We start from the raw sequence: 72,089 nt of genomic DNA, 5'->3' as shown, positions 1-72,089 counted from the left end.
TCAAAACACTCCCGAGTCCCTCGAGAACCAACTACTCTACAAAGTCATAATCGATATTCTGGAACTATTGGAATCAACGAAATTACCAAAAAGATCCATTTATCCCCGATGTTCACTTTGGTCAACCAAACACTTAAGAACTTCCAAAATTTCCATTTTCTTACTCAAATCACATCCGAATGCCTCGGGAATCGCGCCAACCCTCCCCGTAAGCGAAATATACTCTAATGAAGCTAGGGAAAGAGTCAACAGGGGTAAAATTGTCAAAATAGCCTAAATGACCAACGGGTCGTTACAATTTCTATATTTTGTTTAGAAGGATTTCTACATGTTTTTCTCATTTTTCTTCTGACTTGTTACGATAACGCTTGGGCCTATTCTAAAGATATGAGGGAAAGAGAGGACTATTGAGATATTTACTCTATCACCTAAACTTTTATGGAAAAGAATTGTTTCAAAAGGCTTACAAATTTTTGAATTCAATGTAGACTTAATTAAATATAGGATATAATGGAAGAAAAAAAATATAGATGATATATGTTTTAGACTTGGTAGAGAATTTTTTTATTAGATGTTCTTATATAATAAGGGTCTTACTAGCCAACCACGTGAAGATGAATGCAGTACGTTGTTCCCTGCCCTACTTTTTGTTTACCCAAAATACCCCCATCAAGTATCTAACATAGTTTATGGACAACTTTGTCATTTTACTCTAAAAAGGAAATCCAACCAACCTTTCGTCCCTTTCTCCCCCATCACTCAAGCAATCACCATAAAGATATTCACCGGAACCATGTCAATTAGAATTAATGAATAACCGGTGATGCAGTAATTTTCCTTTTTTGTTCTCCATTAGATAGAGCGACTGAGATATAAGTTCTTTCAGTCGTAGGAATTTAGAAGAATGATATCTTTACATTTCAAGGTTCAACAAATGAAATCATCTGCCGACAGTAGTATTTGTTTAATATTCAGCTACAACATATTCTTTAATTTTTTCCATTGGTAAGCTGCTCATTTGGCACGATTCAAATTACTAAGCAGTGATAGCATCTGACTGAAATCCGTTAGACGAAATCAAAATCCACGGAAGTTTATTTTAGATACGAAAACATTGTACTAGGTTTTGAAAGCAGAAATTAAATAAAAGACAAAATCATATAGCTAAATTTACAAAAATACCATAAATAAACTCCAAGAAATGGCGATACGAGTCATGAGCTACTACAACAGAATCACTACAATAATCTCCAAAAAGATACACTCAGGTGAAAGATAGAGAACAATAAATAAAATAAAGAGAGAGATCCTGGTGTTGCCAATAAGCCAAGCAGCTCACCCTGAAGTCTCCAACCCTCTCCGAAGGCTAACCACGTCCTCCACTAAAAGGATCAACACATGTATAAACGTGCAACAAGTGTCGCATGAGTACCGTAAACCACATACCCAGTAAGTGGCATCAGGACAGTCAACAAATATATATAATCTAAACAAAAACAGCGCACTGCATAGACAGGTATGAACAGATAGGACATATAAGAATACACAGTTAAATTAATAACACAATAAGTTATATAATAGATACAAAATATAAACGGAAAAGGGTCAAATATACCCCTGTACTATGAGAAAAGGTTTAAATATACCCTTCGTTATACTTTGGGTCCAAATATACCGCTGTCATTATACAATTAGATCAAATATACCCCTCCTTCATTAAAGTTGTCCAAAGTGGACATCCAATCCAACGTGGCACTGACATTTGATGAGTTGGATGCCACGTGGCATGCCACCTAAGCGCCCCTAACCCATTTTATCTTTCCTCTTTATTTGTTCTTACACCACTAAAATTTTCTTCCCCTCCACCACTCTTACCACTATTCCCCCCTCTAAAGTTGGAGATGGAGATAGGAATGAACCAACATTTTTTTTGGGCACGAATCAATTTTAGAGGGGGAAAAAAGATAATTTGCTCGATTTCGTAAGATGCGATTGTAAGCTTCGAAAACTATAAAGGCACTCAAAACGCGAATAAAGAAGAAGATGAATTGCAGTTTGTTGTTAGCAATGAAAACAATCATATATGATAAATCCTCTAAATACATTCACTGGAACTTTTCGTACGATTGTATAGGGCGAAATGAATAAATAAGAGTATGATACTCCACAAATTTAGCGAAACACAGCGAAAATTATTATTAGAATGAAAAGGAACATAAAAAACAACAAATCGATTAGGAAGCAGTAACATAGAAAAATAACAAAAAGAAAGAATAAGCAAAGGGGAAACTGACATGAAGGCACGAACAAGGGATTTGCCCTTGCCATCTTCAACTATAGTGGTGTTAATGACTGTGGAGGGAAAAAATTTTAGTGGCGGAAGAACAAGTAAAGGGAAGAGTAAAATAGGTTAGCGGCGCTTAGGTGGCATGCCGCGTGACATCCAACTCATCAAATGTCAGTGCCACATTGGATTGGATGTGCACCTTGGACAACTTTAACGGAGGAAGGTATATTTGATCTAATAGTATAATAGCAGGGGTATATTTAGACCCAAAATATGACGAAGAAAGATATTTAAACCTTTTCTCATAGTACAGGTATATATTTGGCCCTTTTCCAAAATATAAAAATATACGACAAACACGAATTATAAACCCGAGAAGGTATGTTAAAGATTCTACCAAGAGACAGGCATCTCCTTAGAAAATCCTTATCCGTAGACCCACTTTTTCATTCCAGGGGAATAAAGACAGGGAAAACCACATAAAATAGCCCTAAAATGCAAAATATTTACCCGCCTCATGCCCCCTCTAAATTAATTTCGCTTCTTACTCAACCGGCTAAAAATATTTATTTGAGTACCCCCTCACCCAAAACCCTTCCTCCATGATACCATCACAGTATATTTATATATCATGATGGTATCATGGAGGACTAAGAGGACTGAAGCAGTATGACATGATACTATCTCATTATGTTTATACACCACGACGGTGTTACGGAGGACTTAGGAGTGTTTCATTAAAGGACTAAAGCAGTCCTCCATGATACTATTACAATATATATAATAAGATGATAGTATAATAGAGTTTTTTTTTTTTTTTTGAGAAATGTGTCTTTTGAATAAATGAATATGATATACCATCTCAGTATATTTATATACCATGTTGATATCATAATTTGGGGGCATTTCAGGTAAATAATTTGAGGGCATGAAAGTAAGGGGGGTAAGGACACATAATTATGTTGTGGGGGGTAAGGGCACTTAATTATGTTGTTTTTTAGGGACAACTACGTTCTTTCCCCATAAAGATAAGCATGTGTAAAGACTAAAAAGAAAGAAAAAAAAACCACATTCTTGCTTTTGTTCTTCATTTTCTTTTTCTTTTGTGTTTGTTGTTTACGTCACCAACAAAACAAAGTCAGACATCTGGGATTTTATGTGAATTTTTTTTGGTAAGAAAGCTGCATGTGCGCTCAGAAAAAATCGGATATATGCAAGATCTGACCCGGGGCCGAGGGTAGGACCAAACGAGCACGAGTATGATCGGTCTTTTCTTGAGGGGAATTGCACTAGATGTGGTTGATTCGAGAAGAGAAGTAAATATGTTGATCGATGTCTGTCGACCAAACTCGAGCCGTTGTCGTTAGTCCGGTTTCTTCATGATTCGAGCTGAACGTGGCCGTTGATCCGGTTCACTGGTTGCGGAACCGCAGCGTCAAGACCGTTGTCATTTTGTGCGACAGGCGCACGGGTGTCGGACCGTACGGTCTTTATCCTTTTAAGGTTTCTTTATTCTAAAAAGGCTTGTATTGTATGTAAGGCCGCGGGCAAAACTATAAATAGAGAGAGACACTTCCCTACTTTTAGGGGTTGGCTTTTGAGAGGATCTAGAACATTGTAATAGAAAATATATATTGAAGCTCTCTCTCTCTCTCTCTCTCTCTCTCTTTTAGTCCCGTTTGAAGTACGGTTTGGTTTGTTTCGTCCACTGCTTGTCATTATATTATACATATAGTATATATATCATCGATATCAACATATTTATTCAAGGCATTAACACATATACTCACATATATATATTATAGCAAACAAGTCCATACATATTCCACATCAACCCAAAATAGATTAAAGTTTATCCACATATCCTATACCTCACTTATAAATTCAATTGTTACCTAAATTCGGGGTAAACAGTTTGGCGCCCACCGTGGGGCTAGGATAATAGTGGTTTTTTAATCTTGGCTTCTACCTTATACCCGTTTGATTACAGAATCTTCTAATTTCTATCAATAAACGGACAAATGGCGAGCAGCGGACAGTCTAGTCATGTCAACAACAACGAAATTGTGGCTGAAAATGAGAATAGTGGGTTACGAAACCTACCCAGATCCAATCGACCCAAACTCGTTGGATTCGAGAAGGCCTCGATCGGCGAACACCGTGAACCAGGAGAATGCCACTCTACCGGCCACTGATCCCTTGAACACTCATAACTCAGTTACTTTATCCCGGGCACAAGGCTGAAAAGCGCCGGATACTCTGGATGAGATTAACTTACGTTTAATTTTTGAAATGTTGCGGGGAAAGGGGAACCGCCATCGCCGAACGGGAATCGCAATAGCTCGGTTTGCAAAGTAAAAATGATAAAGCAACCCAAAAGGTCAAAAAGGCGTCACCGTCCGAACCGAGAAGGGATGAAACACGGATAGTCGAGAGTAATGAATCGGGAGCCGGTTCATCCATCGAAGTTCTGAGAATGCTCGAAACCCTGGCAAAGCGGGTAGATTCAACTGAAAAGAGGGTGAAAACATATAACTCTCGGGTGGATCATATCCCGGGGGCTCCTCCTATTCTAAAAGGGCCGAATTCAAAAAGATACATCCAAAGGCCTTTCCATCCAAGTGCGGCTCCGAAGTTGATCCCAAAAAGGTTCAAGATGATAGATATCTAGAAATACGATAGTACAACGGACCCGCAGGAGCATCTGACTTCGTACACGTGTGCCATAAAAGGCAATGATGTCGAAGAGGATGAAATTGAGTCCGTTTTGCCGAAAAAAATTTGAGGAAACTCTATCGAAAGCGGCGGGCGACTACAGTATGACCATACGCGAGCATTCAATCACTTCCTTCAAAATGCTCGCAGATGTATTCATCAAGGCCCATGCCGGGGCTAAGAAGGTGCAGGCCCGGAAGACGGACATCTTTCGCATAGCCCAAAGGGATGATGAATTATTACGAGAGTTCGTGAACCGTTTCCAAAGGGAACGGATGGAGCTCCTCCCGTTCGGAGGAATAGGCCGCGAAGCTTTTACCAAGGGCTTAATCCTTGAAGCTCGACGACCTCGTTCAAGCTGAAAGAAAACTTGTTGGAATATGAGGCTGTGACCTGGGCAGATGTTCATAACAGGTACGAATCAAAGATTCGGGTAGAGGATGACCAACTCGAGCTCCTTCCAGGACCCGTAAATATGAGCAGGAGCTTTGAAAGGTCGAGAAAAGCTCACGAGCCGGAGATGCGATCATCGAGGGAACGAAAACAACAATACTCTCATTCACAAAAATCGGGTTTCAGGTCGGAGAAATCAAGGGTTGGCCCCAGTCAATTCTCTGGTCGGGGTGATAAACGGGCTGAGCGCCCATCGAACAGTCGAGGTCTATCATTTAGAAGCGATGCCGGGAGTTCGGCTAGCAACAAAGACTTACCAAGGATATCGGAGTACAACTTCAACATCAATACCTCGGATCTCGTCTCGGCTATTGGCCGTATCGCAGAAGCAAGATGGCCGAGACCACTGAGATTAGATCCAGGTCAACGGGACCCGAGCGTGATGTGTGAAATATCATGGAACCCATGGGGACAAAACCGAGGACTATCGCCAACTAAGGAGGAGAGTGGCTCGCTTATTGAAGAATGGCCACCTTCGAGAATTCTGAGTGAATGAGCTAAAAGCCATTACAAGGAAAGGGAATCTCACAAGAGCTGAACCGGTGGAACCTCGGATATAATCAATATGATAATCGAGGGAACAGATGCTCCTCGAGGGCCGGTGATGAAACGAACAAAGGTTTCCGTTGTGCGTGAGAAGCGCAGCCGGGATTACGTACCCGAGGGTTCCATCTCCTTCAGCAATGAGGATGCAGAAGGCATCATTCAACCACACAATGATGCATTGGTAATTTCTATTCTTATTTTTAAATCACAAGTTAAACGTATTTTGATTGACCCAGGTAGCTCGGCCAACATCATCCGGTGGAGAGTGGTTGAACAGCTAAGGCTACTCGACCAGATTGTACCGGTAGCTCGAGTACTCAGTGGGTTCAATATGGCAAGTGAAACCACGAAGGGGGAGATTTCTTTGCCGGTCAACATTGACGGCACCATTCAGCAGACGGTGTTCTATGTCATCGAAGGAGATATGAAGTATAATGCTTTGCTTGGGAGACCATGGATTCATAGCATGAGGGCGGTGCCATCGACACTACATCAGTCTTGAAATTCCCGACCCGGAGGGATAAAAACCATCCGAGGTGAACAACCCGCTGCAAGAGAGATGTTCGCGGTCGAGGAAACGCCACTCTTTCCCAAAAAATCGGATCTAAAAGATGATGAATCAGTCGGAGGCAAGGACACCAAATAGCAACTAAAGGGTACGGGTTCGACAGCGGAGCAGAAGGGGTCGGACCCGGGGGATGAAGAGGATGATTTCGGCGTACCCAGATCGTTCGTATTACCGGATGACTCGGATGCAACCAAATCTACCGTGGAGGAGCTAGAGCAAGTCATCTTGTTCGAATATCTACCGGATAGAAAGGTATACCTAGGCACGGGGTTAACCTCGGAGCTCAGGAACAAGTTAATTAAATTTCTTCAAGCTAATGCCGATTGTTTCGCATGGTCCCATATAGATATGACAGGTGTGCCACCGGAAGTGACGACTCACAAACTCAGCCTTGATGGGAGATTTCCCCCGGTGAAGCAGAAAAGGAGGCCCATGGCAGAGCCGAAACACGCCTTCGTAAAAGATGAGGTAACAAAGCTTTTAAAAATAGGCTCTATCCGGGAGGTAAAATATCCGGATTGGCTAGCTAACGTAGTGGTGGTGCCGAAGAAAGGTAATAAATTTAGAATGTGTGTTGATTATAAGGATTTAAACAAAGCATGCCCGAAGGATTCATTTTCGATGCCTCACATCGATAGAATGATCGATGCGACGGCCGAGCATGAGATGTTAAGTTTTCTCGATGCTTACTTCGGGTACAACCAAATTCGGATGCACCCGGAGGATCAAGAGAAAACATCCTTTATTACCCGGTACGGGACTTACTGTTACAATGTCATGCCTTTCGGGTTAAAAAATGCCGGTGCAACTTACCAACGCCTAGTTAATGGAATGTTCGAAGAACAAATAGGGAAAACAATGGAAGTTTATATTGATGACATGGTAGTCAAGTCCCTGGAAACAGAGGACCATTTAAAACATTTGCAGGAAACCTTTGATGTACTCCGTAAATACAACATGAAGCTTAACCTGGAGAAATGTGCCTTCGGTGTCCGATCTGGCAAGTTCTTGGGTTTCATGGTGTCGAACCGGGGATTGAAATTAACCGGACAAGATCAAAGCCATCGAGGATATTGAGGTGGTGAATAACGTCAAAGGAGTGCGAGGCTCACCGGAAGGATAGCCAAAAATATTTGAAGCGAGCCGTTTCATTTCGAGGTCTTCGGATAAAAGTCACCATTTCTTCTCCTTATTAAGGAAGAAGAATGACTTCGTTTGGACACCGGAATGCCAAAAAGCCTTGCAGGAATTGAAAAGATACTTGTCCAGCCCGCCTCTGCTGCACACACCGAAGGCAGATGAGCAGTTGTTTCTCTACCTTGCCGTATCCGAGGTAGCGGTAAGTGGTGTTTTGGTAGAAGAAGCAGGTACGCAATTTTCTATATATTATGTGAGTAGGACTTTAGGGGATGCAGAGACTCGTTATCCCCACCTCGAAAAGTTGGCTTTGGCATTGGTAAGTGCTTCAAGAAAGCTCAAACCTTACTTTCAATGCCATCCGATATGCGTAGTGACTACTTATCCTCTAAAGAATGTCATGCATAAACCGGAATTGTCGGGTAGACTGACCAAATGGGCCGTAGAGATTAGCGGATATGATATCGAATATAAACCTAGGACGGCCATTAAGTCTCAAATCTTGGCCGATTTTGTGGAAGATTTTACCCCCGCTATGATCCCTGAGGTTGAGAAAAGACGCTTATTAACCTCGGGAAAGGCTTCGGGTATTTGGTCTTTACACACGGACGGGGCCTCGAACCTAAAAGGTTCCGGGCTAGGCATCGTCCTTAAAACCCCCGCCGGGGATGCCATTAGATAGTCGATTAGAACTATTAAATTGACTAACAATGAAGCCGAGTATGAGGCTATGATTGCAGGTTTGGAATTAGCTCGGAGTATGGGGCTGAAATAATCGAAGCAAAATGCGACTCTCTCTTGGTCGTTAACCAAGTGAATGGCGTCTTCGAGGTTAAGGATGAACGAATGCAAAGGTATTTGGAGAAAACTCAAGTGATACTACACCGGTTTAAAGAGTGGACCGTGCAGCATGTACCCAGGGAGCAGAATAACGAAGCCGACGCATTGGCCAATTTGGGCTCTTCAGTCGAAGGGGAGGAAATCAACCCCGGCACCATAGTGCAGTTGATGAATTCGGCGGTAGAAAACGGGCATTTTGAAATAAACACGATGGGTCTAACTTGGGATTGGCGCAACAAATACATCGACTACTTGCAAGATGGAAAGCTCCCGAGTGACCCAAAAGAATCACGGTCACTAAGGACAAAAGCAGCACGGTTCTGTTTAATAGACGGTCAATTGTATCGACGGTCTTTCTTCGGACCCCTGGCCAAGTGTTTGGGTCCCGGAGAAATCGATTATGTGATGAGAGAAGTCCACGAGGGTACCTGCGGTAATCACTCCGGTGTGGAAGCCTTGGTTCGAAAAATTATCAGAGCCGGTTATTACTAGAACCGGATGGAGGAGGACGCGAAGATTTTGTCCGGAAATGTGATGGGTGTCAAAGACATGCCCCGATGATCTATCAGCCTGGAGAGTTGCTACACCCGGTGATATCACCTTGGCCTTTCATGAAGTGGGGAATGGATATCGTTGGTCCTTTGCCATGGGCACCGTAAGGCCCGTTTTATTTTGTTTATGACTGACTATTTCTCCAAATGGGTTGAAGCGCAAGCTTTCGAAAAGATTAGAGAAAAGGAGGTTATTGACTTCATATGGGACCACATTATTTGTCGTTTCGGCATCCCGGCCGAAATAACTTGTGATAACGGTCCTCAGTTCGTTGGCAGCAAGGTCAATAATTTCCTCGAAGGGTTGAAGATCAAGAAAATTGTATCAACTCCGTATCACCCAAGTGCAAACGGACAGGCGGAATCCACGAACAAAACAATAATTCAAAATCTAAGGAAAAGACTTGAAACATCGAAGCATCAATGGAGGGAAGTTCTACCGGAGGTATTGTGGGCTTACAGAACCACGTCAAAATCAAGCACGGGAGAAACGCCTTTCTCGTTGGTCTACGGGGCCGAAGCCCTCATCCCAGTAGAAGTTGGTGAACCGAGCCTCCGATTCAAATACGCCACCGGTGGGTCAAACGAGGAGGCCATGGCCATAAAACTCGACCTCGCGGACGAACTACGCGAAAATGCGTTGGTCCGTATTGCAGCCCAGAAACAGAGAATGGAAAGGTACTACAACCGGAGGGCCAATTTTTGACATTTCCAAGTTGGGGACTTGGTGCTTCGGAAAGTTACTTTGAACACCAAGAATCCCAACGACGGAAAGTTGGGTCCCAAGCTGGGGAAGGGCCGTACAAGATAACAGGAATAACGGGTAAAGGGTCGTACCAGCTGGAATCCATGGACGGACAACGGTTGCGCAATAATTGGAATGTGGCTCATTTGAAGAGATACTACTGCTAAGGTATGGATGCCTACCCTTGTGATCATTTTTTATTGTTAATCTGTCTTCTTTTTTGCAGAAAGTCGAGTACCGGATGAAGTTAGGTCTGAAAACACGTGTTGCACTCTTTTCCTTAGTACGGTTTTGTCCCGAAGTGGGTTTTCCGACAAGGTTTTTAATGAGGCAACAAGTACAACGTGTTACTTGATGAAAACGAGGCAAAGTATCCGGGAACTCGGGGTATACCCCTCGAGTGGGGACTTGATAGTGCTTACCCGATTACGCAACTCGGATAAACACTAGGGGACTATCATACCCACATCGAGGCTTACCCGAAAAGTAGAAAATGAGTTCAACTCAACAAAGCGGATGAACAACCGTTAAAATGCTACCCGAGAAGTCCTCGAAATTTTATATTTCTCACCTTTGTCTAATCCCGGACCTTTTGTGTTAGGCTTCGATGTAAGGACCAAACGATCAGAACGAATCGTGTCCACTTAGTATTTGCTACGGCAAAAACAGAAGGAAACGGATGAAGTCTTCATATTATGTACGTGCAAATACTTGCAATATAAAGAAAATTATGAAAAATTCATCTCGGACGTGTCTTCTTATTAAATACCCTACACCGGGGATTACTATCGAAATTCGGCATCATTTTATCAAAATACCCTACACCGGGGACTACCGTCGAAATTCGACAAAGGCAACAAGGTCGCGTTGAACCAAGCCAAAATCTTTTAACACCCTCGAATGGGGATGCGCCATATCAAAATTTGACAAGGCAGGGATTCAGGTGTCCGAACCTAATCTATGATAAGTAAGCGGTCGAAAAACATCGGCCCTAAAATGCCTAACGTGATTCGGAGACGTCTGAATTCACAAAGCATAAATAAGTCCCACGGGCAAGTCACTCGATCAAATCCTCAGATAAAAATGTACCGAATGAAGAGAAAAGCTAATACTCAGGCACAATCCGAAAAAAATAGCTCCGAACCTTTGATTATTCTTAACAGAATAAGCAATTAAGGCAAATGTCGTAACAAGCATTCGGATAAAAATAATGAAGATAGTCAAAAGGAAAATGCTCATTTCATATACGAAGGCTTTTTACATTTGAACTTTCCACAAAATCAAAAAGCAAAAAAAATCAAAAGACAGACAAAATAAAGGCTAGTGCAGGTCTTGATCTACCCGGTACGACTAGAGATGGAGTTCTCAAAAACTGTTCGCTCGGAATCCTCAGACTCAGTGTCAAGGGCTTTCTTAGCCTCCTCCTCGATTGCTTTGGCCTCGAGTATCAGGCCGGGAGGTCCCCTAATCCTTGTTGAGCCTGTTCAAGGGTAAACCTCCGGGATTTTCACCGTTCATATTCGACTGCAATCATAGTATGAGCTTCGGCAGCCTCCACGTCCTTAAGAGACTCTTCTAAGTCTGGCTCAGCTTTTGCAAATTTAGCCGCTAGTTCTTATCTCTCTTTGTCGAGAATTCTTTGAACTTGAGTAGCCGACTCAAGCTTGGCCTTAAGAATGTCATTGGCTTCGGCTTCCTCCTCAAATTTGCTTTTGAGCTCGTCACAAATCTGGGCCTGAGCCTCGGCTTTCTGTTCGACTACACTCAATATCTCTTTGTCCTTAGTGTTCTCGGATTCAAGCAGCCGATGCCTCTTTGCCATCTTCATGGCATCGGCCTTGACCGAATCAAGCTCACTTCAAAGTTGAGAGATAGTGGCCTCGAGTTCACCGAGCCTCGAAGAAAAACGGGCATTGTCTTGGCTAAGGCCGGCCTTATCCGCTTCCAGGAGCCGATTCTTTTCAACCATTCTGGCCAACTCGGCCTTTAAACGAAGGTTTTCGACTTTTGCCGCTTCGAGCTCGGGTTGAAGGTTGGAAAGGGCAACGGCCCGGCTCAACTGATCTTTTTTTTCTTGCAAAAGGTGTTGGAACTTCTCCGTTTCCCGACCTTGGGCATCCAGCTGGCCCTTTAAGTCGTCAACCTCGTGCTGAGCATGGATAAAGGCCTCATTGACGAGCACAACACTCTGCAGAAGAAACAAATAAAGTTAAACTTGGATAAAGCTAGAGCTGAGGATCACATTGAATTATGGAAAGATTGGATGATAAGCTTACCCGGTTGCCTGCGTGCATGCCCTCATTAATGAGGGCAACGCCGAAGGACTCCGACCATTTTTCTCTTATCCGAGTCCAAAATGAGAGGCCTCGGTAGCTTGCTACTCTAAACTTCTGACGGGACAAAAAGCTGCAATCCTCAGGGACGGTGACCATGGCCGATCTTGTCCTTCTCGGTTCCACGCTAGGGGCCGAAAAGACACCTACTAGACTATCCCTTGCACCAGTTTCGGTGGCCCGGCTAGCCGCCCTCGTGGCCCGAGGGATAGGGAGATGTCCGAAACCGGCGGTTTTCCCGGTTGTTTGAGGGGATATCCGAGGAACATGTCATCGAGGTTATCGGACCTCGGCACGGAGTAGGAGAAGTTGGAGCGGCCCCCGCGGTCTCGGTAGAGGCAGGTGCCTCGAATGTTGCAGCTGGGTCACCACCGGCGGTGGGCGGTCTCCGGTAGAGCCTCGGTATCGGGGGCCAACTCTCCTCTTTGTTCGGTTTCGATTCGAAGATGGCTAGCCGGATCTTCTAGGCCTTTACAGGGGAATCTCTTCAGGTGAAGCGTCACCTGAAATGTCAACGAATTCAATTGACCTTAGAAGAGTTGGAAAAAGAACTTCTTCCCCACTTGTGTGCGGAGCCGGAGCGGAAGGTCCTTCCTCAGTAGTAGGAAAGGGAGGAATGATGGCTTCCTTCTCCGGAACAGAGGCGACGGAGGGGCCACACCGACCACCCGAATAAGAAAATCGGGCTCGGATTCATCCCTCGGAGTCCGAACAACGCTCCTTGCCCTTTTCTTTGGTTTACGCCTTTGTCTTAAGGGCTTTCTCCGTCTCTTTACCGGCGGCGGCAATGAGCCGAGATGACCTGCGCCGTCAAACTCGAGAACCGGTGCGAGAGCTCGGTGCTTGTTCGGTCTTACTCCGAGCCACGGGTAAACTTTGAATACGAAGGGGTTATAAAAAGAAAAGAAAAAAGGAGAGGATGCAATGTATACCAAATCAAAGAGAGGATTACCGTGATTTTGGGTAACCCATCGGCCATGCGATAGGTCCCCCCATGTCCGTTTTTCATGAGTATGTTGACCGATGATTACTCCAACCCATTCGGTCATGTTCCGGACGGCCGGAGGTATCCATGCCATGGCTAATAAAAAGAAAGGGGGGAAAAATCACGTGGGTGCAAGGGAGCAAGTGTCGACAAAGCACGGAGGAAGAATAATTATCAAAGGGAGAACTGAGAAACTTAAGCCCATCGTTCCATCTCTCCGGAAAGGGCATGTACCGGCGAATAATGTCGTGGTCCTTACCCGGACATAGCGTTCTAACCACCCTCGATCTCTGTCTTCGTCCATTTTAGAAAAGATCGGGTTCTGACCTCGCTTGGCGAGCTTTATCACGCCCCCTCGGAAGAGCCCCGGGGAATATAGCCGGATGAAATGCGCCATCGTGAATTCCCTCTTGATATTGTTAGCCAATAACCAGAGGCAGGCCACGGTCCTCCAGATAATTGGACCAATTTGGGCCAAGGTCACATTGTCCGTCCGACACATCTCCAAGATAACCGGGTCAATTGCGGGGTCGAGTTTGAGCGTAGATGGATAGGTGTAAACATACAAAAAACCTTCTCTATGATCGGTTATAGACTCGTCGGGCCCGAGGGCGAACACCTGCACCGGGCGGTTATCCCATCCGCAGTTGGTCCGGACCTGGTCAAGTTTATCCTCCATAATAAACGAATGATATCGCCTTATGTCGAAACCCCTATCCGCGATCGGGGATGGCTTCTCGGCGTCAAATTCTTTGTTGTAGTTGGGTTTGGACGGCACTATGTCCAAGGCAGTCGGTTCGATGGGTTGTGAGGTTGGCTCGGCACCCTGAGAAGAAATCGAGGGAACGTCTTGGAAGGTAGTTACCGTGTTGGCAGACATTTGGAAGATGTGAAAAGGAAGATTTGTGAATTTGAAGTAGGAAACGAAACAGTTGAAGGAAATATAAGAAAGATTGAAAAGGCAGTTGAAGAATGCAAAATAAGGAGTGAAAGAGGTAACAAAGGAGCACTTTTGATCAAAGAATGGCAAATGGAGAAGTTGGCAAAGTTGGCTTCTTACGATTAAACAAGAAAGAGATTACGAGATGAAAACGATCAGGAGCAAGAAATGAATAAATGAAGTGAAGAAGTGAAAGTAAAAAAGTGAAAGGGCTAAGGGCCTTGTATAGGTGTGGGAACTGTAACGGTTACAGAAGGCAGCCAATCGGAAGCGCCACGTGTCCCGCAATTAATGAGACGTGAGTTGAGGCGACGTGCGTTATGGCGGTTCCCGAGATCGGCCATTCAGGACGAGACACGTGGCCGATGTCAGAGGGACGTGATATAACTGTTCCCGCCAAAATTAAAAGATAAGGACGAGCTTATGAAATCACCGATTTTGTGACTTATCCACTTCCCGTTAGTCCGGTAAAACTACGGTCCGGAAAGTGCAGGGACTATCTGTATACGGTAAAAACCGGATATATGCAAGACCGGTGAGCCCGGGGGCCGAGGGTAGGACCAAATGAGCACGAGTATGATAGGTCTTTTCTTCAGACCGGGGGAATTGCACTAGATGTGGATGATTAGAGAAAAGAGAAGTAAATTTGTTGGTCCGGTGTCTCCGAACCAAACTCAGCGTTGCTGTTAGTCCGGTTTCTCCAAGTCAAGTTCTCGTGGCCGTTAGTCCGGTTTCTTTATGATTCGAACTGAACGTGGCTGTTAGTCCGGTTAACCAGTTGCAAAGTTGCCACGCTGTCACACCCCAATCGGCATGATGGGCACCCGACCTTTACTTAGAGCCGAGCGAACCCGTTGGTTCTCGTTATACTCATAATCTCACTAGACTCTTAAATCATGAAATGAAATGCATAATGAAAGCTTTTCAAAAACATTCTTTTCGTTTTTCTCAAATCAAGTAAAATCTGTAATCATATGATATCTGTAAAGTAATGCATAATGATACATCGGCTTACATAGTCGCTTACAAGACTGACATACTGTATACATGACTCTGACTACAAAAGTCTCTAACGTAAGATACGATATCAAAACCTAAGTTGGGACAGGGCCCCAACATACCCATAATGCATATGACTCAACTCATAAAGAGATACTCTGACGCGGCATCACTCCGAACAGAATGGAGTTTACCATCCGGTCGATAGCACGGGACATCCTACGATCAAACTCCCGTATAACTTTCCCAAACGATATGGGGGTGTGGGCATGAAACACGACGCCACTGTGCAAAGGGACGTCGGTACGAATAATGTACCGAGTATGTAAGGCAGCAGTAATCATAAGGAATGAGATATAAGTCATAATGAAAGTACGAGAAACAACCTGTAATATGAATAGCCCTGAAGGCAGAGAACAATAATGTAAATAGCCCCGAAGGCAAAGACTAGTAATGTAAATATATACCGTACCCGGCCCTTTAGTAAGGGACTCGGTGAAATGTAAATATATACCGTACCCGGCTCTTTAGTAAGGGACTCGGTGAAATGTAAATATATACCGTACCCGGTCCTTTAGTAAGGGATTCAGTGAAATGTAAATATATACCGTACCAGGCCCTTTAGTAAGGGGCTCGGTGAAATGTAAATATATACCATATCCGGCCCTTTAGTAAGGGGCTCGGTGAAATGTAAATATATACAGTACCCGGCCCTTTAATAAGAGACTCGGTGAAGTAAAATAGTGTATACATATATATAGAAGCAAATCAATGCAAGTGAGACTCATAAGATTATTTCTGAAACTCTGTGAATAACCTAGAAGCACCCTCGAATGTCACCATGGATTATATCAAAATAGGACTTCAGGAATCATAGACACGTATCAGGACATAATGAAATAGCTTAAAATCAAGAACATTAGCTATTCTAGTATTTCTAAGAATAGGAGCTTCTTTGGAGTTTATACGTTCGTCGTCCGTTTATTTCATATAGACCATGCCAAAAGAAGAAAAGGGAATAGCCTTAACATACCTCAATTGCTTCCTAGGCTAACGAGAGTGCCACGAGTCCCAGATGACCCAACGAACATTAATCTACACCATATAAATCTTTTACGTCACAATCGAACCGAAATTTCAAGAATTGGGTCACTACTACATTTCACCAAACATCTAGTGGGCTTAAAGCTTAACTACCTTCAACAATGGTCTTTCAACACTAAATAACCATTATGTTTTCCAACATAAGATACCATTTTTAGATATATAACAATCTGGTTCATCACCTAGGAGTCAAACAATTTACTCCAACCCATAACTCAGCAGTTCAAATCATTTCTCCTTTTAAGAACCCAATTCATTAATACCCATTGCAATAGCTGGTATAAAACTCAAATCAATTATCTCAAATACTTATCCATAATCATATTTGAGAGTAGGGTAGAGAATTTACTTCTTGGGGTTCCAACATTAAGATTAAACTTTGAAACCAACTCTTGAAGATTTCTTGTGGTTGCTGCCATTCCTTGAGGTTGTTTCCACGGAGAGTCCTCCTGTTTTTCACGCCACCACGAGCTTGGAAATAATAAGAGTAGCTGTTGCGTCATTTCAGAGAAGATGACCAAAAGAGAGGGTCGTTCTCATTCTAAGGACAAAAGGAGGCTTGGATACATCTTGGTGTTCACTGAAATGGCCTATTTACCTCTATGTATAGCCCATGTTTATCTCTATGTATATATATGCCTTTGGGCAACCACTTAATTGTTGGCACCACTTGAAGAGTGCACAGCTAAATTACTTGCAAGTGTACAAAATTTGGCCTTTTTAAATGATTAAGTAGGCGTTTGGCCATGAAAACCAAATATTTTTCACTTTTTTTGGTATTTTGAAGTTGGAGTTGAAGATGGAGTTTTGTTATAGTTTTTGCAAAGAATATTTGGTTGTTTGAGTAGGCGTTTGGCCATGAAAACGAAAATATTTTTCACTTTATTTGGTATTTTGGAGTTAGAGTTGAAGATGGAGTTGTGTTTGGTTATTTTGCAAAGAATATTTTGTTGTTTGAATGTATTGAAAGTGAAAAAAGTGGGGAAAAAAAAATGAAAAACAAGTTTTTGTTGTTTTTCAAATTCCAAATACAACTTCTAGTTGTATTTGGAATTTTTATGGCCAAATGCCATAAACTGCAAAAAGTGAAAAAATATTCCGCAAAAAAGTGAATAATTCTCATGGACAAACGGGCCGTGAATGTATTGAAAATGGAAAAAGTGAAAATAAGTTTTTTGGTGCTTTTCAAATTCCAAATACAACTTTAAGATGTATTTAAAATTTCCATGGCCAAACGTTAATTTTCAAATAAAGTGAAAACATTTTTTGGAAAAAAGTGAAAAAATTTCATGGCCAAACAGACCCTAAAACATTAACCTTGTCCCTTTTCCTTTAAGCCACCGTTTATATACTTTGGGCCAATGACCACTTTCACCAATATTCCTAATTCTTGGATTCATTAATCATTTTTTTGCGCGGAGTGCCCTTCGTTTGGGGTGGTGCTTTCAAATTTTGCCTCATATTTGAAATCTTTAAAAATTTGCCCTTCGCTTAACACCCATAGGTTCCGGTTCGAACCCACGCGCAGTCAAAATTTTAAAAAAAATTCGCAAGGCAAGTTTAAATTTCGTATACGGAGCCTAAGATACTTTTGTTAAGGAATTACCAAAGTTATGCGGACCCGATACTTTCTTATGCCTGTAATGGACTTGGCATAAGTATGCTTGGATCCCGCATAACTTTGATACCCCTTCACAATTATGCGGGTTAAGATAAAGTTTGCCCGTTAAAAGTATGCCCCCACCGCATAACTTTGTGAAGGAATTATCAAGTTATGCGGACCGACACTATCTTATGCCTTATGGGCGGACTTGGCGTAAGTATGCGGGGTCCGGCATAACTTTGATAATTCCTTCACAGTTATGCCGGTCCGCATAAAAGTTTGCCCATTAAAAGTATGCCCCCGCCGCATAACTTTGTGAAGGAATTATCAAAGTTATGGGACTGCATACTTATGCCAATACGCCCCATAAGGCATGAGTATGAGATGGTCCGCATAAAATGTGTAATTCCTTAACAAGTGTATCTTTATTAGCGGCATAGCGAAATTTAAAAAATCAGCCTTGCGAATTTTTTTAAAATTTTGACTGCGCGTGGGTTCGAACCTAGAACCTATGGGTGTTAGCCGAAGGGCAAAATTTAAACATTTCAAATATGAAGGGCAAAATTTAAAGACCACCCCAAAAGAAGGGCAATTCTGCGGATTGTCCATCATTAATCAATACTTGTGTAATGTTAAATCATACACAACTGCTACCAAATTTGTAATTAAAAATTCTAAAACGTGATTGACATCTCCCCATTTGACCGGTTACACACATAATTAATTTCTTGATCTCAATTTTACTTAAATAGCAATCACCTTTAACATACTCCATATACTCATTACCATGACTATGCGATATAACACCAGTCCATAGCCTCATTTGCCACACATAAAATATTATTTTCAATCATCATCGTTACACTTTTTCGTCTTAAATCATTTCGGGACTTCATTCCTAGTATATACCGAGTTCTTGATTTTCATACTTGGATATAACCAAATTCTCCGGGCTCGGATAAATTTGTTCATCTTGAACGGTTCAATTTCCTAGTCCAAAATACGGGATATTATAGCTTGGACCGTATTTCATTCAAATAAATTTCAAACTTCGACAAAACTTATTTTCTTCGATTTGTTTACCTTCTAATATTTACAACACATCTGTACCATCACTCTAACCACCTATAAGCTTGGGGGATAACCTCATTTCCGTTACTAATGTCATTTAACTCGCACGCTTTCCAATGCATGAAAACACGGGATGTAACACACGCGTCAAGACCGTTCTGTCATTTGTACTGACAACCGTATGGGTGTCAGACCGTATGGTCCTACCTTATCCTTTTAGGGTTTCTTTATTCTAAAAGGCTTTGTGTTGTATGTAAGGCCCATGAGGCAAAACTATAAATAGAGGGCACTTCCCTACTTTTAGAGGTTGGCTTTTTGAGGTCTAGAACATTGTAATAGAAAATATATATTGAAGCTCTCTCTCTCTCTCTCTTTTAGTCCGAATCAGTGGTGTTTTTGGCTTTGCTTATTCATTCAATACAATTAGCTTAATCATCGATATCAACATATTTATTCAAGGCATTAACACATATACTCACATATACATATTATAGCATACGAATCCATACATATTCCACATCAACCCAAAATAGATTAAAGTTTATCCACATATCCTATACCTCACTTATAAATTCAATTGTTACCTAAATTCGGGGTAAACACTGCAGCTGGTGGTTTTAAAGATAGAAATTTTTGTTTTGATTTGAGAAAATATATTCAAGATGGTTAGTTTATCTTTGAATTAAGTTTATATTTAACAAATAATATACTTCGTATATCAATATACTTTTAAATCAAGTTTATATTTAAAAAATAATATACTATTTAAGTGAAGAATATTGAAAACACTCTGATATATATAGGTGAATGTGTTATGCATTAATGTATTAATACCACATATATATAAATTCACATTAAGAATGTTAGTTCACATAAAATTAAATATATTTAGAAAGTAGAATTGTATCATTTAGTAAAATTTATATTTTTAAATAATGAAAATTAGAGGAAATATTTTAGCAATTTTGTTTTAAAATTATATTCACAATCAACCAATGATATATTAATATATTGTGTGGTGTATCATGAAGCTATAGTGTATTGGTCTACTGTGTAGTAGACCATGAATACTATTGAATCACGATTTACTGTGAATTTGTACATGAAATGATACTTATAATTTACCAATGATATGTTGCTCTGTTATATACATCATACCGTTGAACCATGGTATAATATGATTACTGGTATGAACCATGGTATAATATGATTACCGGTATGCTAAATGATATTCACAATGTACTTCACGATTACTATTAACCTCAGGGTATAAATGTGACTTGTATGTTTAAATGCTATAAATAATATGCCAAGTATAGTGTATGGTATGCCATGTTTGTTGTCGAACAAAATCTATCAAATACAAAATTTGAGTTTACTTTTTGACAATGTATCCAGACCCTACTTCTAAGGTTACACCGGGTATGTTGATGTTATTGTTTTTGACAATGTATAGTATAAATATATATTTATAGCATACATGATATCCAATTGGCATATTATAAGAACTTAATCTCTTGTTTTGAATAATTGCACCCAATATTTTGTTTTGAGACATTTTATATCTCTATATGATTTTTTGGGACTTGTTGACGTGGTTTGGAATAAGCGCCGAGAGGCTCGCGTGAATTTTATGCATTTTTAAAATAAGTAGAATTGCAGATTTGTTTATCGCTGAAGAAAAATAATTTCAAAACGATTTAAATTAATAAATCTTTAGACTCTAGGATTTATATCTAGTGTTTTCCGTGCTTTAAGTGAGAATATTTTATTTAAAATTTACTTCTTCATTTAGAGTGGCTATTTCTCTATTATATTTCAAATAGTGGCTAAAAACTCATAGCAAACTTGAAAACTGGTCATTTCACATAATTTTTACGTCAATTTCTCTTAGGGGTATTGACATGTACATACAACTAGGAGTGTTCATGATTTGGGTTGGTTAGTACTTAAAAGATGACCAAATCATTTAAGTCGGTTTTCCAAATACAAGAAACAAATCAAACCAATTAATTCGATTTTTCCTTGAGTCGGTTATGTCGGTTTTTTTGATTTTTTTAATCTTTTCGGTGTTTATTGATTTTTGATAAGATTATTATTTTTCTTAACTATAGACACAAAATGAATTAATTACAGAACAGATGATTACAAGAAACTACAAACCCATAAAAGATTCAATTCAGACACCAATTTCCTCACCAAACTGAGGCTCCAAACATTACAGACTATGTAATGCTTCAAAAGTTAAAAGAACCAACGTGGAGACATTGAAGAAGTGCTCAATGTACAGGAAACTATTACCAGCTAAAGCTTTTGTAAGACCACATATAAAATTGAAAACTCTGCTAAGATTTGCAGAAGAAAAAAAATTGAATCAATTAAATTTGAATGATAATCCACCTAAAGGAACATAGACCATAACAATATAAAAAATTTACAGACACAATAGATTCATTATATATAAGATTGCCAACAACAACATACCTAGTGTAATCCCACAAGTGGGGTCTAGGGAGGGTAGGATGTACACGGACCTTACCTCTACCTTTATGAGGTAGAGAGGTTGTTTCCGATAGACCCTCGACTTAAAAGAAACATAGTCAATGCAATAAACTTGTCTAAGGCACGAAAGAACAAATCCAATAAACTTGTCTAGTTCTTTTATACCCTCTTCCAAGTGAAAAGATAAAACGATAATTGTCTTCTGTATATAGACAAAACCATTAGTGAAATTCAAAAATCTTTCTTGGAAGCTGCAATTCTCTTTAGAAAAATAAGGGCTACACTTTCTTTTCTTTAAGGACCAGGACATGCCACAACGGAAAGCAGGCTAATGCCTATCCAAGCAAAGGGCTCACAGTAAATGTGAAAGAAAATCTTATAGACAGATATTGCAGCATTTTATACTTGCTCATGAGAGGAAGAGGCTCTGCTTTTATACAAATATTGTTGATAAATGTTGCTCAACAATGAAATAAATGTTTTCTTCTTACTTCCTCGATCTAACAAAGTTTTGCTAAGAGTTTAAACTTTTACAAGTACAACAAAAATTTAAAAAAAAAAAAATAACAACTTCAATCACCTCTGGATATCCAACAGAAGTTGAAGGAAATGAATAAGTACTACCTGGTTGACAACACAAATAGCAGGAACATTAGTGTCAAACAATGCAGAATGGGTCGCGCCTTTTAACTGACTTATAGCTGCTTTATCAGATTCAGTATCATCATAATGGCAAAAAAAGGTACGCAAACAACTGCTTTGTTCAAGTAGCAAAAATTGCACGTATTTCTACAGCAAGATAAAACCTAATAAGAAGCACATATTGATTGTTCCATACTACTCAAAGAAGAGCCTTAAGTATCATCTTTGCAACAAAACAAAATCTAACAACATGGTCTGGGTGCCCCCAAGAAGCTATAAAGTAAGGATTGGAGTCCAAAGGTATGAAGTAAGGATTGGTTCAACACTGGTTCTAGCATCCGTGTCCAAGCTAATCAATGCTCAAAACAGTATCTGGATATTCTGAAAGAAAAAAAAATTAAATATTTAAAGCATTAAGTAATTCACCAACATAAAGATATTCACAAGAGTTAACTGTATAAAGTTACCTTTTCCAACTAATTCAAGCTTTTGAATTTCCTCTATGAGATCTTCAATGTTGCATTCTTTAGAAGCTGACTGGAGTCATTGTTGAGTGCAAATAAGAGCTTCTACTATCTTTGTAGACAAAGAACTTCGGTGCTAAAAGCCGATTTAGATGCAGCTGTAGAAATAGGAATTGCAAGAATATTTCTTGCAATCATAGACACAATTGGACACCTTTTACCTGAATCTTTTCACCAAGTCAAGATATTTCACTACAAGAAAAAATATATGTGGCAATAATTTTTTTTTTTGTTACCATAGATTTATTATTGTTGCAAAAAGTACTTTTGGCAACAAAAAAAATATTTGTTGCATGAACTTTTCCCAACGGCTGTTATTGCAACAACGTACAACAACTTTTTTTTTTTTGTTACCAAAAGTACTTTTTGCAACAATAACCAATACTATGGCAACAAAATTAAATACTTTGGCAACAAAAAAATCATTTGCCAACAATAAAACTAAGTTGTTGCCAAATATAAAACTTTTTGTTGCGATATCTATACTTTCTTGTAGTGTTTAAATCTTCAGTCTTCTCCACATCATCTATCAGGTACCTCTCAAGATCAAATTGATTTCCACCTTTATCTTTATCTTTCCAAAAATATTTCTGATTGCGACTAACATATATCAATAGTATCACTTTCACTGATCATGTTAACTTGCCCTTCCAAGTTGTCATTAGAAATGTCAGAAATAGAATCCTTGTAATGATTATACAAGCAAGTTAAAGTATCCAATACGTCATTTGACCTCAAAGTACCAATCAAAGGACCATAAGAATTGCCAAGAATGAGATTTACATATTTCATCTTATATTGGGGATCCAACACAACGGCCACAAATAGTAACTTATTCATATTATCAAAATGACCCCAATATTTATTCATATTATCAAAGTGACCCCAATATTTCTCATACTTACCTTTCATCTTACCGGCCATTTCAATCAAAATTGAATCATCAGCACGAGAATTTTGAAGAATAAAGGTGTGAAGATTAAAAATCTCATGAAGGAACGAGTTGGAAGGAACATACAATGTTCCTAAAAATTTCAAGGTAATCTGGTAGAAAACGTCAAGAAATTTTGTAAAAACTCTTACCTTCTTCCAATCAGCCCCACTTGGACGTCCACCCCTGGCAATCATTTCTAAACAATATTTTTTGGTACTTATGGTCATTAACAAACATTCTTGTAAAGGCCTTTTCAAATTATAAAGCTGCATTTAACATCATATATGTAGAATTCCACCTTGTTTCAACATCTAAACTGAAAAGACTATGGCTATCTATCTTGGCATTCTCGATGAATGACTTAAAAGAAGCAAGTCTTGAAGAAGAGGACTTCACATACTTCGCAGAATTCCTAACTCGAGAAATTGACTCATTTTGCTCACTTAACCCTTCTTTGACAATTAAATTAAGGCCAAACCCATCGACAAACACATGTGGTCGTCTACTTCTTTCACTTGAACACCTAAAGTGGCCCTTGTTCCATTTAGACACTTCAGGTGGGCCATTCCTATTCCACTTAGACACTTTTTGCACTATTATCGGAGCAAAACTAACACCAGTCGTCTCCTACGTGGATTAAGTGGCCAATTAAATTGTACCAGCTTATTTAAATTGTGCCAACTCAATTAAATTGTGCCAACTCATTTTAATTGTAAATTCACTAATTTGTAAATTCGTGGAGTTTTGACCGTTAAAAATTGGGGCTTTTGGGCTGGTTGGATGTGCAATGAGGTGGCGCCCCCTTTGGTGTTGGTTTTGCTCCGATAACAGTGCAAAAAGTGTCTAAGTAGAATAGGAATGACCCACCTGAAGTGTCTAAATGGAACAAGGGCCACTTTAGATGCTCAAGTGAAAGAAGTGGACGACCACAAGTGTTTGTCGATGGGTTTGGCCTTAAATTAATAATATGAATGTTACATCTAACATGTAGAAACTCATTTTACAAGACGATTCCTTTCCAATCAGTAAGCTGCTCTTTCAAGTGCTTAATTGCGGCATCGTTAGCAGTTGTATTATCAAGGATTACAGTGAGTGGACTTTCAATCTCCCAATCAATCAAACATGCCTCAATCCCATTTGCAATTGTCTCACCTTATGACCGGGAGTTGGAAAAGATTTAAGATTTTTTTTTTTGAAAATTCCAATCAGCATCAATCCAATGGACAGTGATAACCATATAAGTTAAATTATGGAGTGATGTCCATGTATCACTAGTAAGACAAACATGTTGATTGTGGATAAGATTTTTAAGCTTTTTATTCCTCAAGGAAAATTTTCAAACATTGCCTAGCAACAGCCAAACGAGAGGGTACCTCAAAATTAGTCAAAACAACTGGCATTAATTTTCTAAAATCTTCCTCCTCTACAACTCTAAATAGTTGTTCATTAATGATAACAAATTCAGCAATAGCCTTCCTAACTTCTTTGATATTATATACAACTCTATCCAACTTGCTGGGACAACTGCTACCTCCTTTTTCCCCCTTGTTAATAGGAAAAGAAGTGAGTGCCGATTGCTTCCTGTTAATGAATCTAAAAGGGATTTTTTACACGAAACATTCAAATGATTCCATAATGCAGTAGTCCCATTTTTCTTGCTCTCAGCTGCAAAGTTACGACCATAGTAACACATTTTGCCATACGCTTACCCTCTTTATTGAAAAATTTGTTAAAATGTTTTCAAATGTAAAATGTTTCCAAATGTCTGATGTTTCTCTTCCAACCCCAAGGGCAGAATAATTTTCTGAAGGTGTTTTCTTATGCTTTTTAGGAGGAGGACAAGTAACTGAATCTACATCTATAGTAAGTCTATTGTTACCTACTAGTTGAGGAGTTGTAGCAGCTATTGGAGAATCTTTCACCTCTGGTATTGAAGTCACAGCTTCCATCTGTGACAAATAACATAAAAACATTGGTAAAAACAAAATAAACTTACTTAAAAAACTTAAAGACACACACAATTTTAGATTGAGAAAAAGAAGAAAATAATAACAAAAACAAAAAGAGAAATTGCCGCTTATTGAGAGAAGAAGATGACAATTTAACATAGAATTGTAGTTTTACCTAATAGGAACAAGCTAGTTAGAGTTGAAAGAATTCTGTACGCTTGAAGGAGCAGAAAGATGAATAAAATTTGGTTTTTTAATTACTCTATTTGTACTGATATGTGCCTAAGGTTCAGGGCTATATTTTCCTTTTCGGTTATTTTTTAGTTAAAAATCAAAATCAAATCGTATTTTGTTGATTTTTTATATTACAGATCAAATTAAATCAAACCTAAAAAAAATCTGTTTTCTTTTTCGGTTTGATTCGATTTTCGATTTGATTCGATTTATCAATTTCCCGTGAATAGCCCTTCATACAACCCTAGATAGAATTGGTATATTTTTAACCAAACATTTTATTTGGCAAACTAAGCGTAAAATAAATGGCATGCAATATTAATCTCCTTAAGTCTCTCCTTTTTTCCTCTATCATTTCATTCCCCCCCCCCCCCCCCACCATTTCATTACATCTCGTTAAATCTCTAATTAAAATAGATATTCTATCTAAGTATATCCCATATATTTTTATATAGTTCTAATGATTGAATCTGATAATGAATAACAATTTCAGTTCAAAATATGTGATATACATAATGACATACATTGTATGTATACGAGCATAATGTTTCTCAAATAAATGGGTGTCATACATACTGATATACATTAATATGTTTACATATTATTCAAGCTATACACACTAATAATATATCCCATATTTTTCAAGACTTCGTATACTGATTAGTACCAAAAAATTATCATTAATGTTTATAAAGCAAGACTAATTTATAGTCAAGTAGAAACTAAAAATGTTCTGAACTAACATGCAATGGCAATTTTGTGTAATGACACCATCCTTGTTAGGGTGAGTTGGTGCCGTAAAGCAATCTTCTATTCTAAGATATACAAATCGAATTGAAACCTCATAAAGGGCCAGATGAATTTCTTGTTCAATCTTTGATTATTTGAACAAATTGATTGCTAAGAGAAAAATGAAGTAAAGAGAGGTCACGACCCACTAGGTCGTTAGGAGCGTTTTGACCATTTTACCCCTGGCAGTTCATTTCCGACACTAGCAGCGAGTCTAGTGAGAACTTAAAGATTTAGAATTTCAAAGCAAAGGCTTGCAATAGTATTTTGCGTGCTTGTTTGAAAAAACTATATTTATTCCTGTTGGGAGGGGACTTAGTAAATTAGACCTCCGCTGCGATTTCGAGGCCACAGGTGAGTCTGTAGCGCATTTTGCTTATGAGTGCATTTTTGGTTTATGTCTGTAGTGCCTCGGATTGATGTTGGGATTTTGGGTGAAAATCTGGTGAAAAACTAGAGCTCGCTGGTCGATTTGGACAGCTACAGCGGTGGTATTACCGCTGTAGCGAGTCCGCCATAGTGGGGTGAGGCTCGTCGCCACAGAAAAATGGGATTTAATGAGGTCCACTATAGGGGGTCAATTCCCACTATATCGAGACCGTTGTAGCGGTACATCAACTGCTGCAGTAGTCGACAAGGGCAGAAACCAACTTTTTATATTGCAATTCTGAGTCATTACCCACAAAAACCCAAACACACTTTTCAAGAGAGAAAGAGGTGAATTTTATTCCATTCATTGGTGAAAGCATCTTTTATGGTAAGTCCCCACATTTATTTGTTCCTTTACCTTTCTTCTTTAAGTTTCATGGCTAGGTAAAGGTTCTTTAATGGTGAAGAAAAATCCTAGAACCCTAAAATTAGTAAACCCTTAAATAATTGATGAGTTGTTGATGTTATTGTTGTTTAATCATCTAGGAGTGTAGATTATCACTTCCTAGGATGAGAATTCGATTATTTATGATGAGAATTGTGTATTGAGACTTAGGATTCTAATAAAAATGGAAACTTTGGCCTAAAATTTGATTTGAAAGGTTAAAGGTGATTAGAAACCTATAAATTAGAGGATTATGATTGATGGGATTGAGGTTATGATAAATTCACCATTAGAACAATGGTTTCACCAGTTGAGAAGGTTAGAAGTAATTGGGTCTTCTTCCCCAATTGTTGTTCTTATTTTGAGTAGATGGTCTATTGCTTACTTAGCATTATATAGCTAGACTTTGAGCGTTCCGAGGTGTTACGAAAGGGGAAAGCTCATGTGGAGTGGTTTGTGGCTCCTGTTCTGCATTCGAAGTAGGTTACGACTTACTTTAGTTAGACTTTGATTAGCAAAACATATATATTGTGCAGAATTGACGGGAGAAAGCATGATTAGGTCTTCGGACACGGTGTTTAGTTGGATATTATCTAGGTTGGTACGATTTCTGATTATGTAGGCTTGTCACCATTACTTTAGGTATTGAACCTGAGGTGTATTTGCTGTGATATGAGAAGAAAGGAGTCAATGTATACTCTTCTTATTGATTGAGATGGTTACATATCCTTGTTGTTGTTAAGTGATTTATCTGAGTCTTGTTATGACTTGTGGCATGGTGCCTTGTAGTCATTGACCTTGATATTATTGGCTGATCATGTTTCATATTGACTGTTGAATTGGAAATACATTGAGATTCATATTGAGATCAGATAATGAGATTAGGCTTTAATTGGATGTGCTCTTGCACGAATGAGACCTTGATTATGAATTGCTGATGGTAACGAAGTTATGCAAGATTTGATACAACTTATGGTGGTTGTGATGTTCATAGCATATTCATTTACATTCATTGCACTGATTCCTCATTCCTGCATTCATACATTCATACATGATGGAAATGGTCCGGAAATGACTGATGGAAGATTTATGGCAACTATGAAAGGAAATGGAACGTTTTGGTGACACAAGACTTATTTATGAGGTGTGCTTGTGATACTTGGAAGAAATAGATGACGTAGACTCTTTATGTTAACTGAGATGGTTTATATGATTTATTCCATAGTTGACCGGATTTATCTAAGTCCTGATATGGCTTATGGCATTGTGATCTTTATTTTCATTGGCATTTGATTTCATTGATTGGTCATGCTTACTTTTGAGTTGATGTTTCATCTCGGGGTTCTAGACTTGAACCATATTTGAATACTCATTCTTGCAAACAATATATGAGGGGTGAGGATGTGGCCTAGTTATGGGTTCTTGATCCGAGATCAGTTCCGGAGCAAGTGGTCCATGGATACCATGGGTCCCCTGCAGGTCATAACTATTGGGCAAACAATACCATTAGCATGTGTGTACAGTTTTGAGGTATTTGGCTAGTGCATTGCATTGCACATCATTACATATTATCATACATCATCATACGACTCTTTATTTCTAATTTTGTATGGTCGGCTCGTATTACTATGGTGTCATGGATTGAATTATGGACTGGGTTAGATCCCTGGGTAATGACGCTGCCTAGGTCAGAACTTAGGTTATGATTATCGACTGAGATTATTGTGATAAGACATACTTGTGGTTTAGATGCTTCCTCTTAGGTTGTGATTCAGTTATGGGACATTTTGTGACCTTGGATAGAGTATTATGTGCCTATCTGCTTATCTTGTTGATTTTATGCTTATATGCGTGAACTAATCTTAATCGGCCTATGATGCATACTCAGTACGTGTTGTTTGTACTGATGCTACTCTTGTTGTACTCTTCTTTTGAGTGTCGAGTTTGTTACTAGTTCCAGTTCCTGTCGTCGAGGGTAATTTGAGTCTATGTGACAGAGATTCCAGGGTGAGCTTTTGGACTAGATCCGCAACCCGGAGACTCTTTCTTGTAATTACTTGTCTTCTTTACATTCCTGAGACAGTGGCTCTTGTACTAATCCAGACCAGATTTTGGGGTTATTATTACTTCCACACTTATCATTGGTATAATTTGAATTTGTTAGCTTAATTATTGTTTATTTTTGTGTAACTCTTATAAATGACTAAAATGATTTGGGAATGGTTTGCCTACCTGGGAGAACAGTGTAGGTGCCATCACGATTCACGAATTGGGTTGTGGCAAAAGATTTAGAAAAAAAAAAAAGGAAGCAGAGAGATTTAGGGGTAAGATTTGACAGATTTCGAGAAAGTAATTGAATAAAATCTTTTAAAGAAATAGAAGGAATTTGAAAATTTAAAGCTATTTTAAATGAAGAATTTATCGTTTATGAGATGCAAATTTTCTAGCCTGAAAACATGGGTATGGGCTATTTGATGACAATTTTCTAAACTAAGTTATTTCATGCCATTTAATGTTGAAAGGATTACCTAGCGTAACTGATTATACTTCATAAGTACACTTTATAAGTTTATAGCGGTATTTTTATATAATTACAAAACATAGCCGTATTGTTCATTTTATAGCATAATACACATATTCCTAAATTGTATGCACAATTCTTATGTGCACATGCATATTGTGTAAATGCTATCAATATATGTACGATTTATTAGTGTACATACAATATATCAGTGTCTATACATCATGTATACAGTGTATTACAATGTGTGTGTGTGCCTATATATATATATATTGATAATGTATATTGTATATGCGCGCGTACAGTGTATATGATACGTTTTGAAAGAAAAACACTCTTACATTTGAGAAAAAATAATACTGCAATCTGTTACAAAGAAAAGACACTAATCTCACTATTTATGACATATTGCCTTTACTGTTTGAGTTAACCTGTCATACGATACCAAATCTAAGGCCTCATTTGTTTTCATTAATATTAAGACGTCTGAATCTGAATGCACATATGAATCATTAAGATGTTGCCTTTAGGTCTGAACACTCAATGATTAAGACTGCTTGTTTTTCAATATCTGAATATGCATAATGTATTTATTTAAACATAATAAATATACAATTCAAATTAAAAAGTAACTAAATAGTAGAAAATAAATACAAATTTAATTAAAAAAATATATAATTTGATAAAAAAAAATGAAACATTTATGCTCACTAGTAATGGTGGAGATGTTTTGTAGTCATGGTGGGTAGTGAGTGGGGGTGGAGGGGTGAGTGGGTGGTGGGTGGTTAGGGTGAGGGTGGGAGGTAATGGGGGTGGGGTTGGTGGTGGGAGATGGGGGTAGTGGGGAGTGGGGGTAGGTGGTGTGGGGTAGGGGTTGATGGTGGGGTTGGTGGGGAGTGGGGGTGGGAAGTGGGGTAGTGGGGAATGGGGGTGGGTGGTGTGGCGCAAGGGTTAGTGGTGGGGAGTGGGGTGGATGGGATTAGGGTTGGTGGTAGGGTTGGGAGGTGGGTTGGAGTGGAGGGTGGGTGGTTGGTGGGGTGGGGTTGGAGTGGAGAGCGGGTGGGGGTGGGGTTGAGGTTTGGGGTTGGGGTTGGAGCTGATGATAAAAAAGTTCCATACAAAAATATCTCTTAATGATATTAAGACTTGATTCAAGATCTTAATGATTAAAACCTATTCAGACCTAATAAGTACTTAGATCTTAATTCAAACAAATGACTTAATAACTTGGGTTTAACCAATTCGGAGTTGACTTATAAGTGCGAAACAAACGGCTTGCCCCATAAGAATTACCAACACACCGGCCCATTTAGAACAGCCAATAAAGCTGCTCCGATTATCTCTATTAGAGTTTTGTCCAATCACAGCCTCGTCGAATTTCTAAATCAACGACCAGCAAAAGGTACACACGTTTCTGTTTACGAATCAATAAAGACTTTACAATCCTGAATTTAGAGCTAATTAATGCTAAATTCGACTAATCAATCCATCAACACGTCTTAATCCAAAACTAATTCATCTTTTGTCGTATGAATTATTTATATTCAGTTCGTTTATTCTAGCTAATTTGTGACTCATTGGGTATATATCTGTTTATATTTAAACTTGTATACATATGCTTAGATAGCTCCAAATATTTTGCTTCTCAAAACTCAGATTTATTTTTACCGATAAGGAATTTAGAGATAATGCTAAATGCGATTAATCAATCAACCAGTCTTAAACCAAAATTAGTTGAGCTTTTGTTGTATGAATTATTCATATTCAATTCGTTTATTCTAACTAATTTGTGATTTATTAGGTATTTATTTCCTTTGTCCCAAATTAGTTGTCATGTTTTCCATTTTAAAAGTCAATTTGACTCATTTTGGAGCCTAAATTGGATTTAGTCAACTTAATACTTTACATTTAAAAATTAGATATTCAAAAACTATACATTATGTACTATAAGTTGCAACTTTTTTCATGTTAATTTAATTAAAAAATATACTTTAATATGCTAGTTCAAGTCCAAGTTACTCGGACTCTTCAAAAGAGTTGTCGTACCCGTGTCGAATCCTCCAAAAATATACTATTTTTGAAGGATCCGACACGCACCCGACGATATTTTAGGAGAGTCTGAGTAACTTAGGTTAAAGTTTAAATAGTTGAAACAAAAGATATAGTAGAGCCAGGACAGTTATTATATGAGGCCTACCCAATGCTAGATGCAGAGACGCATAATAAATCGATATGAACATCATGAGCTGTCCCGTAATAAAATTAGTTGTTGCTGACACCTTCTTCTCGGTTCCTTCTTCCATGACCAGAGCTCGGAGAAGGAAGAGATAAGAGGGCCCTATGGAGACTAATATGAGAGGGAGTATCTATTCATATTTTAACTTGTATGTATATATAAATATGCTTAGATAGCCATTTCTAATTCCAATCGGTTTTCACAGGAAAAAGAAAAGGATGGGATTCATAGTGGAATTTGCAGAGAACTTGATATTGAGTTTAATGGAAGATCCAAAAGAGAAGCATAGCAAGTTTAGGGAGTACGTGTATGCAACGAATAGGGATGGCCATAGGGCGGGGCGGGGTGCAGGGGCGGATCTACTTGGGGGCCAGGGTGTTCACCCGAACACCCTCGGCAAAAGCAAAAAATTACAGTGTATATATAGGGTAAATTTTCTATGTTTATGTGCATATATTAACTTTGAACACCCTCGGCAAAAAATTAAAGTGTATATTTAGCTTCTTCTTTTTTCCGAACACCCTAAATGAAAATCCTGGATCCGCCACTAGCGGGGTGGGGCGGATTAAGTCTTCGCCCGCTAAGGTCTTACCCTGCCCTGCCCTGTCCCGTTTAAGTCTTTATTTTTCTTATCTTTCTTAATTTTTGCAGTTTTCAAATTTATTAGTTCTACTTTTAATGTTAATCAACTTTAATTTTGAAATTGTTCTCACATGGATTAATTTATCATAGAACTCATTTATATTTAATTTTAGAGTCACATAGATTATTTCACTGTAAGAAGTACCAGGAAATATTTTCTCAATAGTGGAACTCATTATTGGAGTTTTTGTCAACTGAGTTGAAGATTAATATTTGAAATCTAATTAAGATTTGGGAAGGGACTGTTGCAAGGTAACAAAGCAGTTTCTAACTTCAGTTATATTAAAGATACCAAGTACAAAAGTAATTTCAGAACTAGAGAGCTTTTTTTTATCCAGAAATCCAAAGTTTTAGCTAACTTTGCCGCTAGAATTACAAGAAAAGTAGATAAAACAATCCAAAGCTTTAATCTGCCCTGGCCCATTTAATATTTTGAAAATAGAAGTTTTGACCCGCCCTGCCCTGCCCCACCCTGTTTAGCATTTGTCCTGCCCTGCCCCATTTAATATTTGCCCTGCGCTGCCCCGCCCTGCCCTGTCCTGTCCCATTGTGGCCCTAGCAACGAAAGAGAGGATTGTGACTGCATATTGGTGAGACTTAGATTTTCTATAACCATATAAAGATGGATCAATTATGGATATTATTCATTAAAAATTGATATCTAGATGGATAATATGGATATCCATATCCATATTATGAATACCAATTTGTATGCTCCTTATTTTCATGAGTTCTTGCTTTATCAGAATTTAAACTTATTTTGACTTTTAGCTTGCGTTCTCACTTGGCTATTTCTGAATATTCCATAAACCATAGATAACATGGATATCTATATTATGTGTCGGTTAACCCTATTTTTTTTATCCGTGCTAAATGTGGGTAGGTAGGATATTTTATTTGTTTTTGTTTAACCCGTTTTGGACCCCCATATCCTATCTGACCCGCCTATTTGCCACTCCTGGGAGTCCTGGTTATAGAAATCTGTTTAAATTCATACCTTGTGATTGGGCAATGCTAATTGATTTTGAACAGCTTTCTGGTACGTCTGTGTGATTGCATGTTGGTTCTGGTTAGCATAGGTTATGCTAATCTGATACTAAAGTAATATACTTGCTTGTAACTTACAACACTCTTTGTGATGTTTTAAAATGTTAAATATATACATTACATTTTAAAGAGTTTGAAATTTCTCAGTTTCATATGTAGAGGGAAGCGGAGAAGAAGATGTGCATCTAAATTTTTGAAGGGAAATTAGGATTTGAGATATGTGGTAAAATTGTAGAAGGGAAATAGGATCAAAGGTTCGCGTTGAGATGCACAAAGATAATAAAGGGGAACGGGAAAATGCAGTAACGAACAAAGTTTGCATTGATTGGTGAGTCGCGGAAAATTTTATGTTATTATAAAGTATCTCGAATAATTAACATTATAAATATTAAACAAGCTTGAGTTAGAAAAGTAAGTGATACAGTTCGGTTTAGCCTCTTTGAACCACATTACCTTTGACTGGAGTACTGTCCTCTTGACCAAACTGAACTTTCAAGTTAGCTAAGCCATACCATATTACTTAATTTTCTATCTCAAGCCTGTTTGAGCAAATTGTTACTCTTTCAGAAGATATAATGTAGCTTTTTTGCACCCTTACCAAGCAACGCAAGATGTGTTCCATTGTATCTTTTTTCCCATTTTCCGCTAACATCTTCTTGCATCTTACAAATCTTTTCAACCTATTTCTATCTCCAGGAAACACATGTAAGCCAGTAATAACCAAAGAGGAACAACATCAATACTCAATGACGAATTCGGAAACAGCCTCCCTACCGACAAAGGTAAGGATAAGGTCTGTGTACATCCTATATTCCCCAGACCAAACTTGTGGGACTAAACTGGGTTTGTTGTTGTTGTTGAATTTTCGCATGAATTTCTTCTGAATAGATCTTCCAAAACACTATTGAATATAGCTATTTTACTTGCATATTGTCACGGTCTTCGCTGTCTTGCAGGACTCTAGTTATTAAAGACATCAGAGGTATGATTTCAAGAATACGTGAACTTGGCAAGTTTGTGCCTTTCAATAGACAAGTTTTAATTTAACAAGTGATGTATTTGATGTATGTGATTACATAAGTAGACTTTATATTTTAAAACAAACTTTGTTTATTAGTTTACAGAAGAAATTGTTGAAATTATTTCTTCTTTAGGAGGATAAATCAGACGAGCCACTAGTACATTAGGAGTACTAAAATTGTGGACTCCGTGCAAAGCATAGCAAAACAATTAGTAAAATAAAACAGATAAAGGGAGCTCAGGGAATTTGCTAGTGCACCGAGTCAGCTATTTCAATTTCTGGTTTGTACTTCAATTTCTGTCTCAACTGGACGTAGGTCTACTCTAGTTTCTTTGTAGCCACATTCTCGCATGCGTCACCGTCAGCTTTCGCAGTTCCCGGCCTGTCTGTACTAAAATTTCTGTAGCAACCGAATGTATCTCTATACGGGTTTGTTTATAGACGTATCTCTTGCCTTCCCTGTTTGCATTATTCTCACTATAAAATATTCAAAACAAGTATGTGGGAATATAATAGGAACTCATCAAATGGTTTTTGTATATACAGCTGAGTGAAATATAAACGCGAGAAATTGATGGCCAGAGAGATGCATCAGAAACAGGCTAAGTCTACCTTAAGCTTTTCTCTAATGTCATTAGTTCCTATGCATATTTTCACTCACCTTGACTATTTTACGTGGTATGTGTATCCTCCCACTGATACTTATCAGGTATAAACTAACTATAAAAAAGGACAGCCCGGTGCACTAAGCTCCCGCTATGCGCGGGGTCCGGGGAAGAGCCGGACCACAAGGGTCTATTGTACGCAACCTTACCTTGCATTTCTACAAGAGACTGTTTCTACGGCTTGAACCCGTAACCTCCAGGTCACACGGCAGCAACTTTACCAGCTAACTATGTGAACCAAAATTTACTAGATAGTAAGCAATCACCTGGTTATTTTGTTCTATTGGATTTGATCAGTGTCCATTGATCTATACTCTTTAAATGACCGAAGACAAGCTTTGGGAGCTTGAGTCTACGTTGATTGGATTAGGTAGCAAAGTTTATTGCTTTCTGCTCATTAAATTTGTACGGTGAGACTATCATGGTTAAGATCATGTATTTTCTTGCCACATAGAAGATTAGTTGCAGCATTGATTTGTGAATCCCAACGAATGATTTCGAATGTTGAAGCTAATTATCCGATCTTGTTTGACATGCATTATAGGCAAAAGAGATAGCCAGAGAAGATCAAAGTTTTGCCAAAGTTTTTCTACACCAACTATAAGCTGGCTGGGAGATCGGATGATTTGTATGAATCTTAGTACTGTTAATGTTAAAATTTTAATGATGACAAGTTTATTATGTAGGTACAATACTCAAAGATGCCAGTGGGCCCGTTGGATGTACACAGCCCACAAAGTTGTGTAAACGCTCAGCCTAGTCGCTTACGTGAAGGAAATCAAGAAGAGTTATGCTAACACTCACTTATGGAAGCAACACCTAATTATTAAGAAGATATCAATCAAGTATCATTAAGAGATCTTTCCTTATATCAAGGGAAGGTAAATCGAGTTAACAAGGATTCGATTACTCAGCAATCAATCAAGAGACTTTCAACACCAATCAAATCTGCTCCAATAAGCAAACAAGTAGCAAGTTCAGCGGTGCCAAAGCCGTTAGGGTTTGACCTCGAGGAAATCAAGGAAGGAAGATCCATCGGCATTAAAAGCTCTAACCTTATTCTTGGAAAATAGGATTCTTATTATTCCTTTTTCTAAGGATCAAATCTCTTGGGTTGCCAACTATGCTTCGAGCCAAAACAAACCAAGCTCATGCTATTTAAAGGATCGCACCAAGATGAAGCAAAATATATTTTCGTCTCAATTTTCAAGTTTTCTACTCTACTTTTCATAAGCATTGTAATACTGAGTGATTTACCGTGTAAACAAAAAAAGATGAGAGATATTGCATAGTTGGCGAGGCATTGTATCAAAAAATTATGAGAATTTGAGTGTAGACGTAGGAGCTCCATTCAAACAACCATTGTACCAAACCTTCTTACAAAAAAAAAAAGGCAGAGAACACCCTTGCAACCCATGGGAACTGGATTAGGATTCATATTGAATCCGAACCAATATAAAATATCTGGTGTTATTTACTTTCGGCATTTTAATTTCTGCACTTACTAAGTTAAAGTCAATTACTGATATAAGGCAGTCGACTAGAAAAAGAAAAAGTTATAATTCATCCCCCCTCCTCCTCCCCACCTTTTGCACTTTCAATTGGTATCAGAGCAGTGCTCATTTCTAGTTGCTTAACAACACGTGAGGAAAGATCAAATGGCTGGATATCATATCCCTGGAGCTATTATGCATGATGGACATTCCACAACTACACCACCATACTTCAACGGTGAGCACTACAATCACTGGAAGGAAAGGTTCAAAATCTTTATTTTATCAACTGATTACCAAGCACGATTCGTGATTAAAAAGGGACCAAAGCATATTCGCACTGTTGACACAAAGGACCCAAAATCTAAGGTTGATGTGGAATCTTTTGATATTGCTAAAGAGCAACAAGAAGTAATTGCAACAAATGCTAGGGCTACAAGTTTACTTTACTGTGTGGTGAGTGGAGAAGCATACGGGAAGATATCAACTTGTGAAACTACTAAAGAAATGTGGCACAAGTTGGAAGTCACTTATGAAGGAACTTTCAAAGTTCGAGAAAACAAGATTGATGCGCTACAACATGACTATGAAATCTTCATGATGAAAGATGATGAAAACATTAAGTCCATGTTCACCAGGTTTAGCAAGATCATATGCGAACTCAAGTCACTTGGAGTAGTGTACTCAAATTCTCAACAAGTAATAAAGCTTGTTAGAAGCTTACCAAAGGCTTGGCAAACCAAGGCTATTGTCTTGGAGGATGGAAATCTAGACAATCTTACTTATGATGAACTAAGAGGCAATCTAATGGCTTTTGAGAAAAATCATATTAGCAGACATCAAAAGGAAGAAAAGAAAAAGGTGGTCGCATTCAAATCACAAGTTGAAGAGTTCAATGATGATTTCAAAGAAGAAGAAGTAACAATGATTTCCAGATCTGTGGTGGAAGCCATGAGAAGATCAAGAAACATTATAAAATGAAGTTCAAATTTTCGAAAAGAAAAAACTTCCACTGATCAACAAAGGAATGACGGAAAATGCTGTGAGCATGGAAAGTATAGGCACATTGCAATGTCCTGAATAAAAAAGGAGACCATCTAGAAACTATCAAAAGCAAAGGGTTTTCAGAAGCTGGAGTGAAGATGAGATCTCAGAAGATGATGATGAAGGAGTAGAAAATATTTTTTTCATGGCATTTGGAGAACGTGAGGTAAGACCTTATCCCTATTCTAAATATACAAAACTCAAGAACTCTTAGATCAAACAGTAGAGGACCTAAATAAAGTGTTTGTTGAATATAGAAAATTAAAGAGAAAAGAAAGACATGGAAATTAAATTAGAAGTATGTGAAATCGAAAAAGATTTTCTTCAAGAAGAAGCTCATGATTTGCAACTACAACTAAATGGTTTGCGCAAATCCACCAGTCATAGTTAAGTCAGGTCTAACCAGTCGACTCGTAGCCACAAGTCAACTGAGAAAAATCTTATCAGTGACAAAATAGCTCCTAGCAATTCAATTTGTAAGTCGACTACTCATGACAAGACTGATCAGTCGACTCAATCTCTCAAGTCAATTGACGGGAAGTCGAGAAGTAACAAAACTTCATGCATAAGTCGACTAACCAGTAAATCACTGAAGAACACTTTTCTCAAACATGTTTTTGTTGTGGTGGAAATGGTCATAAATACTATCAATGCAGATTTCGTGATGCAGCTACTCCTAGCTGGGTATGGAAATGCAAAAACAATCTAACCCTAAAGGATCCAAGAACGCTTGGGTACCTAAAAGAAAGTAACTACTCGTTTTTTCATGAACACCACAAGGAAAAACCAAAGGAAAAATGGTATTTAGATAGTGCGTGTTCAAGTCATATGATTGGTGACAAGAGTTTGTTCAAATTAGTCACCGATTTTGATGGAAGACTAGTAATATTTGGAGACAACTCCACTGGAACAGTAACTGGTATAGGAACTATTACTTTCAATAATTCTTGTGATATTACTATTGTTTATTTAGTGAAGGGACTCAAATAGAATCTTCTGAGTATTAGTCAACTATGTGAATCCGACCTTGAGGCAAGATTTAGAAAAACAGGTTGTATCACTGAGGATTCATCTGGCAAAACTATTCTACCTGGGCAGAAACAAAAATATATATGTGCTGGATTCTGTCAAGAGCTCTCAGCAGGACATATTTGTCTAGCTTCAACGGGAGAAGATCTATGGGTATGGCACAAGAAACATGGACATGCAAGTATGCGCTTAATTGAGAAACTTGCAAAGCATGAATTGGTTTTAGGACTGCCAAAATTGAATTACTCAAAAGATCACATTTGTGATGCATGTCAAAAAGGTAAACAAACTAGAAATTCTTTCAATTCAAAAGATATTGTGTCTACAACTAAACCATTGCAGCTACTTCATATGGACCTTGTTGGTCCTATTAGAACTGCTAACATTGGAGGAAAAAGGTATGATTTTGTCATAATAGATGATTTTTCACGATTTACTTGGGTGATATTTCTTGCTCACAAAGATGATACTCTAAAAAAAATTAAGTTTTTCTATGAGAAAGTACAGAGTGAAAAGGGATATTATATCACTTCTATTAGAAGTGAATAGAAGTGATCATGGAGGAGAATTCGAAAATAAAGCTTTTGAAGAGTTTTGTAATGAGCAAGGATACACGCATAACTTCTCTTCACCTTGATCTCCTTAGCAAAATGGTGTTGTTGAATGAAAAAATAGAACTCTGCAAGATATGGATAGAACAATGATTTTGGAACATGAACGACTACTTCACTTTTGGGCAGAAGTGTCGTAAGCACAACATGTGACGTTTTAAACAGGTGTCTAACCAGGCCAATCTTGAAAAGGACTCCCTATGAGTTATAAAGTGGTAAGAAGTCAAATATAAGTTACTTCCGCCCATTTGGGTGTAAGTGTTTTGTTCACAACAACGGCAAAGATAATCTTGGTAAGTTTGACCACGAAGCGATGAAGGTATCTTCCTTGGTTATTCACCTAACAATAGATCTTATAGAGTTTTCAATAAACGTACATTATCTATTGAAGAGTCTATCCATGTAATATTTGATTGTGCTAATCGTTTGGTCGAGAAAGGTAAAACTGCAGATGAAGAAGATAGTCAACTGTCAACCACTGTGATTGCTCCCTCCACTGGAAAAAGCAACAATTCAACATCAACTACTGCAACTGATGAGTCAACTAACTTGAGAGTTAGACCAGTTCCAAAAAAGTGGAGAAGTGAACCTGACTATCCTAAAATTTGTCATAAGAGACATGAATGAAGGAATGAAGACTAAGGCATCTCGCAAAAATAATGAAAATTTGGCCCTTATCTTACTACTTGAGCAAAAGAAAGTTGATAAAGCTCTAAAAGATGATCACTGGTCAAAGCTATGAAAGAAGAATTGGATCAGTTTGACAAAAATATGGTATGGGACCTAGTTCCAAAGCTTGAAAAAGCTTCAATCATTGGAACCAAATGGGTGTTTAGAAATAAGCTAAATGAAGCAGGAGAAGTGGTAAGGAACAAAGCTCGACTAGTTGCTCAAGGATACTCATAACAAGAAGGAGTCGACTATGATGAAACCTTTGCCCCGGTTGCTCGGTTAGAAATAATTTGAATTTTACTTGCATATATTGCTTTTAAAGGCTTTAAACTATTTCAAATGGATGTTTAAATGCTTTTTTAAACGGTTTCATTAATGAAGAATTTTTTGTTAAACAACCACCAGATCTTGGAAAATTTCAAATACCTCTATCATGTGTTTAAACTTACTAATGCCTTATATGACCTTAAACAAGCATCCAGAGCTTCGTATGACCATTTAAGCTCTTTTTTAGTTGAACATGATTTTTCTAGAGGTAAAATTGATACAACCCTTTTCATTAAAAGAGCTTCCTCTAGAAACTTTATTATTCAAATTTATGTAGATGATATTATTTTTGGAAGTTCTAATCCCGCTTTGTACAAAGAGTTCTCTGACCTCATGCAAAGAGAATTCGAAATGAATCTTATTATTCAAATTTATGTAGATGATATTATTTTTGGAAATTCTAATCCCTCTTTGTGCAAGGAGTTCTCTGACCCCATGCAAAGCGAATTCGAAATGAGTATGCTGGGAGAACGAAATGAGTATGATGGGAGAATTAACATTCTTCTTGGGACTTCAAATTCATCAATCTGACAAAGGAATATTCATAAAGGAATATTCATATGTCAAAGTAAGTATACAAAAGAACTCATTCACAAGTTTGGAATGAGCGACGCAAAAGTCATGGGATGAGTCCTACGTGCTCAATTGACAAAGATGATGAAGGTAAACCGGTTGATGAAACAAAATATAGAGGAATGATTGGTTCATTATTTTACCTTACTGCTAGTCGACCAGCTATTATGTTTAGTGTTTGCAGGTGTCCTCATTTCAATCAGCTTCTAAGGAATTTCATCATAATACTGTCAAAGGAATTATTAGATATTTAATTGGAACAGTTGCACATAGACTATGGTATTCAAAAACTAATTCCTTCAAATTAGAAGGCTTTTCTGTGCTGATTTTGCAGGGGATAAAGACAATCGTAAAAGTACAAGTGGTTCCTATCAACTTCTTAGGAAATCCTTAATCTCTTGGAATAGCAAGAAATAAGGATGTGCATCTCTATCTACCACTGAAGTTGAATATACTGCCATTGGGCAATGTTGTGCCCAAATATTATGGATGATTCACTAATTAAGTGATTATTATCTATTGTTCAAATCTGTTAAAATCTTCTGCGATAACTCTAGTGCCATTTGCTTGTCTAAAAATCATGTGCATCACTCTAGGGCAAAGCATATAGATATTAAACATCATTTTATTAGAGATCATGTTCTTAGGGGAGCAATTGAATTACAATTTGTGTGCACTGAAAACAACTTGCTGATATTTTACTAAGTCTTTGCTTGAAGAAAGATTTTGCATACTTAGAGAATATCTAGGAATTACTGCATACCCTTTGTAATCTCGTGAATTTTTCTTTTAAAACTATGTATTTGTGACGAAATATTTTATACTAATTCGCATCAAAAAATTTCATAATTACTTGCTTCCACTTCTTTTATTATTCACACGGTTCTATACACTTGGCATTAATTGGTTTCACTCCCTTGTCACTTCTTTCAATCGTCGCGTCTTTTCACTGGCTGACGCATCCGTCGTTCCACTTTCCCATACACCTTTTCATCTTCTTCTTTTACACTCTAATCTCTGGACTTGACCCTCTTCTCTTCTCCAAACCCTTACTTTCTCTCTCATTCTCTCCACCATGGCCAAAACCCAAAAAGTTTCTTCCATCTCTACTCAAAAGAGCACTAAAACCAAAAACAAAGGCAAAGCGTCATCCCCTGTTAGGCTAGACTCTGATGTCACTGTCTATTCATCTCCTTAGAACTCTTCTCTGATGTCTCTGTCTATTCATCTCCTTAGAACTCTTCCAACTCCATCTCCCACAAATCCTCTAGAAAACGTGTTGTAACTATTAGTGACTGTGTTGAATCATTAAAAAAGTTCAAGTTTGACTATGAAAATGCCTTTGTTGACAAACGAAATTTTTGGAATACCCAAATCAGGACCTTTTTCATTCTCCCAAAAGTTTTCCATGGTAGAATTGTCGATTTTAATGTCATCTCCTTTTTGCACTGTCATATCCAACAGTGCTTTGATTTTCAAGGTTGGGTTAATATTTTCTCCTATTCCTCTACTCGAGTCTATGAGCATCACATTCATATGTTCTATGCGAATCTTAGGGCTACTAAGGATGATGAAGTCGAAACCCTTATTTTTGGCACTTATATTCTCCTTAACTGTACTGGGTTTGACAAAATTTTCAATATAAAAAGCTCTGGTTTTTCTACTCTATCTAAAAACTCCTTTCCCTTTGATTTTGAAGTTTCCTATGAACAAGCAAAGCAGTGTATCTCTCTTAAATCCCCCGATTCTCTTCCAACTCAGTTAGGCCCCAAAAATCTGTCTTTTGAAACTTGTGTGATTACTATTGAAACTACCACCATGCCTCGTGTAGGTTCTCTATCTACCTTAAGTCAGTGTGACACCCTCCTTACTGTTTGGTCAACAAGCGCAAGCTTCATCTCTCATCCCTTGTTGTTAATCGCTTGCTTGAATCTGCATCTGATCTTACTAATCTTCCCTATGGCATGTTGATTACTCGAAATATGGAGGCCCATAATGTAAACCTTGATGACCACCTTCCTCTTCTAGTTAAGCAGCGTTATGATTCTAGAGCCTTTGTCAGTATGGGTTATGTCTGCATTGATGATGTCTGGGTCCTTAAGAAAGATGTTGATAGGGATTCTGAAACTCTCTGTCCTCCAGCCTCTACTAAATCCAAACCCTCCTCTTCATCGATTCCTCTTTCTAATAATAACTCTAGTGAAATTCTTGCCAAGCTGACTGCTCTTGACGAAAAACTAAAATCCTTCAAAGATATTCTAGTATCCAGCCAGTTTCAGATGGAGACGGCAAGAGATAGCACCAAGGAAGCTGGTGCATATGTAGCACGCCTACGTGTTAAGTTGGATCAAGTGCCAAAAGGAAGCAGGAAAGTTGTCTACAAAACTTCAGGCAAGTATGAATGACCTTCCAAATAAGGTTTCTAGGACTTTAGATGCCTTGAAAGATGCCATTATGAACACATTGGCATACTTTTTTCGTCCTTACGCGCAGCAGTAGCTGAAGGAGCCGGAGCAGGAGCAGGACTAGGAGTAGCAGCCATATTTTAATGATTTGGTTACTACTGGCATGTTTGCACAATGTGTTTTGTGGTCATAAGTCCAGCTACCTTGTTTGTTTTGTGGCTGATCTGTCAGCATCACAACTGTTTTTAAATTGCTATGCTAGTCCTCTATGCTTTCTATGTGTCTGTGTTTTTTTTTTATTATTGATCCCAGAATGGGTGAAGCAGTCAACTACTCGGGGGGGAGGGGGGGGAGCTCAAGATCCAAGTCAACTTCCCAGGGGCAGCATATTTTACAGGGAAGTTGATTACATTTTGAGTATTAATTGTAATCATCACAAAAGGGGAGATTGTTTGTATTAAGATTTTAATGATGATAAGTTTATTATGCATGTATGATAGTCAAAGATGCAGTGGGCTCGTTGGATGCACACAACCCACAAAGTTGTGTAAACACTCAGCACAGTCGCTTACGTTAAGAAAATCAAGAAGAGTTATGCTAACACTCACTTATGGAAGCAGCACCTAATTATTGGGAAGATATCAATCAAGTACCATTAAGATATCTTTTCTTATATCAAGGGAAGGTGAATCGAGTTAACAAGGATTCGATTACTCAGCAATCAACCAAAAGACTTTCAGTAACAATCAAATCTACTTCAACAAGAAACAAGTACCGAGTTCAGCCACTCCAAAGCCGTTAAGGTTTGACCTCGAGGAAATCAAGGAAGGAAGATTCATCAGCATTAAAAGCTTTAACCTTGTTCTTGAAAAATAAGATGCTCATTACTCCTTTTTACAAGGATCAAATCTCTTGGGTTGCCATCTCTGCGAAAAGATCAAATGTCCAATCCATTTTTGTTTCTGGTATTCAAGCAGGTTGGAATATGCATTATCATAATAATGGTAGAAATAGAATCATTTTTGTTTTGATATTCTATAAAAAATCCTATAACTTAATTAATAAGTCTAAATAGCAGAAAGAGAACTCGTCATTGTCTCGGCTGTGCTACCGGAGACTCTGGGGAAGTCAGAATAGACAACTACATAGATGAAAGTGCAAGAGGGGGTCAATTGTAAATTTTTCGCTTCAGACAGTCGACTACCTGAACAGACTAGTGAACTATAAGGTAATGCAGGAATAAAAGTGCAGAATTTAAATGACACCAGATATTTTATACTGGTTCAGATTCAATGTGAATCCTAGTCCAGTCCCCTTGGGTTGCAAGGGTGTTCTCTGTAGCTCTTTGTAAATGGTTTTTGTACAATGGTTGTTTGAATGGAGCTCCTACGTCTACACTCAAACACTCATAATCTTTTTGATACAATGCCTCACAAACTATACTATGTCTCTCCTTTCTTTTTGTTTACACTATGTCAATCAGGAATACAATGTTTATGAAAAGTAAAGCAGAGAACTTAAGAGTATGAGATGAAAGTATGTTTGTCTTGTTTTGTGAAGCCGCCTTTTCTAATTGGTTAGGCTCTTCACGCAGAGATATCAAACCAAGAGATTTGATCCTTGAAAAAAAGAATTAGTTATCCTATTTCCAAAAATAAGGTTAGAACTGTTTGATGCGTCTTGATACTTCTTGATGGTCATTCCTTGTGTGATGGAACTGTATCTTCAATCAAGAAGATTGTTACACTTGATTGAATATTCCTCCTTTAATGTGGAAGATCCTATATTCTCTTTCCTTCCTTGAACTTGATTGGTACTGCTTCCTTAGCTATACATATCGCTTTTAGTTGCTGCGATATACATCATATTTTTGTGCCTTGTCGAAAGGCTGAAGAGACTTCCTTGTGTAAGCCCATTTTTCATATACTTTTGTTGGGCTCCATACTAGACTTGTGGGATTTTTCATTCCTTGGTCCATACATGTAGTCAACTTCCTTGATATCCTTGCTTCTCGTACTTGATTTAATTACCAGACCTACACAAGTAAAATTGTCATCATTAAAACTTGAAACTAACAATCTCCCCCTTTTTGAGGATGTCAATTTTTAATAAGATGCAGTCAATATGTAGTCAACTTCTCTATTAACATGGCGGATGCTCCCCCTGACTAGGTAGAGGCTCCCTCGAAATAGTTGACTTGTCCTTGCAGGCTCCCCCTGAATAAGTCGACTTGTCCTTTGACTGAGTTGGATCGTTGTTCTCCTCCCCAACATCACTCAAAAAAATATAACAAGCAAACAAACAAATAGCAAAAGATATATAGACTGAGAACTAGTTATTAAGATGTTGAACGTATCAGTAAAAGAGTAGAAAAAGACAAAGCAACACAAAGGGACTTAGGTCCTACAAAACATATTGTTTGAACAGGCTAAAACACCCAAAAATAAAAGGAACTACTCCTGGAGCTTGAACACTGGCCGGCGAAGAAAATAAGCCAAAGTATTAACAATAGCTTCTTTCATATCAGTCAACGGTATAGTTAGACTGTCAGGCATTGCACCAACACTAGCTTGGAGCTTCGCGGACAGTTTGATAGCCTCCTTTATCACAGCATCCAGCTTAACCCGTAGCCTAGAGACATCAGCACCGGTTTCCTTAGTCGAATCACGAATCTTCTCTACTTGAAACAATGTGGATGCCATTAAGTCTTTGATAGACTCAATTTTGTCATCCATAGTAGAGAGTTTGGAGAGAAGTTCAGCACAGCACTCAGGAGAAATGACAGAGGAATCAGATTTTTTGAATTTGGTAGAGGACCAGGGTTAGAGTCGTCACATGCTTCCTTGAGCACCCAAGATTCATTGCTCAAGACATAACCCATGCTACCAAATGCTCTAGAGTTGTAACACTGCTTAACATGAGTAACAGGATAGTCAACTAGGTCAATTTTATAGACGTCAAGTATGCGAGAGATGAGCATACCATAAGGGAGGCTAGAGGGATTGGAGGCACACTCAATCATGTAGTTGATAACTATGGAGAACAAATTGATTTTCTTTTTGGAGAGGAGGCAGAAAGCAAAGATGGCATCACATTGAGAGATAGTGTAGTAAGACCCAACACGAGGAATGATTGTAGTTACAACCATATGGGCTAGCACACGAGCTTCAAAATAAATGTTTGAAGGACCAATTTGAGCAGGGACAGAGGAGGAATTGGAAAGAGTTTTCTTAACATCATCAAATGACACTTCAAGAGACTCAGGCCAAAAAAATTTGGGTAACTGAGAAAAACCAGAGCAAGTGCAACCAAGAATAGAGTCAAGGACAGAGCAATTTAACACAATGTGGGTACCAAGAACCATAGTTTTGAGTTCATTAGGCTTAGGGGAACGAAGATTAGCATAGAACATACAAACAGGGTTTTCATACACACAAACCAATTCAAATAAACATGGATAAGGAAAAAGAATTTAGATAGATTTATCAATAATTCCTAAGGATTTTCTTAACATGCAAAAACGTTCAAGAAGAGGTTTAGTAAAAATATCAGCGAGCTGATTTTTAGTGTTTACAAAAACTATTTCAAAGTCCCCTTGAGTAATGACTTCTGATAAAATGAGTTTTAATATCTATATGCTTAGCCCTAGAATAATGCACAGGATTTTTGGACAGACAAATAGCACTAGAATTATCACAGAAAATTTTAATAGGCTTAAAAGACAAGTCGTAATCACTTAATTGATAAGACATCTAAATTTATTGTGTGCGATTGACCAACGAATATATATTCGGCCTCGGTAGTAGAGAGAGAGATCCCGTTTTTTTGCTATTCCATGAAATAAGGGATTTTCCTAGAAACTGGCAAGTACCACTGGTACTTTTTTTATCATCCTTGTCACCTGCAAAATCTGCATCTAAAAAACCTTCAAGTGTAAAATCATTAGTGTTTGGATACCATAAGCCATAATTAGTTGTTCCATGAAGGTATCTAACAATGCGCTTGACGGCAGTAAGATGAGATTCCTTTGGAGCAGCTTGGAATCTCACGCATCTGCATACACTAAACATGATATCTGGTCGACCGGCAGTTAAATAAAGTAAAGATCCAATCATACAACGATACATAGTTTCATCAACAGGTTTTCCTGCCTCATCTTTATCAAGGGTACAAGTAGGACTCATTGGAGTTCCTATAGCTTTTGAGTCAGCCATTCCAAATTTTTGAACAAGTTCCTTAGCATATTTGGCTTGACATACGAATATTCCACTGTCAGTTTGATGAATTTGTAGACATAAAAAGAACTTTAATTCTCCCATCATGCTCATTTCAAACTCACTTTGCATAAGATCACAAAATTCCTTACACGTGGAGGGGTTAGAACTTCTAAAAATAATATCATCAACATATATATGAATAATGAGATTTCCTATAGAGGATCGTTTGATAAAAATAGTTGTATCAATTTTTCCTCGAGAGAAACCATGACTTACCAAGAAGGAGCTTAAGCGATCATACCATGCCCTAGGAGCTTGTTTCAGACCATATAAAGCTTTAGTTAACTCAAAAACATGATAAGGAAATTTTGGGTTTTCGAAACCTAGAGCTTGTTTGACATACACTTCTTCTTCAATGAAACCATTTAGAAAAACACTTTTGACGTACATTTGAAAAAGTTTGAATTTTTTAAATGAAGCATATGCAAGCAAAACTCTAATGGATTCTAATCGGGCAACAGGTGCAAAGGTTTCATCATACTCGATTCCTTCCTGTTGTGAGTAACCTTGAGCAACAAGTCGAGCTTTGTTTCTAACCACTTTTCCGGCCTCATTTAGCTTGTTTTTGAATACATATTTTGTTCCAATGATTGATGCATTTTCAGGTTTGGGAACCAGATTCCAATCTTTGTTCTTTTCAAACTAGTCAAGTTCTTCTTCCATAGCTTTGACCCAATTTTCATCTTTTATGGCATCAACAACTTTCTTTGGTTCATATTAAGAAATAAGAGCCAAGTTTACATTACTTTTACTAGATGCTCTAGTTTTCATCCCTTCATTTATGTCTCCAATAACAAATTTCTTTGGATAATCAGGTTCGCTTCTCCACTCGTTTGGAACTATCCCAATAGTTACATCAGTCGACTTAGATGTCTCAGCAGTCGACTCAGTAGATTTATTTTGTTCCCTGGATTTTGTGACCACAGCAACTGGCAGTTGACTATCTTCTTCATCTGCAGTTTTTCCTATCTCAGCCATGCAATTAGTATCATCAAATACAACATGAATAGATTCTTCAATAGAAAGAGTACGTTTATTGAAAAATCTATAAGATCTACTAGTTGGAGAGTAACCAAGGAATATACCTTCATCAGTTCGAGGATCAAACTTACCAAGATTGTCTTTTCCATTGTTGTGAACAAAACATTTACATCCAAATGGATGAAAGTATCTAACATTTGGTTTCTTACCATTCCATAACTCATAAGGAGTTTTCTTGAGGATTGGTCTGATTAGGCACCTGTTTAAAATATGACAAGCTGTACTTACTGCTTCAGCCCAAAAATGATGTGGTAAGTCTGTTTCTACGATCATTGTCCTTGCCATATCTTGTAGGGTTCTGTTCTTTCGTTCCCCACCATTTTGTTGAGGGGATCGAGGTGAGGAGAAATTATGAGTATATCCTTAGTCATTGCAAAACTCCTCAAAGGCTTTGTTTTCAAATTTTCCTCCAAGATCACTTCTGATGGAAGTGATGTAACATCTTTTTTCACACTGAATTTTCTCCCAAAAAAAACTTGAAATTCTTTAGAGTATCATCTTTATGAGCAAGAAATATTACCCAGGTAAAACGAGAAACATCATCTATTATAACAAAAGATACCTTTTTCCTCCAATACTAGCAGTTCTAGTAGGACCAACAAGATCCATGTTACACCCCGAAAAATTTTGCGTTACCAAGACTGTAGACGGCTTAGTATGAGATCAAGAGAGAGTAAAGTCATACAAGGATTAGGGATAAAGATTGTATTATATGAGTATAAGAATAACATATATATGACATTTTGAGACCGTATGGTGTAAATCAGTTAACACGTTACTTGATGAATAGCCCTCATAACCGTAAGTTAAGGTGGGGCCCACATGCCGGGGTTTTATAAATGACATATGAAAAGTTATATGAGTAGTATATGGGAAGTTGAACAAGTCTTCAGAAGGACCCTTAAGCCAAATATGGTATAAGCCCTCCAAAAGGATGATTTAAGGATACGTTTTCGGGTGATCTGACTTAAAGAGGCCAAAACGCCATTATAACTTTGGAATTTGGAAACACACCAAAAATAAAAGTTGTAGATAATTGAAATATCTTTCCAATCATAGGTCGTGGGCCCTCATAAAATATCGGGATCAAGAGTTATGACCTTTTACTGAACAAACGCGCAGGCAGAAAAATAAGCCTGCACGAGCGCTCCAGAAGGCAGCGCAATCGCGCTGAACAAATTTTAGGTCAGTCTAGGAAGATTATTAAAGTTATAAAAGGGGGCTCACCCCTCATTTTTCATTCCACACACCCCAAATCCTCTCCAAAATTCTGGAAACTTTCCCCCAACTCCCAAACACCAAATTTTAGCCCAAATCAAGTTTAATCTCCGGATTTAGGTTCCGACAGCGTATAGTTGCGGTTATAAAATCGTATTGCGGCGAGTATTGGCTTGAAATCAAGGTGGAAAGTGAAGATATTGTGGTTCTAGCGGAGGAAAGGTATGAATCTTCCTTTATTGATATTGATTTAGGTTTGTTTATGGAGATAAAGTTATTAAATACTCATATAACGAGTTGGTTAGTCGAGAAAATTGGAAAAACATCGTAAGGGATGTTTTATGGAGCATATTGGTATTGATGATGTTGTTGTTGATGTTGGTATGGTTGTTGGTTGTTGGATTATGATTTCGGGCTAGGCATATAAACAGGGGAGATGCTGCCTGATTTTCGGCGGAGTAGTTTAATTTGAAATTTTGATATAAGTATACGACGATAAGTCTAATGATAATATGAATTCTCTCAAATGTAGATTTGCGAGCTCGGGAGGATAAACGTAAGTAGTTGAGAAGACCAAGAAGGTATATTAAGGCTTTCCCTTTCTTTCATTTTGGCATGATCCTATGATATGAGCAAATAACGAGTAATCGAGTCTCTATATTACTCTACTCTTAGAAGTACTAGGAGTATCTCAGTTCTTGATGATCCTATACCCCTTGTTATGATGGTCCCTTCTGTTCATGGGTCCTGAGATTTTGTATGATAATAATGCTAGTTCATACTTATGCATTGCATTCATTTATGTATATGCACATTGACCCGTGACCAGAAGGTGTTATATACCCGTATATTATATTTATGTGGGTTATGGGAAAAAGGCGAGGCGTTATATACGCATTACCACCTGATCAGTTGGTGCACAGTGATGATGATTATGATGCCCGAAGGGGCCTATATAATATATGGATCGGGCCGTACGTCCCTCGGCACTATTATATGGGATAGGGAACGGGCTGTACGTTCCTAGGCACTATGACCTATGCATATCATACGCCCTCAGAGGTAGTTTCAGTGAGCAGAGATATACAGATATGTTCATATAATCAAACACATAGATGCATTCGGGGCGCGGTCGTATTAGCTTATGAGTTTCAGATTCTCTTTATGACGCTTATGTGTATGTTACTCTTATGCCTTACATACTCGATACATTATCCGTACTCACTCCCCTATTGTTCGGGGGGCTGCATTCATGCCCGCAAGTACAGATAGACAGAAAGGCGATCCAGCTCAGTAGAGCCTCTTCTCAGCTGTCGATAGTGCGCTCCACTCGTTCCGGAGCTGCTGTATGTTTTGGTATGTTATGTTTGATGTATATGTATACGGGTACGGCGAGGCCCTGTCCCGTCCTTTCTACAGTTTGGTACTTCAGTAGAGGTCTGTAGACAGACGTGTACTGTTTGACGAGATGTAGCCATGTCGACTCCCATCCTTTTGTGGTATAGCATATGTAGCAGCCTTGTTGGCTTGAACTATTATTTTCAGTATATATATATATATATATATATATATATATATATGTTTGCATAAGGGCACAGATGACTGATAGTTCTTGATTTTGTTCTCATACGAGTCAGCATAGTTCAGTTATAAGCCTTACCGGCCGCCCACTTATTCAGGGACGTTCATGCACAAGTACAGGGGTACTTGGCCAGTAGTGGTCAGGTACTCGTCACGACTCAGCGGTTGGGTCGTGCCAATCCATATGAAGTAGCTGCAAAGGTTTTGAGGTAGACACAATATCTTTAGAATTAAAAGAGTTTCTAGTTTGTTTATCTTTTTGACACGAGTCACATATATGATCTTTGGTGTAGTTGAGTTTTGGCAGTCCAACTACAAGATCATGTCTTGCCAATTTTTCTATTAAACGGATACTAGCATGACCAAGCTTCTTGTGCCACATCCATGGATCTTCTCCCATTGAAGCCAAGCATATATGACCTGTTGGATTTTTGATAGAGCCCAATGTATATACATTTTTGCTTTTGCTTCCAGGAAGAATTTTTGCCCCAATGGAGTCTTCTATGATACAACCTGTTTTCCTAAACCTTACCTCAAGTTCCGAATTGCACAGTTGACTTACACTTAAAAGATTGTACTTGAGTCCCTTAACCAGCCAAACATTAGAGATGTCATAAGAGTTATCGAAAGTAATAATACCAATACCAATTACCGTTCCAGTCGAGTTATCACCAAATGTTACTAATCCTCCATCAAAGTCAGCGACTGATTTGAACAAGCTTTTGTTGCCTGTCACATGTCTTGAACACGCACTATCTAGATACCATTTTCCCTTTTTCATTTTCTTGTGGTGTTCCTGCAAGATAAATTGATTACTTTTGTTTAGGTACCCAAGGATCCTTGGGTCCTTGATGGTTAGTTTTAAGACAATAATTTTCTTGGGTTTCCATACCCAACCAGGAGTAGTTGAAAAGCGAAATCTACAGTTATAATAGTCATGATCAATTTTTCCACAACAAAAGCATGTTTGAAAAGGTTTTCTCTCAGAATTGCAACAATTGGTTGGCTTGCTCACATGTCTATTTGTTGCAGACTTCCTTTCAGTTGACTTAAAAACTCTAGTCGACTGATCTGTCTTTAAATGAGCAGTTGACTTACCTTTTAAATTATTTGTCATAGACATGGGCCTTTTTCCAGTTGACTTATTTGTATAAGTTGACTGGTTAGGCTTGTAATGATTTGACGGTTGGAATAAAATATCCATTTTAGATTGTAAATTATAAACTTCATTTTGAAAAGAATTCCTTTCCTTTTCACAAACTTCCAATTTTGATTCCCATTCTTTTTTCTCTCTTTTCAGTTTCCTATATTCATCAAAAACATTATTCAGGTCTATAAGAGTTTGGTCTAACAATTCTTGAGTTTCTTCACATTTAGAGCAAGAATAGGAACTTACCTTACTATTTTCTTCAAGAGCCATCAAACACATATCTTCAATCTCTTCAGGTTCTTCATCTGAGATTTCATCTTCACTCCAACTACTGAAGGCCCTTTGCTTTTTGATAGCTTCTAGTTGGCTTTCTTTTTATCTCTGGACATTCAGATGCGATATGGCCATATTTTCCACATTCATAGCATTTTCCATCATTCTTTTGCGGAATGGCGGAAGTCTTACCTTTTCTGAAATTTGAACTTCCTTTTCTATTGTTCCTTGATCTTCTCATGGCTTCTACCACATGTCTAGAAATCATGGCAACTTCTTCTTCTTTAAAGTCATCATCAGACTCTTCAACTTGAGCTTTGAACGCAACTACCTTCTTCTTTTCATCCTTCTGATATCTTTGAATATGATTTTTTTCGAATGCTATCAGATTTCCTCTTAATTCATCATAAGTGAATTTATCCAGATTTCCATCTTCCAGAACAATTGCTTTGGTTTCCCACGTTTTTGGTAGACTTCTAACAAGCTTTCTAACCTGTTGAGTGTTGGTGTAAGTTACTCCAAGGGATTTGAGTTCTCCAATGATTTTGCTAAATCTGGTGAACATTGATTCAATGTTCTCATCATCCTTAATTATAAAGGCTTCATAGTCATGTCTTAGAGCATCAATTTTGGTTTCCCTCATTTTTGATGTTCCTTCGTAGTTGACTTCAAGCTTATCCCACATTTCTTTGGCAGTGCCACAGCATACTCTTCTCCACTAACTGCACAGTAAAGCAAGGCTATTGCTCTAGCATTTATTGTTCGTGTTTCCTATTGTTCTTTAGTGACATTATGTGACTCCAAATCAATCTCTGTTTTATCTGCATTTGGAATAGGCTTAGGCCCTTTCTTGATTACAATCCATGCCTGATAGTCTATTGACTACACAAAGATTTTAAACCTTTCCTTCCAGTGGCGATAATGTTCACCACTGAAATATGGTGGTCTTGTTGTGAAGTGCCCATCTTGCAAGATTACTCCAGGAATTTGATATCCAGCCATTTGATCTTTTCTCGCTTGTGATTAAGCAACAAAATGTAAGACCTTGCTCTAATACCAATTGAAAGTGCAAGAGGGGGGGGGGGGATTGTAACTTTTTTCGCCCGGACGGTCACTACCCAACGTACTAGTCGACTATAAGGTAATGCAGGAATAAAAGTGCAGAATTTAAACGACACCAGATATTTTATACTGATTCAGATTCAATGTGAATCCTAGTCCAGTCCCCTTGGGTTGCAAGGGTGTTCTTGGTACAATGGTTGTTTGAATGGAGCTCCTATGTCTACACTCAAACACTCGTAATCTTTTTGATACAATGCCTCACAAACTATATTATATCTCTCCTTTCTTTTTTGTTTACACTATATCACTCAGGAATACAATGTTTATGAAAAGCAAAGCAGAGAACTTGAGAGTATGAGACGAAAGGATGTTTGTCTTGTTTTGTGAAGCCGCCTTTTATAATTAGTTAGGCTCTTCACGCAGAGATATCAACCCAAGGGATTTGATCCTTGGAAAAAGGAATTAGTGATCCTATCTCTAAGAATAAGGTTAGAGCTGTTTGATACTTCTTGATGGTCTTTCCTTGTGTGATGGAACTGTATCTTCAATCAAGAAGATTGTTACACTTGATTGAATATTCCTCCTTTATTGTGGCAGATCATATATTCTCTTTCCTTTCTTGACTTGATTGGTACTGCTTCCTTAGCTGTACATATCTCTTTTAGCTATTGAGATATACACCATATATTTGTGTCTTGTCGAAGGGCTGAAGAGACTTCCTTGTGTAAGCTCATTTTGCATATACTTCTGTTGGGCTCCATACTAGACTTGTAGGCTTTTTCATTCCTTGGTCCGTATATGTAGTCAACTTCCTTGATATCCTTGCTTCTCGTACTTAATTTAATTACCAAACCTACACAAGTAAAATTGTCATCATTAAACACTAACAAAAGAGAGTCTCTACTAATCTATATATTCTTTGATTTCTTCCCCCCCCCCCCCCCTAACCCCCCCCCCCCCCCCCCGCCCCTAAAAGAAATATTACAACCTATGAGGTCGGCACGGCAAGTTTCACATAGAAGCAATACCCGATCCGATAGTTTACGATATATATATAGAGAGAGATAGATAGATAGATAGATGTTTCTACTCTTGGGTTGCCATCTCTGCTTCGAGCCAAACAAACCCAGCTCATTATATTTAAAGGCTCGCACCAAGACGAAGAAAAATATACTTTCTTCTCAAGTTCTCTGCTCTATTTTTCATAAGTATTGTAATTCTGAGTGATTTATTGTGTAAACAAAAGAGAGAGGAAAAATATAGTATAGTTGATGAGACATTATATTTAAAAATTACGAGAGTTCAAGTGTAAACGTAAAAGCTCCGTTCAAACAATCATTGTACCAAACCTGCTTACAAAAAGAGCTGCAGAGAATAGCCTTGCAACCTAAGGGGATTGTATTAAAATTCACATTGATCCGAACCAATATAAAATATTTGGTGTTATTTATTTTTTGCATTTTAATATCTGTACTTACTGACTAGTAATCTAAGGCAATCGACTAGAAAATGAAAAAGCTACAATTCACCCCCACCCCCACACCCCCCCCCCCCCCCCAAAAAAAAAAAAAAAAAAAAAAAAAAAAACCCAAAACCTTCCAATTTCAAGTCTTTCAACTATGTTGAAACAAACCTGTAGTAATACGACTTTAGCCGTTTATGGATGATTATAAAAGGGAGCAGAGGTAATGCTATAAAACATTCGCAGCTGACTCAAAAATACTTATCCTTTTATTGAATTATTTATACTCATAATCCATATCACTTGCTGCTATTAGCATATATTCACTATAAGCTACATTTAATCGCCAACTTGCTGCAATTAGTAAATGGACATTATACTACATTTAATCGCTAACACACTGATGCCTCTTCCCACTAAATAATTTCCATTGCTGATCAACATTGGTTGCCAACCTTTCAACTTCTCAGCCAGGTAACCTGATAAACGATTGGTGAGCTCCAGACTGGTGTACCAAATTTCATGTGATATCCAGTGCCTAGCCTGTGTAACTATTGGATGAAACAACAAATGTTGGAACCCAAAACATCAGCGATCAGTCCACAGGCAGCAGAATAAATAGCACCAGAGTACTTGCAAATGTATTGCCACTATCGTACAGTGAGGTTAACATCCCATTTCCGTTGCTATCAAAAGCAAGGTAGATAACACTTCAGCAAGCAATAACTAATATAAAACAGCGAAACTGGAATAAGTTGTCCCAGAGGCATTCAACACAGCAAAATGGTAACACCTTGTTAAGGTGCCACTGCATCTGGCGACAACTGAATCAAAACCATAAAGTGAGTGCCTCCACATAAACTAGCAAAAATCAAGCTTCATTATGCATCGAAGGATATTGCTTAGACACCACACGCCATTACAGCATCAACAAAACGATCAAGAAGAACATAAAGCACAAGATCATTCACCCATCCGATGCTACGGAAAGGTATCTAACGATTTATACAATGGGTACCCCCCAAACTTCCCAATCTCACCCAAACTTAATAAGTCTTTCAAGCACAACAGAAACATTGGGTTTAACAGATATACTGAGATTATCATCCTAATCTCATTCAGATTTACTTGAGCTGGAATCAGTAGCACCTTCTTTCTTCGTTGCAGCAGACTCAATCTGTTTATATGCCTTTGAAATTTCTTCAACAGGTATCGAAGGGACGTAGCTGACGATACTATACCCCTTCTTTTGCAAGTCAGCAACTAATTGATTATACTTCTCAGACCAGTGAGCAGCCGTAGGAGCAGCCATCTGTGCTATTCCATGCAAAGGGGGGCAATGATTGACATAATACCAAAACACTGCCACTTGACCAGTAGCTAATTGCTTGGACAATTCACCAGCATGATAGATAGCTGCACGAGGACCAGCAACTTGTACATCCGTGTACAAGTCTTGTGCTACTTCTGATGCCTTGTGAAACACAGACTGGGCTTTGCTGACAACCTTCTTGGCCAAGGGAGGAGCATGCTCATCAAATTTTGCTGTTCCTTCATCCACCTGATAGTCAAAGATGTTCACTATGTTACACAAGGAAGCAAGAACTAAGGAAATCAAACCACAATGTCCACAACAAGCTCATCTCATTTTCCTTTCCACATGACACTATAAATATCCTTATCAGAATTTGGGAACAACTAAATTCCAATTGATGTTAGATGTGAAAATATAAGTTGCACTCTGCGCAGCTCATAATAGTCACATGGCAGAAGTACTATTCTAAGCTGTGGTCTTGTCGGGTATATGTAGCAATAAGAGGATGTTCCAGTATCCCGAAGGAACAAGACCACCTACACGCACAAATCTTTGTAAGTTGCTGACACTAATTTGTTCAACGTACACCTACAAGTTCCGTCAGATTCCGGTCAGATGATCTTAATAGCTAATGAATCAACTACTTTGTCCCACCCACCATCGGTGCTAGCTTTGCTGAAAAAGGTAGTACAGCATATAGTCCCCACTTTATTGGGGATGTTCCGGAATAGGAAAGACAACTAATTGAACGTTAATAAGCACATGCCTGGAGCGAGAACAGAATACAAGTTATCAGAGGTGGATCAAGAATTTCTAGAACATGAGTGCACTACTAAAGAAAGGAGAAAAATAATATATCGAAGTGGGAATTGATCCTTGTAAATAACTTAGCTTTCAACCGATCGCACACTAAGCCTTTTTGTAGTATGCGTGCCAAAAAGTAATATTAGATCAATTCTAAAAAATATATACATAAATGAGATCTTCGCGGAAAGACCATGAGTCCCTGTCTATTAATTTACCTACTAAATTTGCCCCCGAGAGATATATACTTACTAACTATTTAAGAAAGAAAACTGTCAAAAAGTTATTTCGACCATAGCAGTCAAGGTAGCACTTGATTGGACAAATTTTATTTTCTCCTGAACACAAAGAAGGATGCGAACATAAGCAACTAAAGGCTACTAGCAGAAGAAGCCACAAACACATCTTCGTTTATCAGAAATTGACACTATTCATGTCTGCCTTTCATTATTTACTTTTTCTGAAACACTTGTATAGGGCTCGTATTTCTTTGATCTCAGAAAAACAAAAAAGAAAGAGAGAGACAAATAATTACAAAACCAAACTATTTCCTCTTATATACTTACAAATTCTCATCATCGCCATTCACATAATACGCTTCTATTTCAATTTGTTTGTCATACTTTCCTTTTTAGTCTGTTTCATAAAATAAATACTCTCTTCTTTTTTAGCAACTCTTTAATTCCAACTTTCCACATGGCATAATCAAAACCACAACCACAACCACAAGATTAAAAAGCATTTTGGTACGTTCTACGTATTTTTTACATATTTTTAATTTAAGACCACAAATTCAAAAGTTTTTTACTTTCTCAAACTCCCGAGTACATATTAACAATATAATCAATGAAAGCAACAATCAACGCGATATAAGTGAAGATTCAATACCTTTTTATCTAGGAAAACAAGGACTTCATCAGGAACACCTTTAAGCCTCTCGTAAACAGGCCTTACCACGGTGGTTACCGCGTTTTCTACCGTACCAACAGTTGATCTCAAAGGCCCCGAATTCTGCTTCGCATATTCATACAGATTTGACACCATAACCGCAGTGTTTATAGCCAACACCCTTACAAACCCTAGATGTTTCAAATTACTCTCGCTTTTCTCCATCTCAGCCTACAAAATCATAAATCAAACAATCATAAATTACTACTCAAACCAAAAAAGGGAAATTTTCAAAAATATACAACTCAACATAAAGTATTACAGCCACGTAGCCATATTTTCAGTTTATACAACATTATAAATGGAGGAAAGCATTATAATGCATCAACCCTGTATATAAGTGTGTAATAGTGTACAAAAGATGTTATTTCATAACCTTGGTGTCCGGACCATAGTGAATAAAAGATGTAATATACGCAAAGATGGACTAAACTGGGTAACACACTCAAAATATGGGCTAAAGCGTGTAAATATTTTCCCAGGTACCATACAGTGTAATTTTGCCCCAAAAAAAAAAAAATCTCAAATTGATTGGATGAACATCATATGATGAATTCAAGATAAAATTATAAAAGATCCAGAGATGAAAAAACAAACCTTATTGGTAGATCATAAACCACTCTCTCTGTCCCAATTTACGTGACACTTTTACTTTTTTATCTATTCCAAGAAAAAAAAAATCACTTTTCTATAATTAAAATTTCTCTTTTACCTTTAATGAAATCACATAATTATCTAAGGTTTATTTTAGACCATAAATTTCACTAATCTTTTTTTCTTGAACTTTATATCAAAGTTAAAACGGTGCATCATAATTTGAGATAGACAGAGCACTAATCAAACGGGGAAAGTGAATCTCAGATTAATTGAATGAATTAAGATATAATTATAAAAGATCAAGAAATTAAAAAAACAAACCTTATTAGCAGCCATATTTTCTGTGTCTTGATCAGCTTGTAAGGAAATTTGATCTGTTCAGCTATTGGCGATGCTACAAATGAGAAAGTAGTTGCTGGGTAATAAAGAAAGAGATGTGGAATTATTTAAGTAAAATCTAAGGGCTGTGAAGGTGCCACGTGTTGTAAGTATGGGGTTCAGGAAGGGATTCCTTAGTCGAGAATCAATCAAGTGTTTTGAGGAAATGCGGGTTTCTAGGTCATGGCGGAGGCTTCGAGAAGGACACGTGGTGTCTGTTTGAAGGCAGTGGGAAATGTCTCGATGGTTCCACTTATATTTTCTACTTTGTCCTTTAGCTTTGTGAGCATGATATAGAACTCAAAAGAAAGAACTTAATTTTGGAATTTACGTGACAATCTAAGCTAAGGCACCGGAATGTGCAAATTACCGGAGAAATTTCGCTAATGGTCACTCAGCTTAAAATTTATCACATAAAAGTTATTCAATTTTGACAAAATTAAATTAGAAGTAAATCTCACTTGAATTATTAAATTTTGTACTGAAAATATGAGATGACACTCCAAAATAAGTTAATTATATTTGAAATAATTTTGAAATCTCCCTCCAGATTTTGCCTCATGACACTAATATCCGGTCTGTTTGCATATCTCATTTAGAGCCCGTTTGGATTGGCTTATAAGTTGTCTATAAGCTATTTTCAGCTTTTTTTTGTTTGTTTGGCACATTTCAAAAGCCATTTTCATCTTAAAATAAAAAAAATTCAAAAATTAATTGAGTTTGTTTGCTTAACTTATCTAAAAAGCGAACATAAGAAAACAAACTTATAAGCAAAAAAAAAATAAGTTGGACTACACCAACTTATTTTTTTTTAGCTTATAAACTGTTTCCAGCTTATAAGGTGTTTTTTTTAAGCCTATCCAAACAAGCTCTTACTTTCCTCATTTTGATTTAGTTGTAATAATTAGTAAAAGATTCATTGTTAAAGCTGCAGATAATTCAATGACAAGCACAAAACCTATGAGCGGTGATTATATTCCATGGTTTTGAATGGTTACAAGTAAATCAAAATAAAGAGATAAACGTAATTTTCTGTAGTTATCAAGATAAACACGAGAAGGTCATGGAGATCTAGTAGCTCAATTAGTTGGCCATCTGAATTTTCACTTTGTTGGTGATGAACCGAATCTTCACATTGTAATTCTCTTCTCCATTTCTCCCACCACCCCCCACCCCTAAACCATGTCATGACCGATTGAACCGACCGAACCGTACCGTACCGAACCGATTTTTAAGTTCTTTTTAACAAAATCGAAGGTTTTAAAATAAATCGATAATCGTACCGAATAATTAGGGTGGGTTTTTTATTATATAAAAAATACCGAACCGAACCGAATAAATACATATGTAGAAATATATTTTATATATCATAATTTATAATACATAGCTTTAGATATTTTGTCCTTGAGATGAATTTAAATGAAGAGGGCTATAACTAAAACTTAAAGAAGAAAATGTTTGGCTTCTCCTCCTCCTCCTTTTGTTTATATTTTTTCGAAATTTTTAAAGCTCTTATTCCAATTAGCAATGGTAGTAACTACATATGACTTCATATTGCAAATTCTTTAACTAATTTTTTTAGTACAATTACTCTTTCTCTACTGTCACTGGAACCTATATGACAATTAATTTATATAGTTCTACTTTTCAATAATTTCTTATGATAAAAATAATCTTTAAACACCAATTATCATGTCTTGATACAATTGTTGGTTTGCCGCCTTGCTACCTGCAAGATTGTATATCTAGTTTTTAATAATTCTAATATTCTTTTAGAAATAACGAATATACGTATTTATCGTGTAGTGTGTTCCTTATAAGTAGATGTCGTTGTATTTGTGAGCATAAATAATGTAGCGTTTTCAGTTTGTTTCTTCTATAACTTTTTAATCCTTGTTTTTTGTATTGCATTAGGTGATTTTTTTTTAAAATACCGAAAATTATCTGAACTGTACCGATACCGAATAAAAACCGATGTCATTGGGACGGTTTTCAAAAGTTTAATTTTGGTTATATATAGTAGAGTAATCGAAAAATTGGTATGGTATAAATTTTTGCAAAAAACCGATCGAACCGAACCATTGACAACCCTAGTGGGGATCTAGTAGCTTAGTTGGTTGGCCACCCGAACTTTCACCTTGTTGATGAGGGTTCGAATCCCCTTCCAACCCCCTCCCCCCGACCCACCCAAAACCCAACCCGTGTAATAATAAAACATGGGAAGGTCTCCGAAATTAATTTATTATATTTAATACTATGTTTTATTAAGATAACTAACTATTTTGTAGTGTCATGTCATATTTTCGGTATAAAATATAAATATTCAGGTGAAATTTACTGTATAATTAGCTTGGCCAAAACTAAATGATGTTTATGTGACAAAAGTAGAAAAGTGATATGCGTGTAATAAATTTTAAGTTGAATGATTTTTATGTGATAAAAATAGAAAATAGACTTTTGTGTGATAAAGTTAAAATTTGATGACCACCAGTGAAACCTGCTCCCAACTGCCGTTCCTGCTTGCTCTAAGAATAACTGCTTGCTAATTAATCTATCCCCAATTACAGAACAATTTTCAATGTTTGCGGTCGCGCATTAAGAGATCTTACAACCAATATAATTACTCCCTCCGTCCCATAAGTGTCACCTTAATCAAAACACACATATTACGAAATTAATGATGAAATGTAAAGTTTATCAAATTATTCTTAAGTAAAAAAAATTATTTTTTTCGGTTAGAGCATGTATAAGTAGTTCATCTGTTGACATTGGGAATCCAACCATCATCATTTAAAGTACTACTACTTCTTTTGCTTTTTACTAATCCTATCTTTCATAGGCCAAAACTTTCATTTTCACGTGAAACTCAAAATTTGACATTGTGAATGCAACTTTTGGTCTTGATTAAAGAATCTTGTCACTTTTTGTCCAAGGGCAAAGATGAAAAAAACTAGTCAAGATATGTATTGTATGTAACACTTATTATGGAATAAAAAAATTTAGTTATGGTGACACTTATTATGAAACGGAAGGAGTAATTATTATACCCTTACCTACTTTTTGAAAAAAATTAACCTTTCCTACCAATTAGATAAGATAAAGTTGGAAAATTGAACTTGTTCCCAACGTGAAAACGACCAAACGATTATCTTTTTGCAGGTATCATTTTATTTTAAGCGACGGCTATGCTAATCTGAAACAGATATGAATCACTGGGAAACATTTTAATTTAATCCAAAAACTAGCAAAAATCATTTCAAATTAGTACACCAAGAAGCTAGGAGTTAGGTCAAAAGGAAAGGCAGATGAAGGGAAGCATTTGAATCTTGTTCTGATCTATTGCAGATTAATTTAGTACATAAAAAAGCAGTAACAAACCAGACAGAGAGCACGCTACTCTATAGATGTGGCACCATCAAGGAAGGATGAAATATATCATTTCTTATATCTATCTTGAATCTTACTTTTAGTCACAAACTGGAAACACAATATGAAATGTAACGACATTACCATGCTCACATTCCAAATCAAAAAAAATCAAGCGAGAACTTACATCATACATGAACATGAAGTTGGAATTTGGATAAGCTACATATATTTATTTAGCAGAGATAACATCATTGTCTGTTGCATACTTGCATTTGATTATGTCAGCACATCCTATTGCTTGCCTGCTGTGGTCCACAAGCAATTTAGCAAGGGAAAATTCAAAGAAGTAACCAATACAAACTGTTGGGATGACAAAAGAACACTATCCTCTTACTTTAAGTACAACTACACTAGTAAGGAAACTATCCAGATTTTCACCACTAAAGCGGAGAGACCATCAAGCAACTTGAGATTTTGAGCGTTTCGCATACTGAAGGATAGGTTCTTTTACCTGTAGATAGAGAAAAGGGAACAGAAGAATAGTTAGATATATTTCCCAAATACCTCAGCCAGGATTCTTAATTAAGATTTTCTGGTAAGACTGATCTCATACCGTGCTTGCTTTCCTATGACGTTTGTCCTGACTGGACCTGCTACAGACAATTTCATACTCATCAGGTTGGGTTGGTTTTCCATTAACTCTTCCATTCTCCTTACCAGGAACAAAACTCTCCCGAGAAGCTACAGGCTGCACAAACACAATATGTAAATCTATTTGTTACTCCAGTTTCGTTATGTGATAAACTAATTACTGAGTTGTTACTGCAGATGATTGAGGTAATCCACAAATGAACCAACCTCAGCCTTGCTTGATGGTGTGTTTTCATTCTCCTTTCTCTTGGAGACAGTCTGATCACTCATGACAGATCCATTCCGGTATGCATCAGATTTGCCTCTAGTACGTGTGAGATCCGATCCAATAGAGTGTAGAGCACCACAAGTGGATAGATCTCTAAAGTTGTTACCTAGTAGCCATAAAGTAATATTAGATTTTGTGGTCTAATTGATGATAAGTATAGATGTAACTTGACTAAACATTATCTAAGTTCAGATAGTTGGAATCATTACCTGATTCATGCATGTCAACATCCTGATCATTTAACGTAGTTAAAGATAGAGTTAATAAAATAGTAGAAGTGCATGAAACTGGTACACTTATATTTAATTCAAGACTATTACCATAGGATCTTTTGCTAAGACCTTCTTAACTTCAGCCAGCTTTTCTTCAGTCAGGTCAGAGTGGATCACACGCTTCCCTGCGACGACAAAACTAAGCCATTATTGAATAACTGGTACTCAGTCTTTCTTCTCCATATAAAGCAGGAAATACAGTTTGCCAGAGGGTACCTAGTCTGCGGTAGCTCTTAGCCTCAATGAATCCATCTTGTGTCATTTTATCAATTAGCTTCTTCACCGCAGTTTGGTTGGCTTCTCCTTCCAGTTTACTTTGGAGCTTGGAAACAGTTACATAGTTCATTGGAAGAGCATGAAACAAAGCCTGAAACAAGAGACTGTCTTTGTTAACATGCAATCCAGTAACTAACATCCAACTTCATGCAATTCAGCATTAGCTAACTACTCACAATATTTTTATTTAAGCAGTTGAAAGGGAGTTGCTATATTCATACTCCTCTTTTAACTTCACCGGACTCCTCTCCTTTGTTTAAGTTGCTAAATGAAAATCCGAAACTTCTGCCTCCTCAGTCTATAGGATAGTATTGGGATATGTACTCTCCCCAAAAACCTCAAGGGAGGAAATAATATATTATTTCTGTGTATTTTGCACATATGTTTCTTCAACCTCCCAAATTGTATGACTCCTTTATCTATAAATCTATAAACGCCCACATAAGCAGGTAGTAACCCCCTCCCCCCCTTCATTGAGATTAATTATCGTGCACAAATATATGTTCTTTTCTTGAATATGAAGGAGGAAGGAGAAGGGGCAGTAGAAATTAAGAGATAAGCATTGTATAATCACTTCATATATATTACTGAAATGTGAAGGAGTAAGTCACGAGGTAAAGCAGTAGTGTGAATCGCAATCCCCTGGTAATGAACTTTATTTCAGAGGACCACTTCCCAGAAAGAACATACAGATAAAGAGGAAAAGTAGGTGTGCAAAATCCACATTTTATTTCAGAAGAGTATTACACGCATCCATTAGATACTTTTAAGCTCAATTCAAAGGATATTAATCAGGTCTTACCTTCATGTACATGAAATCTTCACCCTTGCCATGCTGAGATTGGCTGCCATTTTGGTTTTGCTGGCCATCTGTTTCTTCTTTCACATCAAACTCATAGTCGAATTTCTGCATTTGAGGAATATGAAATTTTGGGTGTTAGAAAAAAGTATATTATGATTCAAGATAGTAAAGACGTAAACAATTAATGAATTAAGGAAAATCAATAAGAAACCTTTTGCTTCTTAATGATGTAAGTGTCTGTGCCAGCACTTGAAAGAATTCCTTCTTTAACAAGCTTTTCCAAAATATCTAAAATCAAAAAGGCATATTAAGAAATTTCTGACAGCTTAAACCCCATAAAGAATACCTTTAATCATCTGACTATTTTGTTTTGCACAAAAACTTTGGGAATTGGTACTAGGGTATTATATCACTGTTCTCCTCTATAGAAATTCAGGTTGAGAACACCTTCATCATCTGCTTAAAAGGTCATTTCATTACCTTCAACCAAGGCCTGCAATAAGGATGAAATATTAGGTGTAGGACTGGCTAGTAAATGATGGAGAAACCGACACTTGATAGGAAAGCCAGCAGAAGTATCTTACCACTGAGATGTCCGGGAAATTTGAGAGGACATCTGTCACTTCAATTCTGTCAAGGTGGTGTGCGCTGATCCAGTCCTTAACCCGGCCAAATTGTTGTTCATCTTCTTCAGGATCTTGAGTATCATCTGAAAAACCAATAAACGCATTAGAGTTCTTGATAACCTGGTTCAGCAAGAAAGTCGATAGTATTTGCCGCAAATAAAAGTACCTTCATCAACCATATCACCTTTATCCTGAACATTTTGCTTTTCTGTGAAGAAAAAAGAGTGTTTCTTTTTAAATTTATGATATTCAAATAATACTGACAGAATGAATGCATGTATAAGAAGGTTGGGTAGAGGCATGTGCATTACCAACTAGTGCAACTATATATTGGTCATCCTCAGAATCACTGAACTGAAATTGATGGATATTTAACAAAGTCAGTGCATGAAATATACTTAAAAAGGATAGTAAATAAAGTCAAGCTTAATAAATAATTGAGGCAAGGGGAACCAATTCCACCTCACTATCAGATGCACTGTCATCATTCTCGGCAGAATCAGCTCCCAAGTCCATAACATCAGCTTGATTGTTATCATTCTCATCCTCACAGGGATCAAGCACACTCTTAACCTGTGGAAGAAAAGATATCAAGAGTGAACTGATTGACTACTGGAAAGGAAACTAGTTTTATTCATTTTCCAGTGATGCCCCACACCTTCAGAGCTAACACAAAATGCTTGCTGTTGACATTTCCAACCTCCAATTTCAGAGGATTTTTCGTCCATGGATTAAGAGCGTCCTCGTCAGTGCAGCCTCTAAAGAAAGGAGGCTCATAATCAGCAGGCTGCACAACCAACAAGTCTGTTACAAGAAATTTATTTGACCAAAATATTGACAAGCTGAGTGACTTTTGAAGCAAAATGATATGTAAAAGGTGAACTGGAAATAGGGAAGCTAGGAAAACTCTATGAAAATTGATATGGCTAAAAAGTGTTTTCTGTGCATCAGCAGCCCGAGAACCATTTATTGACACAATTACAGGAATCAATCTGGGGCTCAAACTCAAAAATTAACATAAGCTACATATTTACAGAAGTGAGAGGACTTCTGATAAGGAGAAATCTTATTTCCTGAATGTCAAAAAGGGATGATAATAATTGCAGTTGTTTAAAGGCAAGTGTTTATAGATGCAAATATAGAATTCACGCACATGCGACAATATGTGAAAGTCTTACATTTTCCCGAAACTCAAACATAGAGAGGCAAGCTAAAACTGGAAAAATAGAAAAAACAAAATTGAGCAAAGGGCATACCGTGACATCATCGTGATAAAGAAGTTTCATCAGTATAGTTCGCTGAGTAAAAACCAAGAACATTGAAATTTAGTAACAAGATGATAGTAGACAAGTGTCAAACGTCAATGAACAAGGGAGCCATGCTTTTTAGGAACAATATAAAGATTTACCTCTTCTGGCATCTTATCAAGAGTTCTCATCAACTGAATCAATGTACGAACCATTTTACAAGCAGAACTCCTGAAACAGACTTTCCTCTCAACACAAAATGTTCTTGTAATCCAAAAACCAACCACCATGAGACTGGGAAAATAAAAAAAAATTTCATTAGACCTATAGCTACCTCATTTGATTGGGTGTTATTTCAGTGGTTGAGTTACACTTGAATGTTCCCCCTTTCTTCGTTCCAATACGATTGACATTCATTGACACTTCTTCAGAGTCGGAACTTGAATAACTGAAAGAAACTGCAAGTAGACAACTAAACGTATAAGCTATTGTCACAAGCCAGAATATTGAAAGTATCAGCTCTTCTTTTAGCATTTTCTTTCTCTCAGGCAACAGATATGTCCTAGATAGTAATCTAGCCGGTTGAAATATGATACAATCTAATTGAAGTCATCACTTAACCAACGTATCTTGGCTTTTCTTACATGCATACTCCTCAATCATTGGTCCATCAATTGTTTCGCACACACAAAACAGAAGCGTTTTCAGATATTTCTTCTGCAATGCATCATAAACACCTAGGAACGGATAACAAAGTTGGGGTAAGAAATGACAAGGAAGAAAATAATAAGGCTCAGTTTAGCAAACTAACAAAAGATCCACATACCTTTTTCCATCCAATCAATAAGTCTACGTGACTCTGCATCCATTGGCATTAGCTTCTTGATCTTCATCTCTGCTTGTGATGTAAGTATCCAGTAAATTAATTTGAAAATCCGAATAGACGGATATTATAATATTATTTTTTTCAGAAAGGTTACCTAGGGCTGGAACAGATTTATCACTGAAATATTTCTCAGGAAAGAGGCCTCTGATGTAGCTAATGTTGAATATAGCAATACGCAGAAGGTTCCTTGTCTGTTTTATGCAAACCATGAAGAAAAAAGTGAATCCAGATAATTAACATGTGGTAGTACTTAATAACTACATACAGAAGTTTCTATTTGCTGACCAATAACTCTGTGACATTATACTGAAAAATTTACAAAGTGACAGACAGAAAGTGATTTCACATGAACACAGTAAATTAAGCTTTAGCAGATCTACTTAGGAGGCAATCTGTAATAAATTTACCGTGCAGTGACAGTACAATATATAGTTGTTCATTTGAATTGTAACTCAAAATACATACACAAAGTTAGCAGAAAAAGTTAGAAGCACACAATTCCAGGAGACAATGCAAATTTCAAAAACAGATGAACTTAACAACTTATACTAATTAGTAGCTAGTTAAATCACATCTCATTTTTTATCCATACAAACAGATTCAATCAACGATCCACAATGACCAAAAGCAAAAATGCAAATCAACGATCTAGATCGGATGTTAACAGCTATAAACAGAGATTATTCATTTATATTTGCATCACACATCAATAATTGGTTGAACGAAATAAATCTCAACACAAAAGAGGTTACAACAGTCGGAAAACTCTGAAAAACGAACTCAAAACACATACAAAACTAATTCAATCATAAACAAGTACAAAAATTATGACTTACATGTAAAAATCAAATTATCGAAAACATCAAAAAGTGATCGAGAGAAAAAAAAAAAAAAACTGAGATAATGTTATTTACGTAACATCGGCACTGTAGTTCATGTAACGTCGTCACTCGTCACTATACAAGTCTCAAACACATATAAGTATAAAATCACTGAAGAATGAACTCAAAATACATACAAAACTAATTCAAAGTATAAACTATATAATTTCATACAGAAATATTGAGCTATCGACGTTACAAGCTCGTAAAACAACGTAAAAAGTTATTAACGGTAAAATAAAACACAGCTCTCTTAATTAACGCATTTAGTAGCAAATATGAGATTGAATTATTTACTAGTAGAAGTGAATCCTGCTCAGTGATCTCCGATTCCTTCAATTTCTGTGCTACAACCTGCAAATTAGAGATAATTAGGTAATTAGTGAAGTAATTATTTATTCAACGAATTAAACGAAGTACTAAGTGAAATAGCTTTTGTTTACCATTTTGAACAGAGAGAAACGATTTGGAGAATTTTGAAGAGAAAAGTGATTTTCAGAAAGTGTTTTGATGAGCAAATGAAGAAGATGGCGGGAGAAGAGTGAGAGTTATGGTTTATATAGTCGTGAAAAGTAACCATGGTTACATGGGAATTAACCTATGGTTAACTGGGAAATGCGGAATGCGTGATGCAGTGGCATGTAACGTAATTTAGGGGAAAAGTAGGGGTTTTCACTATTTTGGTTGTGGCTAATGTTTCCCTATTTTTATTTTTATTTTAATTAAAAAATATGTTTACGATAGTAAGCTTAACTGTAAGGGGTCGTTTGATTGGAAACAAGTTACCGAGGATAACTTATTCTAGAATTAGTTATTTCACCCTTCCACAGGGATAAAATAACATTACAATCCTAGAATAACTAATCCTGGGATTAGTTTTACCATTATTTTATTCCAACTAAACGTGGGATAAATTTATTTCAAATATAATCCCGGGATTATTTATTCTTATCCTTTGTACCAAACGAGCCCTAAGTTCTATGTTATTTTATTTTTTGACAACAACTGTAAGTCCGTAAGCTTTAACTTTTTTTGGGATTTCCTATTTGTTTAACTGTAAACTCTATTTGTTTTCTATAGTAAGCTTAGGTTATTTGATTCATCAACTTTCTAAACTATATAAGTCCAATTTTTATTTTGTTTTGGGGGGATGGTCAGCTTATAAGCTCATTAGAGTACGGGGAGCAAATCCTAAATTTGCCTTTGCAATCATCATAAAGTATCAAGTGTACCATAATTATGTTAATGTTTTCCCACAAGTTCACACATCAACTCCTTTGCATGTTATTGTTAACAAACTTCAAGGCTACATAGACGTTGTTTCTCATTCATCTGACTTTGTTTACCACGGTTGCATCTGGAATTAACCTATGGTTTACTCATGAGCAATGCGTGATGTAGTAGCTTGCTAACGTAATTTTGGGAAAAGGAAGGGGTTTTCACAATTTCATTTATAAGATGTGTGGCTAATGTTTTCATGTTTAACCCTCCCTTTTTTTTTACTTATTTTTAATCAAGTTGTTTAACTGTAAGAGTATATGATTCATCAACTTTCTAAACTACTATAAGTTTTATCTTTATTTTACTTTTTTGGACTGTGAGCTAAGCTCATTGGCTGGATTACAGGACGCCATTCCTGAATCTACCTTTGCAATCATAAAGTATCAAGAAGAATTTTTGATATAGGGAAAAGATAAATATTATGATATTTTGCCAAAGGTTACATCAACTTTCCATGTTAATCAAACTTCAAGGTTACATAGACTTTGTCTCATTGATCATATGATTTTTGAATGATAATACCACTAATGCGTAGATATATTCCATAAAACTTATATTATTTGATACGAAATTACTTAGACGCTACGTCGGCTAACTGCACGACAAGCTAGAGGTTTCTTCATCTCAAGGGAAAGCTTCAAACACTCTGAAAGATCAACATGTTGACTTGGAACCCATTTGAACTGTTGAAGAAGTCGGGCTAGCCATAGGTGCACCGTGGCCAAACCTAGTACCCTTCCGGGGCAAACCCGACGTCCTGACCCGAATGGAGCAAGCCTAAGATCCGAGCCCATGATCGAGACATCGCCTTCTTTATCGGTAAATCTTTCGGGCTTGAAGGCCCATGGATCTTCCCAAATTGTTGGGTCATGTGTAATAGCCCACATATTAACCATTGCAGTTGTACCAGCTGGAATAAAGCACTTATCAACATGAGTATCATGTATTGCTAAACGGGCCCAAGAGAGAAGTGGGCCTGGTGGATGTAATCGAAGAACTTCTTTCACTATGGCCTGCAAATAAGGAAGGTTTTGTACGTCTGAATCTTGCACGTGCCTGTTATGACCAACACACCTGTCAATCTCTTCTTGTGCTTTTTCTTGAATATCTTGGTGTAAAACCATTCTTGCCATGATCCACTCTAGAAGGATGGCAACTGTATCTGTTCCTCTAAATACCATTTCCTACATAATATACGTTTCAAGCAAAAAGAATTAATTCATTTTTTATAGTTGTACACTTCTCAAACGAAAAGACATATAGTATAATTTTTGTACAAAAGAAAGAAATATGTACTTAAGTATCAATACTATCTTTCAATTTGAATTGACATGTATTGAAATGAGACAACAACAAATATCCACAAAGTGAAGTATTCTTGAATTACGAACCTTTAAAACTTATATATTTGATCTCAACTTGCTTGAAATCGAGACGTGTAATCGTTGTTATTTTAGTTATACAATTCTCAAATATTGCTTGTTTTAGAAAACAAAAGAATTGTACTTTTTGTTATTCAGAAATGCAACTATTTGATTTTCCGAAAACAAAACACAATCATTAGATGGTTTTCCAAAAAGAGTTCTTCAAATATTGACAATTATATTCTAAAACAATATACACACATAATTTTACGAAATGACCAAACAAAATCAAAGCAAAACGAAGTGTTTTTTTCTAATCCAAATGCCACTCCATTCGTAAACAGGTGTCATACCATTATCTCCGATAATATATCTTAATATTATAGACTACATCACAAAATATTAAGAGGAGGGATGCATAAGAAGGGAAACATGATTTCTTAATCGGGAAGCATACTTATCAAGAATTAGGTATATGAGTAGAATTGGCCTTTTTCTTATTTTTCTCT

At 37.4% G+C, this 72,089-nt stretch overlaps 3 protein-coding genes and 1 long non-coding RNA gene across 4 annotated transcripts in view; 1 reads left to right on the top strand and 3 right to left on the bottom strand.

Annotated features, from left to right (window-relative positions):
• The first annotated feature begins 33,017 nt into the window (after nucleotides 1–33,017).
• On the top strand, nucleotides 33,018–36,814 carry LOC132066627 (uncharacterized). Its single transcript, XR_009416888.1, has 3 exons — nucleotides 33,018–33,254; nucleotides 33,871–34,039; nucleotides 34,408–36,814. It is a non-coding gene; the product is annotated as an uncharacterized LOC132066627 (long non-coding RNA).
• Nucleotides 36,815–56,477: 19,663 nt separating this feature from the next.
• Nucleotides 56,478–59,756, bottom strand: LOC132067285 (REF/SRPP-like protein At1g67360). Its single transcript, XM_059460483.1, has 3 exons — nucleotides 59,601–59,756; nucleotides 58,623–58,853; nucleotides 56,478–57,176 (listed from the first exon to the last, which is right to left on the bottom strand). The coding sequence occupies exons 1-3, from the start codon at nucleotides 59,613–59,615 to the stop codon at nucleotides 56,730–56,732; spliced, it is 693 nt and encodes a 230-aa protein (XP_059316466.1). The 5' UTR covers nucleotides 59,616–59,756; the 3' UTR covers nucleotides 56,478–56,729.
• A 3,462-nt stretch (nucleotides 59,757–63,218) lies between these two features.
• LOC132067284 (meiosis-specific protein ASY1) lies at nucleotides 63,219–69,492 on the bottom strand. The gene is made up of 22 exons (XM_059460482.1): nucleotides 69,379–69,492; nucleotides 69,233–69,289; nucleotides 68,149–68,245; nucleotides 67,995–68,063; nucleotides 67,813–67,905; nucleotides 67,503–67,626; nucleotides 67,330–67,399; nucleotides 67,178–67,219; nucleotides 66,580–66,708; nucleotides 66,384–66,494; nucleotides 66,233–66,275; nucleotides 66,088–66,129; nucleotides 65,880–66,004; nucleotides 65,776–65,788; nucleotides 65,507–65,583; nucleotides 65,296–65,400; nucleotides 64,434–64,584; nucleotides 64,266–64,342; nucleotides 64,155–64,176; nucleotides 63,885–64,051; nucleotides 63,640–63,774; nucleotides 63,219–63,537 (listed from the first exon to the last, which is right to left on the bottom strand). The coding sequence occupies exons 1-22, from the start codon at nucleotides 69,379–69,381 to the stop codon at nucleotides 63,484–63,486; spliced, it is 1,806 nt and encodes a 601-aa protein (XP_059316465.1). The 5' UTR covers nucleotides 69,382–69,492; the 3' UTR covers nucleotides 63,219–63,483.
• Nucleotides 69,493–70,609: 1,117 nt separating this feature from the next.
• LOC132066626 (cytochrome P450 78A5-like) overlaps nucleotides 70,610–72,089 on the bottom strand; it is a 3,649-nt gene continuing 2,169 nt past the window's right edge. The window contains exon 2 of the mRNA XM_059459894.1: nucleotides 70,610–71,400. Within this exon, the coding sequence (XP_059315877.1) occupies nucleotides 70,792–71,400 (609 nt within the window). The 3' untranslated portion in view covers nucleotides 70,610–70,791. The remainder of the gene's footprint in view (nucleotides 71,401–72,089) is intronic.

This window comes from Lycium ferocissimum, chromosome 8 (assembly GCF_029784015.1).
Source record: "Lycium ferocissimum isolate CSIRO_LF1 chromosome 8, AGI_CSIRO_Lferr_CH_V1, whole genome shotgun sequence".
In the NCBI taxonomy this organism is placed as follows: Eukaryota; Viridiplantae; Streptophyta; class Magnoliopsida; order Solanales; family Solanaceae; genus Lycium; species Lycium ferocissimum.
This window is presented reverse-complemented; position numbering and strand designations above follow the sequence as displayed.

Bases quoted from the DNA above. Each gene is read 5' to 3' on its own strand.
- LOC132067285 (XM_059460483.1), bottom strand. The intron at 57,177-58,622 runs GTATTGAATCTT...TTTGACTATCAG, and splicing joins TTGTTTTCCTAGATAAAAAG to GTGGATGAAGGAACAGCAAA.
- LOC132067284 (XM_059460482.1), bottom strand. The intron at 66,495-66,579 runs GTGTGGGGCATC...TTTCTTCCACAG, and splicing joins ATTTTGTGTTAGCTCTGAAG to GTTAAGAGTGTGCTTGATCC. The intron at 64,585-65,295 runs GTAAGACCTGAT...CTCTTGTTTCAG, and splicing joins AAGATTTCATGTACATGAAG to GCTTTGTTTCATGCTCTTCC.